The 71,114-nt window shown below is 40.1% G+C and overlaps 6 protein-coding genes across 7 annotated transcripts; 4 read left to right on the top strand and 2 right to left on the bottom strand.

Annotated features, from left to right (window-relative positions):
- The first annotated feature begins 1,903 nt into the window (after positions 1-1,903).
- On the top strand, positions 1,904-4,028 carry LOC115812988 (zinc finger protein 503-like). Its single transcript, XM_030775561.1, has 2 exons — positions 1,904-2,158; positions 2,526-4,028. The coding sequence occupies exons 1-2, from the start codon at positions 1,904-1,906 to the stop codon at positions 3,969-3,971; spliced, it is 1,701 nt and encodes a 566-aa protein (XP_030631421.1). The 3' UTR covers positions 3,972-4,028.
- A 29,933-nt stretch (positions 4,029-33,961) lies between these two features.
- LOC115811660 (catechol O-methyltransferase domain-containing protein 1) lies at positions 33,962-39,040 on the top strand. 2 transcript variants are annotated; one of them, XM_030773954.1, is made up of 7 exons: positions 33,962-34,027; positions 35,453-35,583; positions 35,726-35,831; positions 35,988-36,106; positions 37,763-37,817; positions 37,910-38,043; positions 38,400-39,040. In XM_030773954.1, exons 2-7 carry the CDS (start codon positions 35,479-35,481, stop codon positions 38,550-38,552), a joined length of 672 nt encoding a protein of 223 aa, XP_030629814.1. In that variant the 5' UTR covers positions 33,962-34,027; positions 35,453-35,478; the 3' UTR covers positions 38,553-39,040. The 2 variants fall into 2 exon arrangements, with proteins under 2 accessions (XP_030629814.1, XP_030629813.1); XM_030773953.1 differs by lacking the exon at positions 33,962-34,027 and adding an exon at positions 34,963-35,062.
- A 712-nt stretch (positions 39,041-39,752) lies between these two features.
- On the bottom strand, positions 39,753-44,334 carry LOC115811531 (voltage-dependent anion-selective channel protein 2). Its single transcript, XM_030773773.1, has 9 exons — positions 44,224-44,334; positions 42,854-42,925; positions 42,305-42,354; positions 42,017-42,169; positions 41,869-41,921; positions 41,528-41,755; positions 40,969-41,119; positions 40,535-40,592; positions 39,753-40,125 (listed from the first exon to the last, which is right to left on the bottom strand). Exons 2-9 carry the CDS (start codon positions 42,918-42,920, stop codon positions 40,034-40,036), a joined length of 852 nt encoding a protein of 283 aa, XP_030629633.1. The 5' UTR covers positions 42,921-42,925; positions 44,224-44,334; the 3' UTR covers positions 39,753-40,033.
- A 4,066-nt stretch (positions 44,335-48,400) lies between these two features.
- LOC115811479 (sterile alpha motif domain containing 8) lies at positions 48,401-55,719 on the bottom strand. The gene is made up of 6 exons (XM_030773692.1): positions 55,577-55,719; positions 52,580-53,154; positions 50,374-50,469; positions 49,805-49,922; positions 49,348-49,498; positions 48,401-48,729 (listed from the first exon to the last, which is right to left on the bottom strand). Exons 2-6 carry the CDS (start codon positions 53,134-53,136, stop codon positions 48,425-48,427), a joined length of 1,227 nt encoding a protein of 408 aa, XP_030629552.1. The 5' UTR covers positions 53,137-53,154; positions 55,577-55,719; the 3' UTR covers positions 48,401-48,424.
- A 431-nt stretch (positions 55,720-56,150) lies between these two features.
- LOC115812384 (dual specificity protein phosphatase 26) lies at positions 56,151-59,557 on the top strand. The gene is made up of 6 exons (XM_030774863.1): positions 56,151-56,266; positions 56,413-56,630; positions 56,978-57,162; positions 57,959-58,098; positions 58,482-58,699; positions 59,346-59,557. Exons 1-6 carry the CDS (start codon positions 56,151-56,153, stop codon positions 59,555-59,557), a joined length of 1,089 nt encoding a protein of 362 aa, XP_030630723.1.
- A 2,494-nt stretch (positions 59,558-62,051) lies between these two features.
- LOC115812383 (dual specificity protein phosphatase 13-like) lies at positions 62,052-70,806 on the top strand. Its single transcript, XM_030774862.1, has 4 exons — positions 62,052-62,206; positions 62,546-62,766; positions 63,144-63,349; positions 70,618-70,806. The coding sequence occupies exons 1-4, from the start codon at positions 62,052-62,054 to the stop codon at positions 70,804-70,806; spliced, it is 771 nt and encodes a 256-aa protein (XP_030630722.1).
- The last annotated feature ends 308 nt before the right edge of the window (positions 70,807-71,114 follow it).

Genomic DNA, 71,114 nt, shown 5'->3' with positions numbered 1-71,114 from the left:
ATTTCAAACTTTCTATTTAAATGTCATGAAATATGGCAACGAAGAAATGTGTTCCCATTAAGGAATAATGCCGAGTATTTGGTGTCTGGTGCAGAGGACCATCCATCACCGAGACAATAAAGGGAGTTTTTCCCTGACGCGGGGAATTTATGGCCGCCCTTCTATGCCCCAATAACTCAAGCACTGTGTGAGAGGCTGACAGCCGTTGCCGAAAACAGCAACCCTGTTATCAATCAAAAAAAAATCTCTTGCATATGTTAAACTTTTCTCTGATCAGCAGTGCACTTTAATTATAGCAGATGCCTCACGAGTTCATATGGCGCTTTTGGCAAAACGCGATTCAAAGAGCAAGGAGCTGAAATTAAATATGATTCACATATTTAAAAGGATGATTAATACGTTCGGTAAGCCGTTAGTGGAGATTAATACTCTGTGACGCATGAAACTACAGATCTTTTCTCGTCACCGCATATTACAAGCTCTAAAAAAAATAATAAAGAGATAAATAAAACTCTGTGTAAAATATATGGCTTTTTCCTTAATTCAATTTCAGGTTAATAATAAATTTCACTATTAGTTAGAGTGTTTGAGTCGTTTTGTGAATCTGTCTTCGAACAAATAGGATAGTTAACAGTCCCTGTTATGCGACGACTGGGTCAAGAGTATTCTTTGGTATTCTTTACACTTTTAATTGGATTACACAAGCATATTAAAATATATGCCGACTGTTCCTTTATATTTTTAATTGTAGATGTATTGAGGCCTTTGGGTGCTATGACTCGGAACACTAAATATCAGTTTATTGTTGCCCCTTCTCAACTTGTTGCTTATAGAAAAAAATAATACAAAAGGCATATTTTTACTAATACAGCAGTGTGAATGCGCTCTCAAAAGATTTTCCTTAAATAACACATTAACGAATCCTGATACTGTGTTACATTTATTTTGAAACGTCTAACATGTCTAACATGTGGTCTTGGTTCACCTCAGAGGAAAATGAGCAGACTCACTAAAACTTCATGATCAATAGTGGCATTCAAAAAACGCGTCTAACTCCTTCGTAAATTGGTTATTTTGAACTGTTTCTGGATTAAAGCGAACTCCATGTCAATGTCACCCCCATGTCAAACTCGAAAAATAATCCAGAGTAATTCGGCTACCACCTATTTGATCTAAGTCGTATCATTTCAAGACCACGCAGTCGTCGTTTGGCAGACACCGTGAATCACCCATAGCCAAACTATTCTTTCTAGGACTTCTGTTGATATTTACTTGATATTTCGCGATTCACACTGAAATCTTATAAATGCTTCGGGCATTTTTCAGTAACAAGAAGAAACGGCTATCATGTTAACAGGGTATAGTAGTACTGTCTCTAATATGCTGTGACGCTAAACCACATGATAGGGGTCGTTTGATAATATGCACGTCAAATATAGAGAAACCAACACCATGTCAAGTAAGTAAAACGTGCGCACAAAGCATATCAACTGGAGCATCCTCCATAGGTACAAAATAAACGCCCACATAATTCGAATAATCTACGTCACATCCCATTGACCCTCCAATCACCTCGAGGTCCAATTTGATTGGAAGGCGGTAAAGGCTTTAATCTCGGGACTCGTTCAGATGCTTTTGAAGGGAATGAGATATGCTGCCAGAGCTGCGTCTGGAGATCTAACCTACGGACCTGCTGCGAGCCTCCGCACCCCCGTAATATTATGCCGTCTGAAATGCTTATCTGTGGCACAATGTTCGGCTCAAGCCCTCGTCGCATCATTTAAGGATTATTCTGTGATTGTGAATTCTTGTTTGGAGCAGTTACCTCTGTTTTGAGGACATGTTTGATAGTAAATTGTGTTATTACAAATGCGTTTCCTGAATTTTGAATGACAAGCGGGTCATGATCACAACGCCTCTGGAGTCTGCTTTGAGAAATAGTGTTTCAAATCCAGTGTGGGAAAGCTGCGTCTCCGAGAGGAACGGCACTGCGAAAATAAATAAGCCATTCCTTCACTTCTTGTCTCCTGCGGACCCTCAACGGCAAGCGAATCGACTACCCATCAAGGTTTTGAAAATGCTTACAGCACGGACTGGACACATATTACACCCGGAGTATCTCCAGCCTTTACCATCGACTCCCGTCAGTCCCATTGAGGTAAGTTTTTTAATAAGATTGAAAAGAAAATCATATCGGAACTGGCCACATCTCGTATCCACAGATCGTTTTTTCTTGATAGAGTCACATTGCACCATGATCATGGGTCAGTACTACATTCGCCGTGGTAGAAACTAAGAGGCGATCATTAGAAAGTGTCGGAGATACCACAGTACTGGATACTGATATTAATTAGGATATGTTACATTATTACACTGAGAGTCGGTTTTCGTATGCGCAATGCGGAGCGCACGAGAAGCGTACCCTGGGACATGAGTTAAGCTTAGGCTATGTCTTTCCGTCTTCCAGTGATTTAATATATCGTAATAACAAAACCGTTCCAATTTATGTTATTGTGTTTTTTCAGCTGGATGCAAAGAAGAGTCCTTTGGCTCTTCTGGCACAGACGTGTTCTCAAATTGGAAAGCCTGACCCACCGTCCTCTTCTAAACTTTCTACTGTCGCCTCAAATGGATCTAGTGACAAAGACTTAAAATCAGGTCCGTTGAAAATGAGTGACATTGGGGTTGAAGACAAATCCAGCTTTAAGCCATATTCAAAAACATCGGAGAAGAAGGAATCGGCTTCGGCTGTTTCGAGTGGAGATAAGTCGGGTTTCCGTGTGCCTAGCGCCACCTGCCAGCCATTTACTCCTAGGACAGGCAGTCCGAACTCTTGCACCTCTGTATCGCCACTGCCTACCGACAACAAAACAGGGGGAGAGAGGGAGGACAAGAAAGACTCGGATGCCAGTAAAACTAATTCATCCGAGGGATCTGGGAACACTACCCACAGCAGGATTAGCGGTAGTTCGGGAATTAATGGTGAGGCGAACCAGGAAACAGCAACTGGTTCAAAGTCGGCGACGTCCGACACAACCTCCGTATCCTCGGCCTCATCTGCTCTCGGGTCAGGACTCGTGGCCCCCGTTTCCCCTTACAGACCCGGCCACACTGTTTTCCCACTCCCCACTCCCGGAATTTCATACCCTGGAAGTTTAGCGGGTGCCTATACGGGCTACCCTCAACATTTTCTACCACACGGAGTGACTTTAGATCCAACCAAATCCAGCAGCCAGCTGTTAAACGCTCAGCTCGCCGCCGCTAGCTCACTTGGTAGTAAGGCTGGGACCAGCCCCATGGCCGGTGCGTCTCCGCCATCAATAATGTCGGCCAGTCTTTGCAGAGACCCGTACTGTCTGAGTTACCACTGCGCAAGTCATCTATCTGGCGCAGCTGGGGCTAACTGCTCTCATGACTCCGCAGCCGCTGCTGCAGCGACGGCCCTCAAATCTGGATATCCACTCATGTATCCATCACATCCTTTGCACGGCGTTCACTCTTCGTCACCCTCCTTTGCGGGACACCCGTTATATCCTTATGGCTTTATGCTCCCCAATGACCCCCAGCCGCATGTTTGCAACTGGGTTTCTGCTAATGGACCTTGTGACAAACGCTTCTCTTCGTCCGAAGAGCTCCTTAATCACCTGCGGACTCACACCGCTTTCGCCGGAGCAGAGAAGTTGATATCAGGATACCCAAGCTCATCCACACTGGCCAGCGCTGCCGCGGCTGCCATGGCTTGTCATATGCATATGCCCCCCACTGGAGCTCCCGGTGGCCCGGGAACCCTGGCACTCAGGACCCCGCATCACGCACTCGGGTTAAGCAGCCGCTATCACCCGTATTCGAAAAGCCCGTTACCAACCCCCGGTGCACCAGTCCCGGTGCCCGCAGCTACAGGTCCATATTATTCACCCTATGCATTGTATGGACAAAGACTTACCACAGCACCCGGACTTGGATATCAGTAGTGACTGGTGCAACGTTTATAGAGGAGGATGAAATTATATGGCTTAAGATTTTCTATGTGGGGTGTCCCCCTCAGGACAGGATCCGTGGGCTCATATTTATTTACGTTAGCTTTAAGCGAGACAAAAAAAATTAATAATAAAAATCTTGAATAATATTTCACAGGATTTAAAGTGCATACTTTTAATCAAGCTTGGGGTTAATTAAACTGATGAACACAATACGAAACTATGGTTTGTTTGTCGTTATCATGTGTAATTTGGAAAATTATTTTTCCTCTTCTTGTATGGTGTGTCCCATTCAAAACTAATTTAAATGGATGTTTGGACTAAATTCAAATGGCGGATTCAAGTATTGGCCTACTTCGGTGCGTTTGCACTGGAAAACGAGATATATTATTCCAATCTATCGTGAGGGAGTTTCATCAAGTCACAAAAGTTGTCAAAAACGTTTTGAAACCACTGAACACTACACAAGCTGAATAATATAATTTTGGAAAACAGCGTTTAAATTATGTGCTATAATGGCATTCAGTTGTATTTACAGGACGGATTATATTTCAGAATTATAACGCACTTGTTTTCACATTTTTTAAATATCTGAATTGTAATTATTTATCCAAAAAGGCAATTAAAATTCTCCATGCCTTAAAGTAATAGATCTGATTTTGCAACTTATTTGTGAAACTAAAATATGTTATAAAATTGGCATTTGGATCTAAAATGTCACAGTTCGAGGAAGCAGAAAATGAAATTGTTGAAATTGTTAAATTTCCCGCTATTTTCAATTTACTTAATTCCTCCTGAAACGCGCCTGATAGCTGTCGATGTAATGAAATGCAAACCCCTTAAATCGGTGTAAATCCCATTTATTTAGGCTAAACAGCACGTGTGGTTTTCGGCCTCTGTGTAGTCTGGGTTTAATTTGATTTGAAACGAGTCCTATTTATGAGTCGTTATGTGACTTCTAATGAGATATTTCCCGGTTCTTTCTCGTTAACAGGCAGGGAAATTTCTGTCGTAACAGAGGATGCAATAAAATGTGGGGAATATGAAAGTTTAAGGAAAGACTTAGGGGAGGGGGGTGAATAAAAATAGAACGTGCAGTTTAGACAGCAGTTCTCATACTACTCTGCTAAAACAAACAGAGGTTATCAAATGTACAAATCACCTTTAGAACAGTTTAAATATAGTATGACAGTAGGACAACTTTATATTTTTTAAAGTAACGGGCACGTATGGGTTCCACACATGCCCTTTATCGCAAAAAAGAAAAGAAAACCCTCGCCTGCATAATTCATCTTTTGTTCGGACTTAAATTCAATATTCAGAGAACTTCGCTGAATTTAGGAATGCAAGAGGTATTCAATATAATTAAGAGTCTTCTGTCGCCAAGCAATTCAGTACTGTTAAGCAGTTTGCCAGTAAGTATTTACCTCTCAGCCTCTAGCCCTCTCTCACCCTACTATTCATAGGAGCGCGTTGCAAACTGTAAAACGATCTATCAACTAAATACACTCTAAAACCACGTAAAATGTGCTTACTGTAGAAATAGTTAGAGTAGACGCACAATACAGTTGTCGCCAAAAACGTTAAAGAAAAAAAACTACAATAAGGTCTTGAGGGGAAAAAACAGTGAGCCTGTCCCAAAACTGGAAACAAAACCTTCATACTGACAAATCATGAATTTTGTGTAATCGGCGAGCTCTTGCTTTATTGATTTAGCAATAGCCTACTCATCTTAGAACAATAGATCTCATGTGCTTCGGCATAACCTTGGCTTGACCTATGAGCAGACTCGCGGATGATTAATGGTGCCCTATAACCTAAAGATTGAAGTCTCCGTTAGATTACAACATGGCGGAAGAACAGGACCGCAGAATTCTCTGAAGCTGAACTGAAATATAGAGAGCAATAATGTACCAGCTTCAGTCAGTCATTTTGACTTATGTCAGCCTGAGCAGTGTTGGCCAGTACTGCCAGACCTTTCTGAGCGCAGTCTGAAATTAGCCCGTATGGTATATATTTTAGTAACTTTATTATAGATTCTGAATCATTTCAGGATAACCGCTGGTCTGCTCCGTAACTCGCTAAATGATGGATCCTAACAATAAGTTTGCGTATTACCAAGTAACAAAACGCACTGCATTTATAAGACTTAGCAGTGTGCTGAACACTAAAAGATAATAATAATGATGATGATGATAATAATAACAATAATAACAATAATAATAATAATAATAATAATAACAATAATAATAACTTTATTCACCTTTTCATGACCTAATGACAGAGCTGACAAATGCTGAAAAATAGTATCATTTACATAAACCATACACAACGGTGTTTCCTGACAGTGTAATTTATCACGTGCCCCACCCTCTAACGCTGTCATCTCAGCAGCTCTTCAGGTAGTTGGTGCGCATATATTAGTGTCTCTTTTCAGATGGATGCACTTGCCCCCTCCGCTTATGGAATGAACAGACTGTGATGGTGGCAGTGTACATCAGAGGGACACAAATTACAACTGGTACAAACTACAGAATGGCACTGGCTCACAATTATGCATATTCACAGTTAAACATTATTCAGGCCCTGTTTGGATGCTTTGTTTTTTATTTCAGAGATAGTGAGAAAACAGATAATCCTACATTCAAATATCAATATTTCTACACTTTCAAAACAGCTGATGCAAAATAATCTTTAATAAAGAAATTATTACTAAGACAATATTCATAGGTAGTATCATGGAATGTTTTTGGCAGTTTAGGCCAGATTTTTACAAATAACATGAGGTTACTGTCCTGAGGCGTTATGGCAAACCGTTACAAATGCTCATATGCACAGAATTTGAAGTAAAAGGAACATTTCAGAACTTAGTGACTGAAGGGACACCAAGAGGCTCTCCCTGCAGGGATCATGCTGGTCTCTAATCAGACCTCACTCAAGGGAAAGGGGAAAGTTGCTGTTTCTCTTTTATTATACAGTATATGTTTATTTGTGTGTGTGTGTGTGTGTGTGTGTGTGTGTGTGTGCGTGTGTGATGGTTAGTTGTTAGTGTGAATAATGCACAGCATACTAGATCCTGTAGCGATGTGTCACAAACAAAAGAAGACATGGAGATTTTGAGATATGTGGTTAATGTTGCATAGAACTAGGCATCTCTCATGTCACCCCACCAGAGAGAGAGCAAACATGAGCATTAACTCAGCATTTACCAGGGGATTTAACAAGTGTTTTGAACCTACAGAAGTTAAGGAGGCAAACTCTCTCCATACCTTTAAAACCAGACTAAAGACTTATCTATTTTCTCTCATTTATGGCTAATAAAATTTTTATTTGACTTTGTTATGGACATATAAAGCCCTTTGAGACTATAAATAGTGATATTGGGCTCTAAATAAACTTGTATTATTATTATTATTATAAATAATAATTTTAATAATATTATTATTAATGTTATTATCATCATCATCATCATCATCATCTGAAAAGTTCTTTAAAATAAAGAAGTTTTAAGATAATAATGCTTAATGCCTAATTATGACATCATGGGATCACAGAACATGGAACAACAATGTAGCAACTTTGCACACAAAGCTCAGTCTGTAGTTTATGCACATAAAACGTTTTTTGGAACTATGCAGGGATTAACAAGATAATTAAGAACACTAAGAATGACTAAGAAACTAGGAGGGGAAAAATCCTGGGAGTTTATGTGAAAAGACAAAAATGTAAGTTTTTGTAAGGGTCTTTGGGGCATCATTAATTTTAAATACAAGGCTGACTACCATCATACACCTCTAATGCGTTCACATTTGTTCAAACAACATTTGATTTAAATAGGGTTCCTGGGTGCGAGTGTTATTACTTGGTGGATTCAACCTAATGGCCCAATTCGAAACAAAAATTATCAACGTTAAACTTCTCGCTCGTGTCTTCCTACCATCCCTCTAAATTACTGTGCAATAACACAACTCATGACTAATACATGGTGCCAGTTCGTAACGAAGACTAAATCAACACAGAAGTATATTGCGGCGAATCTAAACAACGATTTGTTTTGACAAGGGATGTAGGACGTTTCCAAAGCTTTGGTGATCGCAGTAATGAAGCGCCACACATCCGTTAGCATGAATAGCGATGCTAGGCCTTATCATTTAATCATCTTCCTAAACGGAGCCACTGAATCAAACGTGTGATGGCGTTCGTGCAGCAAAGTAAATCACAGTGAGCACAAGAGATAAAAATCAACATCATTAACGGTCACACGTCGTATTCATCAAAACTAAACCGTCGCCCTTTTGACAGATTAATCCTAGCAAGAACTCCCTGGATGTATGGTAATGGAGCCTGTCGCCACGGTAATATGGCAGCTATAAACCGCTCTTGGGCGGTTTGAAGGGACTCCGATTTATTCGCTTTAAATGCACATAGTGATATGCAAAGAACTGAAATGAAGAAGCAAGTGGATGCTTTGAAATAAGTCCATAAGTGATTTCCAATGTGGTTTTATAATGTTGATTTTTTTTAAATCGTTAACATTCTGGTATGTTATGTGTGTCATTACATATGCTCCGAGTCGGCGTATCTGCTCTAAATGTGTGTTTAACATGAACTGCCCTGCTCCAATTTCTTAGCAACTTGAAATTGCAAGTTTCAAGAGACCCATTTTTCTCCAGTGCTCATTTCAGAATGTTTTCGTAAAATCCACATTTTGCTACATCGCACCATTAATGCCCCAATTACATCTGTGTTGTTTCAGTGGGTTTGAAACTCAAATGAACTTTTGGTTTGATCACTGTTTCGGAATATTCTCAAACACACACACACACACACACACAAGGGAAAAAAGCAAAGAAAAAAAGGAAGCCAACACTGAGAAAGCTGGGTGTTGATATGGGCGTATCCGCAGCTTAGCTGACACATCATTAGTCTTCATTTATGTAATTCATCATAGAACCATCATGATAATAGTTCCAATGACACAGTTAAATAAAATAAATGTATTTCAATGACAGTACACAGTAGGCCGCCCCTTTTAAAGGTAAAATATCTCATTTTCACTTGAAGATCAATCTTGACTAGTTACAAAGGGCATTGTTCAGAGGAGAGGAGGTCTGTGTTCAATAGTTCTGACAATAAGATGAATTGCTGTAGAGAACCTAAGGGTAAACAAGGCCATGGGTAATTTCTCATGCATGATGCAATTCAACACTTGAAGTAAAATTAGTGCTCATTTAAGGGAAATGATTTTTTTTCTCCCTTTTAATATCTAATTCAAATGGAGAGGGAAAAAACAGATAATATCTGTGCAGACTATTATGTCAAATGCAGTGCTAGCACAAAGCAATTAAGAGTCTTTGAAAAGGTAATTTGGCTGACTCTACTGTTGTCAGTTCTAATGTGTTTCTAAACACTTCTTTGGTAGTCTCACAAGGATAGGCTTGCATTTGTATTCTAATATTGAAAAGTTATTCAAATGCATTGAAAGGTCTCAGACAAAAAACTTGTAAAAGAATACTTACACATTTAACATGTTTAGTAAAACCACATAAAACATAGATTTTGCATTAGATACATCTAAGATATGATTTCATTTAAAGTATCCTCCTTTACTCGACTTTTTCTATGGTACTTAGAGTTTACCTGAAACCAAAAATGTCATTGTTATTATACTTTTAATATAATACAAGTATGCTTCGATTAAAATGAAGGGTACATTTTTAAAAGAAAGTGCTTTTAAACCTCAGTGTCGGTGGCAAATAAGATGGAGAAATTTGACAGTTTTAAAGAAATGTAGAGTCTATAAAAGACATTTTTAAGTTTATTCCATGGTGTAGATTAGATTATGGAAAAGACCCGTGTCCATGAGAAAGCAAATTGAAAACACGTCTAATTGAGAAGTTACAGAGGGTTTGTTTTCCTTCTCCAAATATCAGTGTTTTCAGTCACCATTTTACAGCACTGTGGCCACTTTCTGTTAACAGCAAATGAGAGATTGGACTTGAACACCAGTACTGCTCCATAGTGCCATGGAGACAGTTCAAAACTTCTCACTTGTTTTAAAGTATTTATTTTACTTTTGCTTGACAAGAAAAGTCACACTGTGATTAAAAAAATACTAGACCTTAAGAGTAGACCGCAGTTACGGAATTAAAACAGACATTCACATTGTTCAGTCTGTGTTTATCTGTACATTAAACATATGATCGTCCATGAAACCCATCACTTGTCAGCGTGTGCATGATGGATGTACAGGTCTTTTACACGTTATTCAAACATTCATTTAAAACTCACACAGGCCCTCAGCTGGCTCTGACCACCCTTGTGTTGCCTTTCTTTTCCACTGACCTACACCACTTCACATCCTAACCCGGATTCCAATACAAGACCTGCCCTCCCTGTCACACCCAAAACACTAATACCTGCCTTTTCTTTCCCCTCCCAAAATACGCGAGTCCTCCCGTCCCAGCTGGGTTCTCTCAGGCTGCATTCACCAGGGGGAGTGTAGCGGGTTCAGAGATGCCTTTAAATCACCGCTACACACCACCTGTTGCGCTTTGAACTTCGACGTGAGGCAGATTTGTGGTCCTTTGGGTTCTGTCGGACCATGGCAGTGCAGCCTGTCCAGTCACAGACGTGCTCTGACATTAAGAGGAGTCTACAGTACGGTGTGGCTATCTGTAGGCCGCAGCTGTGAACCATGTGTCCAAGCATCTGGGAACCGTTACCTTCAGTGCCAATGGATGTCGTAAATACTGCGATGAGTCAACCCAGCTCTCCCTCATCCTTCACAACTCAGTTTTTGGAGCAACGCAGTTTTACACAGAGGTTGGCATGCTCATTTACAGATTATACAGCTTTAAAAGGAATTAGAGCCGTTGAAGAGAGGCATCAGTCGGCCGCTGTGTGAAATGCACTGTTTTGGTTTCTTTGAAGATGAAGCTGTGCTCACAAACAATGAGCCTCTCAAATTTTTAAACATAAATTACAAAGGATCGTTAGTCTGCACTGCATTAGGAAACAGACCAATTCTATCAGATCATCTCATTAATACTAACTAACATTATAAGCAATTGGATACCTGGATATGTCTAATTTCATAGACTGTGCCAACACATTAAATCCTTGCATATGTACATGCCAGTGTTACACTTCAGTAGAAAAATAAAACATGATTGCACATTAATCCTCAATCATTATGTCCCATATCTGTTAAAACAAATGAACTGCACATTCCTGTCTATGGTCTTACTTTAGGAAGTGTGCTTCGTTCTCCCCATGCTATTGTACTGGAACATGACTCTCACACCACACCACTATTTACACAACTACAGGAAAAATAAATGACCTTTTGCATGTTCAACCAACTGAGATGTGTGTATTCCATCATTCTGAGAGGCAGTGGTTTGTTTTTGTTGCAGAATGGCTTTACTTTTCCAAACGTCTTGGAGATTAATCATTACCTCATCATTTCCTCTCTTTGACAAGAAGGGTAAACTTTAAAGAGTGGAATTAAATCTGTTTAACCTGTGTGTGTGCATGTGTGTGTGTGTGTGTGTGTGTGCGCGCGTGCGTTACATCATAGGGATGAGCACTGCTTTATTTCAGAATCTTAAAACCATTGGACTTGTGAAAGGAAACTGAGTCAGTTCAAATCCTTTTCAATGTCATTTTTGAATATCCCTTGTGTGAGATAATACTTCTGAGTGTATTGTGGAAGTGGAACAATAATCATACATAGACTAGAGAAGAAACAGTCATTACTGTGTATGTGTGTGTGTGGGGAGTCTCTAGTAAATCCTGCATATTGTTTAAATTCAGTTTCAAGGCCAAAAAAAAAGAAGTAAAAATAAAGAAAACCTCCGATAACACGGGGATATATGGAGGTGTGTCAGACATATGCCAAGTTGTCTCTCTACACCCTAAAAATACCACTCTATACTTTTGTATGTATGTATGTATGTATGTGTGTGTGTGTGTGTGTGTGTGTGTGTACAAGACTGAGTGTGAGTGGCAGTGAGGGAGCCAGAGAGTGGAAAAAGAGAGAGCGCTTTGCTTAATAATCCAGAAAATCTGTCATCATGGAAGGCCCAGCAAAGAACAACTGTGAGTTGAACAGTGGTCCCTTGTCTATCAACAGTTGACAAGGCCTGTAATTATCACGCTATTAGCCTTGCAGGGAAATGGCAGAGCCCATTTTGAAGCCTCGCATGGAGGGAAAACTTTTTTTTTTTTTTGTCTCTGAATGTCTTGCTTACATGAAATTGACTGCTTGTGGTTAGAGTGATTAATGACTTGCGGCTGTATTGTGTAGAAACAGCTAATTAGCTGCAGACTGACTGAGGACAGGCCATGGAAACCTCTTCTGATAACCTGAGCCCCCATACTCTACATGTACGCGCGCACGCACACACACACACACACACACACACCCCACATGTGGAAACTCTTACTGCCAGACTTGCAAACAGGGCAATGGTGAACAAGATGAATGGAGCTTCAACGAACAGCGAACAGAATCTAATTGAAGATTATTTAAATGTATGGTGCTTTGGCATTGGATTCTTACGCAGTTCGTGCTCTTGGGTGAATATGTGGTCCAAGTTCCCCCTGCTGTTGTTTTTAAAACAAGGCTTGGCACATACTCACCGGGCGTTTCTCAATGCTGGCAAGCATATGCTCTTTTCCTTTAAATAGTTTTCACCACTCAGTTAAATGTGCTTTCTAAAGAGCGCATAGCAATTGAGCTCTGTAATATTTCATCGTCAAGAGGGCTGCCAGTATGTGGAAAACAGCACAGCACTTCCAGACAGTCTTCGAAGAGGCACCAAAATACAGGAGAAATGTCAGAAGTGGTAAGAAAAAGTTAGATAATCAAAACAGGGTGATATTGTTGCATGTTCCAAGTCAGTCTCTCATCCATCACAATTAAAACTCTTTTTTTTTCTAAGCAAGCTGCATCTTGCCAATTTTGATCGTACCCAGATTAAAAAGATACTCACAAGGGACAGACCAAATTAAAGTTGGGATCCTTTTTGTTTTGTTTTGTTTTGTTTTTTTAAATCTCTGCCATATTGGCAGTCAAATTGGCTTAGTACTGTTCACTGGAGGCTTTCCTCTCATATGTTTTAAAAAGTTTCAGGACAAAAGTTATAGTGATTCTATAGTTACTATAGTAACATTAGTTACAACAATATTGACAGGTTAATGCAGCACTCAGGGACATTAGCTCTGAACATGGACTGAGGTTAGTTAGCACCAACAAAGATATGAAACAGAGGGAAACAAAAAAGCTCTCTAACATAAGACTTCAAAAAATCTGGAGAGGAAATGCTTCGGCAGTTCTCAAACTAGTGGATAACCAATTTAAGATATGACTTTAGACATAGCAGGAGAAAAGGTGTTGTTAGCATGTTAATCACCGCTAATGTATGGTTAATCAATAGCGTCTCAATGTGAACAGCTGCTAGTCAGTTAGAAATGTTTAAAAGAAAGAGCTACTCAATCCATACAGGTTCAAAAGGAATGCAATACATAAGTATACAGAGATTGCATTTCTTTCATCAGTTACCGTGTTTTGTCTTATTCAAGTTGGTTTCGGTACATTTAACTAGTACAAATCTCATGAGCTGTGAAGTGATGTTCAGTGTGAATTTAGAGGAGTGATGCCGGTAGAAGCTTACTCCACCAGACTCCTCTGAACAGCTGATGCTCAGTATCTGTAACACGCAAAAGCCAAATCACAAGTGCCAGTCCCAGGTACTCTCTCCTTCAAAAAAAAAAAAAAAAAGTCACTGATTTTGCAAATTACACCGAGGCAAGACAACAACTGTCGGGTTCCAACCTCCTCTCTCAGTGACATTTGCAACCCATTACGAGGGCACTGATGTTTTTATCACACGACTTGTAGGATGCCCGGATGCCGTTGCTTCTATTTTTTTTCTCTCTCTCTTTCTTTCTTTCTTTCTTTCTTTTTTTTTTTTTTTGGTAAAGGCCTGTCTGTCAGTCAAGTCACAAGTCATAACAAATCAGTGGCACTTGGCTGAGGCAGTGTGCTGGCAGCGTCCCTCAGCAGGATGACGAATGACCTGCAGGCTTTTGAAGTGCTCTGGCGGTTCAGATGGGCCTGCCGTGCTGACAGAGAAATATACACAACAGTGCAACCAATAATGAGAACATTAAACATTCCCACCACCTGACAGGCTGACAAAAAAAGCCCTGTCAGCCATCAATCATTCCCAGACATGTAACCTTGACAATTAGTCCTCGTTGAAACTCCTGAGTGGCCCCAGTGGCTTTTTAGAACAGAGCCAAGTTTACTTGGAAAAACAACTTGTGAAATGCAAGCTATTTTAAAATTACCTTTCACAAATGTTACTGGGTTGATTTTTTCTGTTTTTTTTTCTTTTGTTGTTGGGAGCTGTGGGAATATTTCAACAATCTGAAAAACCAAGAATGAGAAACTTTGGCGAAAATCTATGAAAATTGTACAAAAGAACAGCATGTTCATGTGCTGCCACTGAGTGAAGTTTTAATGTTTTCTGCACATGCTCGGTAGGAGTCAGCTGTTCGGTGATGGAATGAAAAAACGAGTGTAAGTGAGATTCAAACATTCTCCCTGTCACAAAACACTCTCCAGAACAGCAAGGAAGGATCAGACGGGGCCAGAAGAAAGAACCCAGTGTGTTTCTCATTGGATGTCCAATAAATGTCACACCAAAAGGCCTCTCTTACCATTACACCATCAGCCAGCAACTGAACCACACCATTTCCAGTTGCTGAAGATGATGTATGACTTCTATTACCCTACGGGACCGGAGACTATACGAGGATAGGGCTAATTGCGATGTGAAGCAGTTTGGCATTTGGGGGGGAAAAGAAATGCAAGTGATATCTGAGGCCAAAAAAAAAGGCCACCCCCCTGCTCAGTGGCCTCCTCTGATCTCTCAGTTGGCTTTTGCCTAAAGGAGTTCACTTGGTGTCCATAAATCACGAGCAGCTTACAGCTCAAAGTGCCCTGAGTCATCAGTAAGTAATGGTGTGAGTGACAGATTCCATCCCCTACTGCATTAGACTCAGTTCAAACGCAGACATTCCATTTTCTTTTTCTTTTTTTCTTTTTTTTTATGTCTTTTTCCTTTTTTTCTGTCTTCAACCTCTTCCTCCGCCATCTTGAAATTCACAGGAAATGAAAAGCAGATGGCATGGACCTTCGATGGTAACGTTAAAAATAAAAGGTCTTTCTGGTATGTTGTTGAGAGAGAAAGGTCATTCAATCTTTCCAGCACCAAATATGATATCCTCTTGTTTTTCCACAAACACAGTTTGTCATAACTGCCTTTTCAGACAAAGCAAAAGCATCTCTTATTCACAGTTAAGCACCTGAGAACAACCAGTTGGGTGGCTAAAGAAACCCAGAGGTCGGCATGGTGCTAGCATTTTCCCTAGTGTTCAGCAGCATGAGGTGCGTAATGATTTTAACACTCAAGTTGTTTTACTGCACCTGAAGGGGAATCTGGGATATGATGAAGCAGGTGTTTTGAATCATCTTTACACTAATAACTGGCTTTTTAGGCTGAAATAGGCACTTGGCTGAATGAATGGACATGGATGCTTAACATGATGTAGGGAGAATCAGTTCACACATATCCAAACGTGGAGGACCCACCTGGGTGGTATAACAGCTCTCACTTGTCACAACAATGCTCCCTATACGTGAGTCATTAGACAGAAAGATGCTAAGTCATTAATCAGATTGTTGGTCTAGCCTGTGTAAAGATGATCCCTGATGTAGGAGACACATGAGCACTGTAACAGTGCCACAACCAGCTGTCTTCTCTCATTACAGAGTGAAATTACTGGATTAGATTATTTTAAATGATGCAGTTACTCTGACAGTATCTGTCTGGATGATCAGATGTCCTCTCTGAGTTCATCATTTTGTTGTATGTCAACGTTCGCATTAACAGCATCCTCCGGTAACCATAACAACACAGCTCACTTATTGTTTCTTGAACAGAATCTCTGTGCATGACTTCCTGACTTTGCAACATGACAGAGAGACACATACTGATTCCATAAATTAGGTGAGCAGATGTTTGTCTGCTTGTTTAAGTGTTGAGCTATAAGAGTTGAAGATGCTTCAAATGGTTAATGTACACTTAAGAATGTTTTATTATTAAAGTAAACATACTAAAATAAATGTTAAATACTTCTTAATATGTCCTGATTATGCATCTTCAGTGGCATTGTTCTTTGAAGTGGCTTACATTCTAATAGGCCTGCCATGGAGCCAGTATCATGAATTTATGAGTAATTAGATTCTGACTTTGATCTATTGCTTTTTATTGCTGTGTTGCAACATGTAAATCATAATGAGAAGCATAGTGATATATATCATATTGTGTAGTTCTACATGCTACTCTGTCCCATGAGAGACCAAGACTACAAAGGTCAAAGTGGGAGTTCAGCCCAGAGCACTGTGATTAAGACTTCTAGAGATGGGTCATTTTAAAAATGAAAGTCATAACAGAAAATTATTCTCAAATTATTCTCATTTATATATATATATATGTGTGTGTGTGTGTGTGTGTGTGTGTGTGTGTATATATAGTCGAAACCGCTTATAGTGATCACGGTTATAGTGATCAACCACTTATATGGATCAAAAAGCTTGGGACAGAATCATTCCTATACAAGCGCAGTACTGTATAATTTGCTTATAGTAATCAAGTAGTCCACTTATAAATGACAACCTGTGGATAAAAATGAAAACTACAGTAATCCTTTTTTTTAAACTTTACTTTGGCAGGCCTACTTTGTCTTGCAGTAACCCCGTCTGCTGCCGGCTAGCCACTTGAGGCTAATGCTGCGTGCACAGAAATCATGACGAGAAAAAGAAAGTCATTTTCTCTCAGTTACAAATGTAAACTCATCGAAGCTTATGACAAACTGCCAAAAATGAACCAACGAGATGCAGACAGGACGTGGTGTCCTTCCGAATATTTTACGGATAAGTTTGATTTCAAACTCTGCTACCAGTTCGGCATTGATAGCCTACAGTTTATTTTTAATTCTGTTAAACATTGAGAAATGCACTGAAACCCCAGCCAAGCCATGGCTTAGCCTGTATTTGCTCTATTGACGTTACTGTATTTTGTAAACCGCACAATACTTTTACATTTTAGGCTATAGCCTAATTATAATCTGAACTACAATAAGCTATATATTATATACAGTACTATACTGTATGGTAGTGTATTTGACCTATACACAGTGCAGTAATTTAATTTGTACAGTACTGTAATTTGAAAGCATTTGACACAGCTGCAGGCCTACTGTATTTTGAAAGAGTCCATAAAATTACGTAAATAGCGATACTGTCCGTTTCATTATTTTATATTCATGTAATAAATATAAAAATGTCAATTAGATGGTAATCTGCATGAGAAATAAAGGGAAAGAAAAGAAATCGGTTATAATGATTGTCCACTTATAGTGATCAATTTTACCCGGACAGACATGATCACTATAAGCGGTTTCCATTGTGTGTGTGTGTGTGTGCGTGTGTAAGCATCAGTATCTCAATATTGACCATAATTTCCATAATTCCTAGCATTTCAAGACATGCTTCAGTTCTTTTTATTGTCAGGGGTGTATGTGTATTCTTACATGTATCATGTATAGTAACTCCCCTAAACCTTTGCATTTATCACTTGACTAATACTGTTCAACGTCACAAAACTCTGCATCTAAACCGAGAGCTTATGACAATTTTTTTTTTGTCTTTAAGAGCAAGTAGAGACTAACCCCAAGGTATTGTTGAGAGTGTATGTTAAAAGACGACATGGAAAAGACATTCAAAGGTCATTCAAATCTGAGACAGGCGTGAAAAATGATCCCTGACAGGATTCCTCTCACAATATTCAAAAATAGTGGTTACCTATAATTATGGCTAACATGGCTAGAAGACAAGACCTCAGTGATTTTGAATGAAGGGTGTTTGTTGAGGAATGCCTGGCATGGGCCCCTATGTTGGAAACAGTCTATTTTGTTGATGTTTTACAATGAACAGTTTCTATGTTCTGCCAGCAACATAGCCTAACATTGAAGGAAATACGACAAGAGGAAAAGTCTGTATGTAGACAGAGGCACATAGTGCTGGATCATGCTTATTTGAAGTGCAGAGAGTGGAACTGGCCAGCCATTCTTACAGTAACTGACTGCAAACTTAGGCCACCAGTTTAGCCCATGGCCTAGAGCCCGGGTACGTTTGTTGAATATGTTCCATTGAGAATTTTATAGAGAGGGACACCAAAGCTGAGCTGTAACATTCAAACAACTCAACGTTGACCTTGCACGGGCATGTGTGTGCGTGTGCGTGTGCGTGTGCGTGTGCGTGTGCGTGTGTGTGTGCATGTGCACTCGCATGTGTGTGTGTGTGTGTGAGTATGTGTGAAAATGAGACTGAAAAGCGGGGGGGGGGGGGGGGTGAAAATCACAAACTCATCAAACCAATGCATTAAGTATATTGAAAATACCAAGTCCTACTTCTGTGTACACTCTGGCAGAAAAAAAAAATAAAACCACTGTTAACCTAAAAACCTTTGTTGTAGTCATCAAAGACCAGACTATGTCAAAAGGATGTTTGTCTACCTGAGTCAGTCATTCTTCTTGACAGCAGAGCTAAAGAGGAACAAAGAAGCCCCCAACCCGTGTAAAACTTTCAAACAAGACATACCGTGGAAACAAAGAGCAGACTGGGGGCTTTATTTAATTATGATGTTTATTTTATTTACACGTTTTCCCATTATTATTTGTATTTTGTTTATCTTTAGCACTGTTACTTTTATTACGTGTTGAGCTCTTGCTTTAATTCTGAGGAATGACACAGAGACAATCAAGAGGCTCTCAGGGCACAAAAATACCCAGCCCTCCAAGAGAAAGACAAACATTATCAGTGAAAACTGAAAGTCAATACTGTTGTTAGTGATATACAAACAAGGAACTCTTAACAAGGACTCTTTTGATTCACATCTGTCTAAGTGTTTTTGTCACAGGCCTTTTTCAGTTCATCGTTTTGAGCCCTACAGCGAAGTATCGGCGCAAGACATTCATGACATCACATATTCCTACAGTGTGTCTTTCGTTCACGTCTCACACTCACTCAGTCATCACATCCCAGAACAAAGAGACAAGCCTCCAAGTTATGATCCATCAAAGCAAGCCTTTTATGGCCCATCAAAAGACAATGCACTGTCAGAAACCAGGAGCGCCTCCGACACAGTCTGACAGAAAATACTCCCGGGGAAGATTAAACAGTCTTTGAAATGAAAGGCTGTGAGCATTTGAGTGATTCGAAAGACTCTGTAAATAAGGATTCAACTTGGATCTTTGCTATAGTTATGAGAATGCCACAGAGGTGCAGCTTTGAGTTACATTAGAGAGGTTTTTATACAAACACTTGGTTGCGTTTAAAAAAAAAAGTGGTCTACACAATGCTAATGTAATGTTGATGCATTGGAATTGCCTTTCTCATAGGTTTCAATGGTGACCTAATTGACTTGTTCCAGTCTATACAAAACTACATACCCCACACATCCATTATGACTATTAAGCGTATTCACACTTTGAGGCTGAACACCTTTGCAACCCTGCACTCTGTAGATAACAACTTAGGGATGAAACCTGACTCGGTTTGGATTTATCTGCATACAGAACGCCAAGCATACCATCCGAACAGCAGACAAATAATTACTAAATAGAAAAGCAGGAGAAACAGGATCGGCAAAAAAAACCCTGTTTCTTTGTCTCTCACAATAATCATACTGTTGTCTGTATGTTACCGATATGGGGTGACAGCAAAAAACACCCCTGCAGAAATTATTCATCAGCTTGTAGGACTGCACTGCAGCATGATATCTGATCCCACACAGAGCCGTCAATGTGCTTCTCTCTGAGAGGACATTATCATTCTAAACTTACAGCTACAGGCAGCTAATGCTGAAGGGAGTAACAATACATGAGAAGGCTGACAGGTAAAAGTGTTGATGGATGTCTCATGAAATGAGAATAGTAGAAACACAGCTGCGGTCATTTGTAAACACTTAGACCTCAGCTCACACATGAACTGTAACCTCTTAAAGGAGCAATACGTCTTTTTTTTTTTATTTTATATTATCATTAAAGTGTTTGGGCAGTCATTGACTGAACCAGGATGCTCTTATGTGTGTCTCTTCACTTGGTAAATATTTAAAGCAATCTTCGACCTGCTTCACTATAAAATATCACATGTACACCAATGATCATTTGATTCAGGAACAATGAATTATTGAATTGACAAGAAGAATGGATGGACAAGATTAGTGTCTGACACAGTGCTAGCCAGCCAAGTAGTCACATCTCCCCAGGGACCTGTGGCGTTAGCATAGCATCACACTGAGATATTTACTTAAGTGCCTCTTGGTTGGAGCCCAAGCTCTCCAGTTAGGACCATTAGAAGATCAGAGAACAGGCGACACTGCGAGCCAGGCATGTCAACAAAATTCCACATCAATTATTCACACCAGCCACTTCAGAGATGTGTGGTTGGACGTCGTTGACAGGCCAGCCCTAACACAAGCTTCGGCTTTTGCCCTAAAAACAAGCTAGTTTTGACACTCGCATCAATGGCACCAGCATTTCTCAAAAGCCCGGGCAGAGCGAGTTAATCCTGGACCCTGGCATTCCTAAACAGATCATAAGACACTTGTCATCTCATTGAGGTGCCAATGCTGAACTGTCAAAGGCACTTCAGTTTCGATAAGAGACTCGGACAAGCGAACGGAGTTCGGCGGCGTTCCGCGTATGATCCAGCGTGTGTTCAACAATGGAAATGCTTAATCAGACCTTATCTTTTCATGTCCTGCATCTCGCGCCATTCAGTTTCAAAGGGTTCAGCAGTACCCCCAACAGTATAGATACTATTTGGAAGCCTGCTAGTGTATCAAATGGTGGTAGTACTGTCCTCTAAATAGAGTACCGAGTAGCAGGGATCAGAGAAGGGAGACTATGACAGGAGAAGGTTAGAAGAAAGCAATGACAGATCAGAAATTTCGAGCTGAAAGCTGAGGAAACAAAAAACTTTCTCACTTTAACACTGCAGATTTTGGATCACATGCATTTAGCTGAAATTACTGCAGAATTGTCTCAGAGGGAAAAGAAATCAAGACTTAAATTGAAACACTAAAACTGAATAGTGTGACAGCCAAAATAACAGCCATAATACCTGCAAGAGGTGAAGAAGATGTGTGTGTGTGTGTTTGTGTGTGTGTGTGTGTGTGTGTGTGTGTGTGTGTGTTGGAGGGGTTGTATTTGGCTCCCATCTTGGTTACATCTCTGTAACTATTCATATATGAGTGTTATGCACTCCGCTGGCAAAGGTTAAACACACCAACACCTTATTTAAAGGATCAGTCAAAATAGCATGCACTTTGCACCAGCTAACGTGAGAATAGGTCAGGGACCTGACTGCCTCAGTTGTCAGCCTACCACCCGAGGGAGTGCAGCACACATCTGACGGAGATCACCAACTGGCAGGATGGCTGATTTACCGAGCTGTGTAAACCTACACAGTAGGATCCAATCCATTTGAGAATTCACTTACGTGACATAGGAACTCCTCCTTGCTAATAGGGCTTTTGAAATGCACTCCGTAACCCAGAAGAACGCTGTTGTATTCATGCCTTGGTTTGGTTTGTTGATTTAATATCTAATTATATAAGTAAGACATCAACGGTGTGGGTCTAAATAACTATGTGGTCAGACTGACAGATTATTCAGGCTGACAGACAGGCACTGTCTTTTCACACATGGTTTTTGCATTGCAGACTTAGAGCTGTCCTCACATAAAAACAAAAATGGGATCGTAAAAAAGCAAAAAATAGCAGCCCAAAGAGGCATCTGAACTCTCCTCCCGTCACCTGCACTATGTAACCCCCAAGAGTGTTTTTTTGTTGTTGTTGTTCTAGCTTTCAAGGACAAGCAATCATTCATTTTTAATCAAGCAATAAAGAAGTTACCCCATAAAACATGTCTACCTAGCAAAAAATGTCTTTGAATCCACTAATTATATCAACAGTCTGATGCATACTACTCTTTTAACGTCCCTGTATTTTTAACAGTTTACTTTTTTCAATATAATAATAATTCATTTCTTTCTCTTGCAGTTCATTCCAGAACTTTCTTTACGCAAGTGAACACATGCAGATGTACAAAAAAAATAGAAATAAGCTCTTGAGATGGCCTAACTGTACTTCATCAATGATTTAAAGGACACTTGAGTAACATGCTGCAGTCAGCACTAAACAAATTATTCAGAATGAGAAAAACACACTTCTATTGGCAACAAACCTACAGCCTTGTTACCTCTGAGACAAAGAGAAGACAGGACAACGGAAATTAAGAAGAAAAAGAAAAAAATCAATAATAAGATTCGCCAATGTCCCATAATGTCTGGCTTGAGTTTGTCTGTGGTAAATCACTTAAGGTTGTAGACTTACAACTGGGGAAAAAAAGCTCTATTGCTATAGCGACTATTGAAATTCTTGCGGTGATTTAGCTTGCTTGAAGTGTTTCTACATCAGACTGTCAATAAAGCAGGGAGTGGGATTTTTTTTCTCTTTTTTTCCACCTACAGAGACAGCAATGATAGGTATTTACATTCACTAATCTCTCATGACTGACTGCGAAGAAAATCATTTTATTGATCATTTCTTTAAGGAGACCACAGAATTAAAAAAAATAAAATAAAAAAATAACACGTTCGGACAAATTTACATGCACAGCCAAGCTCATACTTCCTGAGCCAATAAGCTCTCTCCTGTAGCAAGACACATTTATGGTTGAATTAAGTATATATTGACTGATTGGCTAATGCTAAAAGCAAATGGAGTGGAGCTTAACAGTTAAGCATGAGCAAAATATGCCCAATATAAAAGAGCAAGGACAATTTTACAGATACATTATTAGTCTTATGCACAAAACAGTGTTTTACAGCACGTGGACTTTATAAGAACAGGAACAGAACAGCACAGGGGGGCATGAATCTTTAAATCAACATAACCACTGTAAGGTCATGTAGAGTGCGTCTCCAGTTTTCAATAAAACATGCGGAGTTTCCATTCAGGGGTGTTACTGTATACTGAATGTTCCAGCTAATAGTTGGCCATGACTCTCCAATCAATCTGACAGCTCCAAAACGAATGCACTTCTCAGCAGCTTAGCATCCTGATTTGACATTAGCATTCAGGGCTGTCTCCTGAAATGAATAGCGCCAGTCACTTCCAGCTAGAATTGATGTTCGTCGCGCCTTGTATAAAATTACATGTGCCGCAAGCCAAGGACAGTTCCCAGAACAGATGATGACAGTGATCTGGAAGAGTAATGGTCTCCAGGGTATTTGTTGAAACTTAAAGGCCCTCCAAACTAATGAATTCCTGACGCGCGATATATTGATAAATTGTCATTCGTCATACAGGATACTGTGGTCCACAGATTGATCAATGAGGCAACTTCTGAGAAGAGCGAGGGAACAAAGAATTGTGTGTCGACTCCTAGGCATCACACCATCATGATCTGAGATCAATTTTGACACATAGCTCCTTTTTTTTTTCAGAGGACGCACAACCTACTGGAGAACATAATGAAACTTCTGAAATAGGGAAAAAGCCAAAAAGACATCCATTGAAAATGGGAGAAACTGGGTAATCCATAGGATTATAAGAAAATAATACAGAACCTCTATGGAGTAATCCCCAGCTGAGTGGCAAATCTCCAAAACTACAATTAAGACTGGCCCCATCTGCCAGCTAGATTAATCAGCCATTGTGAGGAACACCAAAAATATCTGACTGGAGAAAGATCACAGGCCCACTTCATTCATCATACACAGATCAAGACAACTGAGCTGCAGATACCAAATGACTAAAGCAGTCAATCAAGGTTACTGCCACAGGGCCTCCTGCTCCCTACTCCAGCCTGTCTGTTAGATGCAAGTGTTTGAATATATGTGATGATTTGGAATAATGCACGTGTGCGTTGAACTTTTTTTTTTTTTTAACTTTCATTGAATGTTTTTCTGCAAGTAAATGAATAAATATTCAGATGCATGCCTGCCTCTTAACCTCAGGGCGCTTGGGTTTTATTAATCTTGTAAACAACATTCTCTCCTTTGACTGGTATCTTGTATCTGCTAAACACAACTATATTAAACCACCTTAATATATCTACATGCTTCTAGCACAACAAGCTTCCCACTTTGTAAAAATGATAGTAACTTTTTTTTTACAGCATTATTATACAGCAAAACGTATTGATCACCAGTGAAACATAATCAAAGCACACAATCAATGAACTGTCAATGTTTTCTGCATGAGAAACATTCCCTTGTATATAGTTACCAGCTCACAACTGTTTTAAAAGGCATCTTAAAATAACACCATAAAAAAAAAAAAGTTTGTCAGAGAGGACAACACAAAGGCCAGGTGACATCAGGTCATGCCAAATTCGTTTCTATTAATACAGTTACACGCTTCCAATAAAATTTAACAGCACGGAATGAGAACGCATCTGTTGTAAAAGTGACATGTGATTGAGACGCCCCTGAGGGTGTAAGACATGGAGACGGCTTTTCGATCTTGAATGTCAATATAATAAAGATTTCATGAGCTACTGCCTGACTTGACAGCCTCGCTCCCGCGGTGCTAGTTTGTTTGTTCACTTAAGACAGTGACAGTTTATTTAAGGAGGGAGGGTGACACGTAACTGTGCCAGACTCTCACAGACTCTACCGAGGGGAATGATGAACCAGAGCTGCTCTCTACTCTACTGCGAAACAAAACTCAAAACTTCAGGGGTTAACAAAAATATAAAACTAATTGGTGGAAAATGACAGCATTCCGGTCGTTTTAATTCCATCTGGATTTGGTCGACACAGTCCTATTTTACACCTGGTGTCAAGTTTTCAATTTGGCTAACGTATGTGTGTGTTTTTACACTTTCATTTAATATACTGAGGTTCACTCAAAAAAAGAAAACAAAAGATTACGACCGGAATGAATCTTACCCTAATTTTGCTTCAGAGTGTCAATATTCAAAAGGATAACAGTCACGAATTGCTTCATATCCGGAATCATAACAAAGTAGGCGGACACAGCTGTACCGAAGCAGTGACACGTTTTTCTTTGCACAAAAGTCATAAGTAAATTGCACGGAGTTGTCCCAAACTTGAATCAAGGAGCTATAAAGGAGCATTTGGGCATGGTGTTGCTATTGACAAATGTCAGTCAGCTAAACCGTCATTTTGCAGGTCAGCTTCAGTAGGTCAGCCAGAGGGAAAAACGTCTCCTGAATTAAAACCCACTGAGGTAAATATAACACAGGACGTGCCCCAGACTCAAGGCCTGCTTTTTTATTGATGTATGCGCCGTTGTCTGTCATGTAAGTGCAGCAGGATGGTTCTGAACATGCCAGATCTTTTCACAAGCACAGACACCATTCACTCACTGAATCAGCTATCAGTTTGTAAATTCTTCCCCTATGAGGCCACTGTGGAACAGACACCTACACACATTCAAACAGGGAAACGTTAGGCAGGTGTCAGTAAGTTTAATTAATTGTGCAAATATATGAAGTAAGAATTCACTGGCCACAGATAAGTTTTCCTGTTTTTTCTTTTCTTCTCTTTCTTTCTTTCTTTCTTGCTTTGTTTCTTTCTTTTTTTTCCCTCTTAGAACACCTGAGTAAATTTGTGGCATACATGATACACAAATCATGCAACAACAAGTTTACATTTGGTCTCTGAGACACAAACACATCTGACCACAGTTGTTTGATAAACCTGGAAAACAACTGCTTACAACAGTATTCACAACAGACAGGAAGCATACTAATGAAAATACGAGCACATGAACATTATGTCTGAACAACCAAGCGTGCTTTGAACAGAGCTGCTCCTGGACATATTCAGGAGTCATTTTTATTTCTGTTTGGCTCCATCTAATGGATGCGGTATGCCAAGACATCTAAAATGTGGTGCTAGGCAACATTTCTGGGGTTGTTGGCACTGTCCTAGTAATAGTGCGAGATCTTTACAGAACATCATCACATTAACTAACAAGGCTATTTTCAAATGAAAGATTCCACCTGCAGCCTTATCAGTGCCAACACAAATCATATATGAGCTCTGGAAAGTCTAGAAAATTAAATTGGGCAGTTAAAGGCTTGTTTTATTATATTTTATTTTATTTTACTGTCTGGTCTGGTCTTCGTTTTCTCCCCAATCTTCTCCTCTACTTATTTTAATGCATTAAAAGTAGGCCTCTGAAACAAGGTTTCCTCTGAAACCTTGTGTTATAAAAGGGCCAATGAGGCTGTTACGTGTCGAACACGCAGTAGTTAGGGTTGACATTACAGGCCGTGGTATTTAATAAGCCTGGTGACTGGGTGATGGCATGTTTCCTTTACACCACATTGTTCCCGCTGACATTTATCATGGCTATGGGGATTTTTTTTCCTTTGGTTTGATGCCAAGCAGCAGTGAGGCGTTCAATTTGAGGGTCGTTCTTGTCTTGTCCTTTTGAATAGATTAACACATGCTTCTTCTCACACCAAGCTAAATAACCTCCTCCAAGCCAAATAATCTCAGTACAAATCTGCGTTGTGCAGAGACAGAAATGGTTTTATGGGCTGAGGTCAGACAATGGAAGAAAAAGACGCGTCTAACACATTTGACTTGAATATCACTGACCATTATCAGTCAAATGGATGATTTCAATGTTTTGTTTGGGTTTTATTTTTTCATATCTCTAGAGAGGGATTAAATGTCCATTGTAAGAGATTGTGGTTGTTTAACAAGATCATGGCTGCTGGCGGGTTCATGTCTTTAGGACTAGATCAATTCACCAAACCCCTGCAGCTTCACTGTTACAAATCAGTCCACGCAAATCCACACGCACAAATTAGATATTGGATGCTTGTTTCTCTCAAAATTGCTTAAATCACAGAACACCCCTGCATCTCTTAGTTTCCATGAATCACACTGGAGGCTCAACGTATTGGATCTTTGTGAAAGAATCAATAGACAAAGAGCTTGAAGCCATCACTTCCCTCCTAAGTAAGCCTGATTCAGACTATAGTATGGAGTAAAACAGAGGTGTAAATCTTTATCTTGAGTTACGGGTGGTTTATGGCACTGACAACAGCAGTTCAGAGGCAGAACGTCCATACCTCCAGCAAGAGAAGACAATTTATAGCTTTATTACTCTTTGTCTGGAGGAGTCCAGAGACTTAATTGAGAGGAGGGGACAGCGACAAACGATTCGGATATGAGTCTGACGCATCATCGCCATGAGACAAATCTTACATTGACAGGTTAAGGTGAAGTGACCAGCCCCTCCCGTCTTCAGATCCTCTATATGAAATGAAGAAGATTCAATTTTCTGATTCAGTGGCCCAGGGGGCCCAAAGGAGCATTCGCTATCATTAGCACAACGTTTTTAGCACAATGCTAAACTTTGCAGAGGTCACCTGAAGGGCTTCGCTAGCCCTGGCCCCCAAAGAAACAGTCAATCACGACACTGTGAAGCCAGTGTAACTGCATATACACTCTGAATGTCTGCCGACCCTCTGCTCCAGCTGATAAGACCACAGAGCGCTGCAGTAATGGGCTCTAAGGGAGGGATAAGTCACCCCAGAACAAGGTGACAATGAATCAATACTGGAGGTCATAGCAGATTTCTCATAAAGCGAGAGAAGGCCATTAGTTGAAAGGTATCCTTTTGTTTCTCAGGCTGACTGATATTTGCATACAGAAAGGGATCAGAGGGGAAGAACTCAGCACAGCCAAAGCGCAGGAAGAGTCAGAATTAATAAAACACATTTCCTGGAGGAATCATTAAGAGAGTGCAGTGAGAGATTACTGTAAGTTTCCATGGATGGGACTTTGTTTTCTGTGTTATCAAAAAAGCATCAAACGTGCGGTGTAATGGAACTGATGCTCTTGTTACTGTGTGTGAGTGTATGTGTGTTTTCTTGCAAAAGAAACTGATGACATTTATCACTCACAGACCCGAAAACACATGAAAATACATGTAACATAACATTTGAGAGAAACAGCTCTTAGAGCTGTCTTAGCCTCACCCACTGTACAGTCTATAGAGCTTGATTTTAGAGTCCTTTAAATTAATGCTTTGCAAAGGGACTTTCCTCAAAAAAAAAAAAAAAGAAAGAAAAGAAAAGAAAAGAAAAAGAAAAGAGAGAGAGAAATGTAGCTTGGAGGTTCGTTGCCTCAGAAACACATTAGTTCAGATCATGAGTGTGTTCAAATATAATTACCCAGCGCATGTGACAAGACCGATAAAGGGCGATTCCCATTAAACTCCACAGGCAAACGCATATTGTGGCTATCACTAAGGGCCTTCCCTATCTGACCACACAGCTCATTTGTTGCAACAGCGCATTACTGTAACTGCATAAGACGACACAGTAGGCCCATCACAGCTGAGCAAGCAATGAGTCCATAAATGCTTGAGGAATAAATTAGTGTTTAAGAATGCCTTTTCACAATTAATAATTTCCAGCCAGTCGAGTTGTGATTCAATTATGAATTATATAAATGGATGTCATGAATCATTAATGCGTTTTATTACAAACTGGAAGATCCAAGAGTGGTCATATCTCAATGATCTGAGTTAACATTTTCCCCAATGAGAGAGAATGAGAAAACAGCTGTGAATGGAGACGAATGTGAGCCGTGTTTATGATGATAAAAAAAGACATTACTGAAATTTATAAGCAAGCATGAATAACTGAAAAATAAAGTGCGTGTCCATGGAAAAAGTGTTTGTAGAACTAACTTGTAACTGCATTTACAAAAGACACACAAATCAGTGTGGACATTGAATGTTTATAACAAAAATCATTACAGAATAATTAATTGTTAAATGAAGATTTCTACTGCCATTAAGGTCACCTTGCTAAATGAAATGCCAAGTATATGTTCACATAGCTCCACCAACTGAACACATGGATACCTCTGATGAGTTGTTTCGGGAGATATGTGCGATACCTTAGCAAGAAATGTCATTCATCGCCTTGTCGATATGATGCAGTGTCAGAGATGTGAAGTATATTTAGGACTGTCAAACCGTGCTGCTTGACTGCACTTTTTCAATGCAGTCACAGCTCCGGCTCATCTGTCAATCAAAAAGAACGGCAGCTGCCAAATTGAAGTCTGTGAACTGATGAAAAAAGGCAAAAATGACAGGCTCATGTTTCAGTCCTCTAAGTAAAGCCGACGCTGAAGTCTAAATCTAGATTTTGAAAGGGGGTTGCTGTCAATTAGATGTTAAAGTACGAGATGCATTCCATCTTAGCGGCCCAGTTGTGAAGAAATAGAAACGCTGGATTACTCTTGCATGACAACATAGCATTAATTCAAAACACACAGAATCAATCATATGATTAGCCTCAATTAGTCTCGGCCACTCAGAAAGACTTATTGACATGATTACTGAATTGTCGAATAACATTTCCACAATCAGCTGGAGGAAAAATGCATCATGAAAAAAAACACATGTTGTTTGTATCACTTTAATGGTTCAAACTCAGGTTTGGGACTAAGAAATTACCTCAACAACCCTATTTTCAAATTTTCCAAAAAACATGTGAACATAATCTATCAGCACCAGACATCTTCAGAGCAAAATTATATAGTTACAAATCGATGTTTATTTTCTGACCCTGGTTGCCAGTTAAATTCATGGGTTCGGGTAGCCTACATTAGGAACCGTTTCACAGTCATCTTATTGTTTTACCTTCTAATTTGCAATACTTTTAAATTTCCCCAAAATTCCTCTGCTGACGCCTTTCACCTCTTCAACTGCACTCAGTAAACAAAGTAAATAAAACCATTTATTCACTAATCCTATGAAGCACCATTGTGACATGAACACAAAAATCCAAAATTAGAAGAAATATCATAAAAAATATAACAAAGCATCTCAAGTAAGTGTACAATGGTACGGCATTTGCCCTCCAAAGTGAGAAACACAGCACTTAAACTTAATGAACTTAATGGTAAATGACCCACATTAGTTAATCCATCGTGTTTGTGCCCATTTTGCAAGCAATGCAAGAGTAAATGAGGGCCTGGTTGGACTATCTACACTATTTCCACAAGATTGGAGTGTAAATTCTTTTCTTTAATGTTCATTTCCTCACAGTTGTGCTCAGGGGTTCAGTCGTATGATGGTGAACTTCAATGTAGGCTTACTGACAGGTCATTAAGAGCAGCTGCACGTTGAACTTTAGTCCCACTGTAATGTGCACCATCTCTGTGAACCGTCTCACTCTCTATCTTACCCAAGTTGCTTGTTTAATTAGATCTTCTCAAAAGGAGGTTTAACGGTATTAATGTGACAATCCACAGTAGGAAAAAGGTAAGTGGTTTGTAATTAGATCCTTTAATCATTTATTTGTATGACTGTTGGTGACCTGATACTTTTGCCAAGTGAGTTTGCATTCCATGAGCAGCATGTGACCCACTCTAATATCCACTCTTGTGGCCTTATGGCACCAGTGTGCATGTTCTTGAAGTGGAGCACAAGGGTTTAGGGGGAGTCTCATTTTTAACTTTGTATGTTCTAGGGGTGCTAGAACACCAGCATGCCCTCGAAGAGCCACTCTCTTAAAACAGCATTAGAACAGAGCTTCCCACAAGGTATTTTCCCAAATCCTTTTATAACCAATTAGAAGACAGCACCGCTGTACCGAGCATGAGGAAGAAGAATGTGCAAATGTAGCTGAGGTGTTTGTATAAAATTTCACTCAGAAATATCAGTGAACAAACCCTGTGCAGAGCCACTTCTGAGGAAGAATGATATATACTGTACATGCATGGATATCCTGTAAAATTACAGCATAAATTTTCATTATTCATTCATTATTCATCATTTTAAATGTTATCATCTTTTTCAGAGTGATTAGGTTTTTCTTCAGTTTTAGGAAGATCAATATCGTTTGCCTCAAAAACGATTTTGTCTGCAAGCCTCAAAAATCAAAGAAACTTTGGCACAGATGCATGTACTGTTGTACATTGTCCAAACTCTAAACAGTTCCAAACAAAACTGTCATGGATCTCTCATGAAACTCTACATTAGCCAATTAGTAACTGTTATCAAATTGTTATTACTTGTCAGTATAAACTGTACTTCAAAATTATATAAAGATACAGCTGTCAGCAGTCAGGTAACATGTTAGTTAAAAGATAATTAACTGACAATTGTGAAAGTTTAGAACTGAAGTTACTGATGGCAGATAAAATTTCAGCTGAAAAACGAGCAACTCCTCGTCATTGTTTCACCCACTACATCAAGTATTGTGATGAAAATGAGAGATGAGAGATGTTCAGGGTAAATGGGCTACCTTGAGTTTAACCAGAAAGAAAGACCCCATCAGTCCAGTCAGACTTGTGACAAACCAGTTTAAAGGGAATGTGAACAATTCCAGGAAGTCCAGACTCTTTGGTGGCACTTTCGTAAGCTTATAAATATTTCAGGATGTTGGTGGGAACCTTCAAAATACAGAGTAAGGGGAGCTCCTAGACCTACAAGACACAACATCCAGGAATGTGTTTTCATTTTTGTTCCCTATGTTTAAAGGTACAGTACCCAAACCGGTTTTGGTTTAGCTGGTGTGTGTGTTATATGATGATATTGTAAGAATTATGTGCACCGAATGCTTAAACTGGGTTTTTTGCCTTTAAAAAAGAAAAAAAAATGGTTTCATGTCTTGACTTACAAAATCTTTAAATTACTATCTCCAGTGCTTCTTGTGTTTGAATTTATGTCCAAACAGGGGAATCAAAGGGGGAAAGAGATTCTGCTATGTTTTGACTGAATTAGAGCCAGACACAGATTCTGTCTAAGACCATTAAAGTTTAAGCCTTGAAATGTCCTCCTGGCATTGCCTTCATGTTTCGTATGTGTGTTTGACTATGATATTACACACCATTGGCTCTGAACTAGGGATGCCCATAGAAAGGGCACGTTTTCCACTTCGACTAACTGGCTCACACTGAGCAGATGATCTACTCAATTAAGGTCAAAATGACGTTTTCACGTCATCCAAGTTATTAGCGTATTGCTTGGGTAGGACATTAAACTCATAAGCAGAAACTCTTCATAATGTTTACAGCTCTTTATAGATTTTTATAACTTGATGCTGTAGGGAAGGCGGTGAGAGTTGATGGCTCTGCACATGCTTATACACCTACATAGACACAAAATCAAATTCAGTTGAGAAAAGGCAATGTACCTCACGTAGGTGGAACTGATTCAATTAAAACGTAAACCTTATTTTTATTCCGTGTGTGCTCACAAGTTCAAAACTTCAGTATTTACTGGTGTTAAAAATGTCCTCCTAAAGTCAAAAATGAAGAGACAGAGGGTAGAACAGCAGGCGGTCTAGAGCGTTGCCAGATGGAAAATGTTAAAGTATTGTGACCAGTGGCTTAAAATTAAAATTAATTTTAGAAAACACGTATTTATTGAACGACTTTTTTCAAACACGATAGGCTATCGTACATCTGGCAACGCTAGAGGGAGTGGTCCCTTCCAATGCTTGGTTAGTGCTGCCACCTAGTGTACATATATTTAACTTACAACGAACGACAATTTTCATTACGTTTATTGCAAGGGATATCGGCTTAACGGCACACAAATTTGTGCAGTCTTTACGAACATGTTATTGGAGTCTGCCAAAAACACAGTAAATAACACTTTTTAAAAATGTGTTAGGCTCAATAGGAGTGAATAGCAGTTATTTATACATAGCATCTGGATAATTAAACTCACTGCTGATTTTGTAAACTTCACGTCACGTCCTTTCTGTGTGGAGTTGCATGTTCTCCTCGTGTCTGCGTGGGTTTCCTCCGGTCTCCTCCCACAGACATGCAAGTCAGGTGAATTGCTGTGAGTGTGTTTGTCTGTGTGTTTGCCCTATGATAGACTGGCGACCTGTCCAGTATGTTTCCATGCCTTTCGCCCGATGAATGCTCCAGCACCTAACGCGAGCCCAATTAGGATGAGCGGCGATAGTGAGTTAGAGTGAGATGTCATGTTATACAATAAATATTATATATAATGAATATTTATACATAAATATTGTAATGTAATGTAAAAAATTGTAGAGGTTATGGCAGTGAGAAAAAGAGCCGCGTTGTTTTAATGGATTCGTGTGTATGGGATATGCTGATGGAACTTTTCTTAATGAGAGAAATATTGGATTTCACAGTTTATGACACTGTGAATTTATCAGCATAATTCTCTAGGGCAGCTCGTAGGTTGTTGGAACTTGTTGGAACGAAATATACGGGCCTCATTTTTTTTGTAAATTAGGTGATTGTGACTGAAAAACAACATCAGGAATTTCAAAGTCATGCCCTTCATATGCCCGTTGCTTTAAAAATCAACAAAGCCCTTTTCTTTTAGTGGTAGACCCGCCTTGCACCGTGTTTCATTTTGAGGTCATGTGTGTCTGAGAACTTTTTTTTTCTTCGTTTGTTTGCTTGTGCGTGGGGTTTTTTTTGTTTGTTTGTTTGATTTTTGTTTAGCTGAGTCATATACTGAAATGGGGGGGGGGGGGGGGGGGGGGGACTTAAAAATACACGATTTTATGTAATTCCAGAGGTGTAACTGAATTTAAAAGCTGTCAATCGAATGTCACTCATACACACTACATTTGACAAAGAGTGTGTATTCTGAACAGAGCTGTGTCAAAGTGTATATAAATAAATATCTATGAAGACAAACCAGGTCAAGCATGACCCGCTCGAGTATCCATGTCGTTCAACATATTCCAGTGAGGTTAACGTAGGAATTCAAATTAGCGACAAGTCTCCGCCCCTTTGCCCACGAGAACCATTTCAACCAGGGTGAGCTGCAGAGAGGACAACATCCCCAAAGCAGTGCTTCACGATCATCTGTTGTAACGGTCAGTGGATCTGGTTTTTCTAGGTATTCAAAATGCCTTATCCTTTACATTTTTTAGTGGAAAGTGTTAACATTACATTTACACAGTGTTAGTGTTTATATTTTCACAGTTTTGATTCCTATACTATGATTTAATACATGCATTTTGATGTAAATTTCCTTCCCTCCGTGACTGGTACCACCTAGAACTTATCTGTGATTGTCGTTGCCAGAGGTACTCAAAAATCTATATTATGGGGGGCTTTTGACCCACTTGTAGTCCAATCTTATTTCCTTCCAGTTTCCTTGCATTTGTATCTGGTCTTATAGCAGTACCTGAACGGTAGCACTTGTGCAACAGATAGGTTCTCAGTGGCTATATGCTGGATTTGATTCTGCCGGACGTAGAAGTCCACTAAATGAATGAATGTAAACGTGGTGTATGACAGCATTGTAAAGATGAGTGCGATGATGGAAACGAAGACTTTAATACGATAAATTATTTTGCAGAAAAGTAAAACTGCTATCATGCTTGTTCTACTATACTGTATTTCTTAGATTAATTTTTAGGGGAATCGGACAAATATGACAGATATCATTTTAGCAGCAAGCTAAGGCTTCGAGACAATTTATTTTGTTCAGCAAAACGGTAGGTAGTGTATTCATACGTCAACCGAAACTGTGTATTGCGGATATGTCACTTTTAATTTCACGATATTTAATTCGGTTAAGAAGTCTCCGGTGCTTGATGTATAGAACAGGCGTATGATGTACTGAAGAAGCACATGAATGGTCATGTGACGCGATCGTGTGGACAGGAAACGTATTACATGCTTTTGGTCATAATGGTTGTAATAAACGCGCAAGCCAATAAACCAGCGTTTCTCATGATCAGAATGTAGCCTAATATGAGGTTTCCTATATCCAGGTAAATTTGGTAGTGGTAGTTACCTCATGGTGAAACTACAATATCGCCTTACACTTGTACACACATACAAATGGCACTCCAAAGTATATCAAAAGAAGCGCTTATAGGATCCGCTTCCATTGGGGTGGTCTTTATCATAGCATATTATGCTGGTAAGTTTGTCTGATTTTGAGAGTTTTCGCGTCACGTTGTGAGTGTTTGGAGTATTTACATGAAAAGACACTTACAGACCGAAGGTGTATTAACGTTGTTCAGTGCCAAGCTCATCCCCAGTCTGAAGTTGCTGTTGTAGCGCCATCATTTGATGAACGTCCAGTATTACTTTTGCCAGGTTACACGGCTTGCTAACCATCTGAGACGAGTTCATGCTTTCTCTACATACTGATGCTCAGTATTAGGAAACTTCAGATTTTTCTTGAAACCTTTCATGTATTAAATGGGAACTGCTTAATATTGAAATTGACTTAATTGAATATTGACTTAAATATTGAAATATTGTGGTTATTGTTTAGTAGAAACAATTACAGTTCCTCTCTTTGTAGGGAAACGGAAATCCACCTTGTCCAAAATGAGTATCTCCAAAAGCCACAGTGGAGGTAAAGACAACCCTTTGTTGCAGTATGTGGTCAGCCACTCACTGAGAGAACATCCAGCACTCAAGAAGCTGAGACTGGTAAGTCAGAACCTTGGTGTCTGTCCTTTCTTTAAAGCTGGGTATCATTTTAGAGCAAAATGTAAGGCACAGGTGTGACACTTTTCAAAATCTGTGGTTGTTAATTGTGTAATATTCACCCATACTTCTTTGACTGCAATAGAAAACAATGGAGGATTCGTGGAATCGCATGATGGTTGCTTCTGAGCAGTCCCAGTTCATGGCCAATCTTGCACAATTAATCAAAGCCAAGAAAGCCATTGAGATTGGTAAGTACAGTAAGGCAGCTTAGTCACACGATATCTTTATACAGCTCTTATGTCCTCAGGACTTCAAAAACAGGCAGCCTTATTGAGTTTTATGGGTGTGTCAAGGGTTTATCAACATACCTCTAATTTTATGTACTGTGCATGTGTTCTTTCTAGGAGTGTATACAGGCTACAATTCTCTCAGCATAGCATTAGCTTTGCCAGAGGATGGACAAGTCATAGCCTGTGATATCGATGAGAAGTACCCAAACATAGGCTTCCCTTTCTGGAAAGAGGTGAGGGGAGTCAGTGTGGAGATCCTGTGTCATGTCCAGTTTGGCTTCGTAGACACAGCTCATAAACAAAGGGTTTACATTACTCCATGTCTGTTAGATGTCTCTGATAAGTGTGTACGTGTATATTAACTCCAAAAGGATACTGTAGCTGCCACATAGGAGCGATGGGATTACAGTGCAGTTTGGGATTTCTCGCAAGTGTAATCACTAATTATGTGTGATTATATATGCAAGGCAGTTCTGTAAAAACACAGTATTCAGGGACATTTTATATGTGTACGTACAGTGTGTGAGGGTGTATTTAACATCATCTATAGTGGATGAAAAAATCTGGAATGAAGACCAGATTGATAGTGGGGGTTATGGTGCTAAAAGAATCTAAACTGCAGATAACTGGAATCAAAAAGTATTGCATGACATACAAAATAATTCGGAACCGGCACTTGTCTAATTATTTGGAAATAAAGACTACACACACTTTTGCAATATTTGTTTGGAAAAGCTGCAGACCTGTTCTAAGATTTGACATGCAATTTCCCTCCTGTTATATGCTGACTGGCTAAGCCTGACTGTTATATCAGGTAATTGGTGAACCTCGTCAAACATTTAACTTCTAACCTGACAGGGTATCAGAAACCAATTGCACTCACATTCTTCTCACTTCCATTTCTTCAGTGTTACAGCATTAAATGTACAAGGTCTTTGTTGATCCTAGTAGCAAAGATATGAATATAGGCCAAACTGACTCACTCTTTACTTTTGGTTGATGATTAAACAAATAACCAAAACTAGAGCAAGGTCACAAGCATTTAAGAATGATTTAGCAGAAATGACCAGATTTGTTATGGCATGTTTCTTCACTTCTGCTCTATGCCTTTAAAGGCACATTTTGAGGGTGGCTGAAAAGGATAGGGTTGTTTGCTTGCTTGCTTATTTGTTTTTAATGTAGTAAGTTGAAGGAGCACAGTATGTGAAGGTCATTTCTCCATTGATTGAATTTCTCTGTAGAGGCAGGTTACTGACCAGGAAGTCCCACACCGACTGTCAAACCAGTTTACAACTGTCTTTATCCACTGTATTATGTAATTCTCAGTAAACACATGAGAATCCATTACTGCCAGACAGAACTTCACATACTGTAGTTGAATTAATATGTCCCCCTGTCTGCATTTTGATGTACCTGTTAAATTATGAGACATGTGGTAGCATTTGCTGGGTATATTTTTTTTCTGTGGTTATGGGCCATTTTCAACTTGTTCTCAGTGAGAAGAGAAAACATCATTCAGGAATGTGACATTCATGAAAAGAACACTGGGAGGAGTTTTGGGTCATATTTTTGTTTTTTGAACATGCTTTCATCAGAACAGGTAGTTTGGTCTCTGAGAATCCAGGTTCATGCAATGACATGCATGCTGCTGGATCAACACTTAAGTCCTAATTTACTTAACATATGCAAATACATATGCAGTAACACTGAAAGGGATTGGTCAGCATGTCGAGACCATCTGTTGGATGCTTTATGTTTTTTGCATATGCCGGCAAATCAAACCTGTGTTGTAATGCTTCAGTGAATGTGCTCCATAATGTGAACAGGCTCTCTTGTGTTATGTGGTTAACACCTAATAAGTCTGATGAAGACAATGTTCCTCCTCTCAGGCTGGAGTTGAACATAAAATAGATCTTCGTATACAGCCAGCACTGAAAACACTGGGTGAGTCAACACAAACATTTGCCAGTGAAAACAATCAAGTGTTTCTGGTTAAAGCTTTAACTCATAACAAGTTTGCTTTATACGGTTCACAGACAGCCTACTGGCTGCCGGAGAAGCAGAAACCTTTGACTTCATCTTCATTGATGCAGACAAAGTGAACTATGACGGCTACTATGAGAAATCTCTTCAGCTGCTACGGAAAGGTGGCATTATCGCCATTGACAACGTGAGTATACTCAACATAACAGTTATTGCTATGAAAGTGTAAATAGATGATTCCCTTTCCTTTTTCTTTGTTTTCCCTCTCAGCGTAATGTCTTTGAATTTCTTGAAAGATGATATAGTAAGTATAGTATAGTAAGTAAAATCAATTATTATTACTATTGTTCTTCTTGATGTTATATTCCATATATCTGCTGGATATCATTTAAACAAAATCACCCCGCAGAAAACGAGCCTGTGTAAAGTCAGCTGTGCTAAAGGAGAGTTTGCTTATGCCGACCCGGTGACCTGTCAGAGGTCACCTCCTGCCTCTGTGTGACACTGCTTCAGTCTGTGACGGATGATGTCCTCTGGCTTTAGGTTCTGTGGGGTGGGAAGGTCCTGAACCCGGCGGAGGACGACCTGGACACGCTGGCCATCGACAAGCTGAACAAGAAACTGCTCAGGGACACAAGGATCAACCTGAGCATGCTAACAGTGGGAGACGGGCTTACGCTAGCCTTTAAACTGTAATCTCTCAGGAGGACTGTTAGTGGTTTTAGACGGGTAGGTCCAGTAGTGCTGTGGAGGATTTGTAAGTCAGACGTCGATGGACATACTGAGTCTTTCTGTGGTCATTTTCGTGAATGACATGTCTTCACTTTCAAAACTTCCACACAATCAAATCAGTCAGTTGTATGCTTGTGTATAGAAACTAGTTTATAATGCCACAATGTTGTTGTTTCTCCCACTGCTTAGGGTTTTATGTTGGGTCCCAATTTTTTTTTTTTTTTTTTTGATCAGGTTCTTAAGAAGTTCTATCAACTTTCTCCTGTTTTTAATTTTGAAGATGTTCTGTCTTACATTTTTGAGGCTTCTAGTTTTATGTATTTGTTGTTCCTGTTAAGGGCAAAAAACTTCCTTCTCTGCTACTCTTGAAACTTTTTAAATCAAGACAAGACTCAATCCTGCTGTAGACCTCATGGTTCACTTTTATGGTCATTAAAATCATTGTTACTGATGATTGTGTAGTTCTTCTGAACCGGCCCCCCTCCCGTACTCCTCTACTGTTCCACTGAACTGGGAAACAATCTGAAAGTTCACACTTACAGTAAGTCCCTGTCCAAGGATCTGAGCGCTACATAAACTGCAACGGGTCAAGTTCAAGAATTTTATTGTAATCATGACATAACACAAGGAGACTTTGAGAGGTTCTGGAGAACACATCCCTGGCAAACTGTATGGCTGTAGTGTTTTGGCCGTCGATCTTTGGGGCTTATCAAAGAACTACACCCAGTTTTAAATTCTGTTATCTGTACCGGTCACAAATTCAGACAAACCCTTTTTGGCATGACTCACAGTATTCCTTATGATTTTGAAACGGGGTGGGGAGGAACCACAGCCAATATCACCCAGAGTAACAAGATTTACTGGATTTACATCTACTAAAGCAGAAATAAATAAATAAATAAGAACCAACCAGATCTCACAAAATGTAGTGGAATGGGACACTGGTCATAACTAAGGAAAACTTGGCAAGACTGGGAAAGTATGGTTGCTAATGTGCAAATCAGCAAAAGTATAATATCATTTGATTATTACTAGTAGCATACTCTAGAGTGAAGACCAGGTGTGGCTTTGACTACATTCAAAAGAACATTATTGGAACACTCGCATAATCTTTGGATAGGGAGAAAGTGAGAGTCAAAACAAAAGCCAAACATGCAGAGGGTGTCCGTTTTCAAAAGAAGTGTATTTTATGAGAATGGCAACATCACAGAGTGGGGAAAAGACCAAATAAATAAAACAGGTGTTTTTACGGAAGGTCTAGAAACCAAAAAAGGGGTGTGGTCTGCAGCTGAGACATTTTCTGTGTAACTGCAATACAGGAGTGGGTGCCTGCTTTGTTTTTTCCTCTTCCCTCTGAGATTTCCCCTGCTGGTTGGAGCCAGAAATTCATAAGGCCAAATTCCTCCACAAATCCCTTTCCGAGTCACTGAACCAGTGACCTCCTGTTATGCCTCCAGTTCCAGACCCAGTCCCAGCTTGTGGCCACCAGAATTAATGCTCTTCCCGTCAACCAGAGCAGATAAGGTCAGCTTCACACCTGCAACAGGAGAATAGTGCATTAGTCCCTGTAATCCAATTTGAGAAATAAAATTCTAATATTATTCCAACTCTGAGATCTGCTTTCTGTCATTTCTAATTGAAAAAATCAGGTGGAATTTTCAGATGAAAGACCTGATGCCTTCCTATGGTCCATCAGTAAGAAGGAGGGAAGATGAAACTCTCAATTAAATGTTAGCGTAGTTCACCCCTATTTTTAAACTAAAACAGTATTACACCATGATGAATTATGTTTCTTTAAGATAAAAAAAGGACTTTCTGGTTGTCACAAAATGGACACATTAGATATAAACTCTCTGCAAATTTGATTGAAATTGATGTGGTATTTTCATGGGCATTGCAGACAGTTCATAGATGTTCGATATGATGTCAAAATCAAATCCACTGACCTGGCCTGAGGGTTTGGGTGTAGCCGACTCCAACCAGGCTGGCGTTGTTCACTTTAGCCTGTAAAATAAACAAACATCTGTCCTGATTACATTCAGGGAACACTTGAGAAATCTGCCCAGAAAAGATGGAACTGCTGATGGTAAGAGGAATACAAGCATTTTTTTTAATGAGGACTTGGTGCTGGGTTGAGCTAGCAAACTGGACATGATGGAGGAATGCAGTCACAACACTGTGGGAGGCACTTAAGAGACTGACAGTGGTGATGTACTTAGCCATGTGCTAAAACCACTAACATGGCCAACAACTGGTGGAGCCATTTGTCACGTGCTAGTGACTAGTCCTGTTATTGGTTTTACACAAACCATTAATTTAAACATGCATTAAAACGCCTTAATAAATCTGTCTGTTGGTGAAAGACAGAGAGGCCACTTACACTAATGGAGGCGCTGGAGTCCAGCTGGTACTTGGCACCAATGCCAAAGCGTGTGCTGTTGCTGCCTGAGGTCCAAGCCAAGCTCACTGCAGTCTCCAGTTTATCACTCACTTTTTGGTAGATGGAGCCACCAAACTCAGAGCCATCATTCCTGCAACACACAGTCCGGCAAAATTCATCTACCGGCTCCCTTTATTACCTCAGTTCACTCAGAATCCACTTGTAAAGCCCTTTTCCCCATTGAGCTGTACGAGCAAAGTATCCAAAACGTCCAATGAACTGGATGCAGGAAATTAAGCATCAAATTGCTGCCCACAATGTAACAGAACAATAAGAATGACCAATATACATGACTCACAAGGTACACGTACATCATACACGCAGTTAACTGCCACTTACAGTTTCAATCAGTAAACCTTTGTCACAAAATTCCAATACTGCACTATGCCAAGTCATGCTCCATAAAGACAATTTACAGTAGGGAAGACAAGAGAATCAAATCTACATTTGTCAGTGTCTATGCTTTTATACATTGGTATAAAGAGTTTTAAGGACTTACACATTGGTGTGCAACTGGAAATCGCCAGTCTGGTAGCCAATCGCAAAGTTGTTCTGGGTCATTTTGGATTTGGCACTGTCAAATGACATCTGGTAACCAGCTAGCCAGCCCTCATAGCCAACCACAGCTGCTCCATGGATTGTAGGACCAGCAAAGTCAAAGTCAACATCACAGCCAAGATTTACATATTCACGCTTGTAAGCAGTCTTCACCTTTCCACTCTTCTTGCTGAAAAAAAAAAGAAGCCATGAACAGGTCAACACCGCTCGGCCATATTGTGGAAACTATCAATTTGAAGTATCAGGGGTATACAGGATCCAAAGAGTAAAATCTGACCTTACCCAGTGTTTGGTGAAAAAGTTGTGTCAAAGGTAAGCTTCAATCCTTTGGTGATCTATATAAAAAAAAAAATTGAGACATTTATTCATACCATGTCAGGTGAAAAAGCAGCAGGTGTATTATATTTTGACAGGTTCCCTCTCTCCTCACCTGGTCTTCGACTGTGATTTCTGTTCCCAGGGTGTTGTCGGTGTTCCATTTCTCAGTGAAAGTGAGTCCATACTCAGCCCATTTGTACTTGGTTTCCAGGTTGCCGTTGACTTTGTTTGTGTCAGTATTTGATGAACCAGTGGTTTTGAATTCCTGATATTTGGAGGGGGAAAAAAGTTATTTAGTAACAACTTCAGAAGAGGGATATTGTCAAAGTCTATGCAAATCTATTGTCTCTATTGCCATTGTGTTTTCAGTAAATTCCTCAACTTCCAAGAATATACATACCACCCCGTTGACTGACTTGGTCTTCACATCAAGTTTCACCAATCCAAAGCCTTTAAAAGGAAGAAGGAATAATCAAGTTTGAAAGGAATGACTTTCAGGGTAAAATCAAAGAATGATTTCAGTCCCCATAAAAAATAGTTAAATGGATAATCGGTGAATTGTATTTCAGTTTCTGTAATAGGGAGTTAAAATGTATTGTGGTTGCCTAATTTATCCTCAACAACTACTACCCTGCTTAACAGATCACCACTACTGTAGGACAAAACACAGGTAAGAATTATATAAACATAAGTCATCTAGCAAAACTTACTTGCTCACTAGTATAATTCTCAGCGTCAAAATTCAGTAAGAGATGACATATCTTGTGCTATAAAAAAATAGCTATAAGGTTGCAGTCTTATTTTAGGTAGTAAGCCATACAGTCACGGGCAAATTACTGGGTGGAACAACTGTGTGAGGCCTGTGTGTTTTTATAGACCAATCAGTGACTTTTCTCTCTCATGCAGGCAAAACAAAAGTGAAAGGAAAAAGTACTCTCTCTATCCATACCATATCCTTTGTTAAAAATGTCCTTTGCAGATTTGCCAAGGTCACCATATGATGGAGGAACAGCCATTTTATCTGTGATTAAAAAAAAAAAAAATACTGGAAAGAAATTTCTAAACATGTACAACATCATATTTTTATCTAAAGTGATTGAGCCATGTTGCATGGCTCTAAAGGACATCCAGAAGCACACCAAACTCCATTCTCAACTCACACAACCGCTGCCTCACTATGAATTAGCTCTTACATCCTAATACACTGTGTCTTCCAGGTGAAAGGCAGTTGTGCACGCCTTGAGAAGCGCGACGGCTGTTGTATTGAACAAAAGTTTCCGACACACTGAGCGTATTTCGCGAATGATTTGACAACGTATTTTTATTTATTTATTTTGTCATCGGCACGTTTTAGTTGGGAGTTTGAAGCAACTGACATTTTTTCGACTGTTTTAGGTGTGCGCACTTGGTTTTATTAATATAATTCCTCCACTGCGAGGCTCTCGAAAGCATAGTGATTTCATGGGGCAAGGCTAACTGCAGTTAACCATCTTCACATCAAACGGAGCGAAGAAACGTCGTCAATAATCTGACGGCGATCATAGCTTGCCTTGTTTGTTTATCCATCAGTACAAGAGTCGGTGGTGGATTATTTTCCAGTGGATGGAGTGACTTTGTGTCTTAACTAATTAAGCATATTAAAGTTCCCTAAGACTGTTAACAGCAGTTGCTTAGCTTGACTCAGCACGAAACCACAATGACAGTAAAGCTCTGTGTTGTCTTTTCTAAAGGCAACTTATTAATATCAAACTTGTACGACTATCTCGGTCTGTCAAAATAGCTGACCTGCACCACTATATAACAGCTTTAACCAAGTTCCATGTATGTTGGCTGTCCTCATTGACAAGTCTGGCTAACTCGACAGCAGGAAAGGTTTTGACCTAGCTATTCCGAATACACTTTAGGTCAAATTGCGTGCATGCCAACAGGCTAATGTCAGCTAACTTGGTTAGTCTATATTAATTAAGTTGGATTACATGACAAACCGGTGATCGATAATTAATAACCACCTAACTTGACTGTCTACAACTTAATGCACTGGCTATCCAAGACCAGGGCAGTTTTCATTTTCATACTTATAATAAATTTCGTAGCTCTAGCAATCTCTAGTGTTAGCAACCAGTTCAGTACGCAAACTACACGATTCATAACTGAGTCGGATTTCACATTCCCCAACACGGTGCAGTGAGGACAAACTAGTCAGGCCATGCTCTAACTGGCTAGCCTAAGGAGCTAAGTTAACTAATGGTAGATCATACCTGACACAAGTGACATTAAATTGACAAGCTCGAAGTGAACAATCAAACTGTCATATCTTACCAGAGTATTTGAGCTATGTGTCTGAAGGATCACGTCTGAGGCTGTCCCTGTAGAGCTGTAGCGCCGCGGTGACTCTCACCTAAGTTACTGGAGGGCGATGTGAAGGAGACAGCACACACGTACGCTAGCGATGCTAACCCTCATAACACCGGCCTGTAGGACCCTGAAATTATATAGCTGCCTTTTTTTTGCCTGTTGGAATACAAACCTTGTCAGCAAGGAAATAAAACTAACATGTTGAGATAAACAGGGTACCGGAATCATGCTATCGCGCTTCGTACTGATCAAATGCATTTATTATTTATGTATGATTTATTTTTAGATCTTTTTTTTACTCGCAGCTGTGGGGAGCGATCGAATAGAACTATCGTCATGGTAACCATGGATAAATAATTGTGGACTTTAGAGTTTGAGTTTTAGAGTCAGAGGATAAATTTAGCTTAGTCCAACCACCAATTAAGTGGCTTTTAATAATTTTTGTAACGTTTGATGTGCCACTCTTTATATTCCAGCCGTTAGAAAACGTAGAACTGAATGGGTGTAAGGTTGACTCTGGGTAGTATTTTAGACGGATTTCAATTTTCGATTAAATTTTAATAGTATTTACATTGTCCTGTAGTAAATAAACTGAAAGACGCCACAGGAACAAGGAAGAATCTGAATTTTTCAGTGTGTATAATTCTTTGAAAGAATATACCTTTTTACACACACCCTAAAGACTGCGATATTTTGCCGTTTGTTATTATTACATAGTACAACCTTATCAGTTTTCTGGGCCGCCCATTAGAACTATTATCCCCCCTCCACAAACTGAGCGATACAATCAATACAGTGGGATGAAAACCTGGTCTACACGAAAGACAGCGGACCAGAGCCATGAACCATCCAAGCGCGTAGATTCCAAAAAAAAAAAAAAAAGCAAACCCCTCTCAAAATATCTGCTCCGATTCCCGGAATCCCCGGTAATCCACATCACAGTCACGTAAGGCGTGACAAACATCCTCACGTGCACATAGTGTACAGCATGGGCGAACAGGAATAACTGACTTTAACGTGCCTAAGCAGAATAAAAAACATGCCACTGAAAATAGACAAATGGTAATCTTTATTCATGATGGCAGGAATACAGTGCATCTTACAATGAACACATTCAACAGACCTGCAAGGACACAGCAGATTCTTGCTACAGTCATTTCCATTGCTAAAATTGTTCACAAATTGTTAAGGGTAATGTAGCATGTTTATGATCTTAGAGGGGCAAAATAAAGGAATAAAACCGAATAAAAAAGTTTTTAAAAAACAAACAAACAAAAAAGAACCAAAAACAAATTAACTAGCAAATCTTACTTAAATGACTTCTGACATAAATGTAAAAACAAAACAATTTCAAGTATGTATGTGCGTGTTTATTTATTCTTTTATTTATTCATTCTTTCATCCATTTATTTTCTTTTCTCTTTATCATGCAAGGAGAAAGATATAGGCTACATACTGTGAAAAGCGACGTTCAAGATCGAGTAGTTGCTGGAAAAAATCTTTACACAGGCATTCAGTCAGCCTACGCGCTGGGATCAACAATTAACGGACCGTATATTAAGCAAGGTCAATGTATGTTCTGTCGTATAAGGGTAAATTTGTTCAAGAGGCCTACGGTCAAAGTTTACAGTTACTGCTCTTACGTTAACGAACTGTCTTACTCTCAAGTCTAGGGCGCATGCAGACGGCTAACGACCAGATGTGCCCCCTCGCATGTCCACAGCAGAATGGACAGCTGATCCCGGGGCTTTGGAACGCACCATTCTTAGCTCGGGTGGAAATACATTTCCATTCTTTTAATGTAAAGAAAACTGAAATATATTAGTATTGTGTTTTCCTTGCGAGAAGTGGATAAACGTTAATAAATTAAAAAAAAAAGAGCAAAGTAAATAAACAAGTAACAGAGCAAATGCATTAATATTACCATAATACATATAAACAGAATAAATAAATATGTACACACATACTATGACATACACTAACATTCTGATTTAATTTCCAAATTAATTCATTTATTCATTTACTGGTTTTTCTTTTTGTATTTTGGCATGTTTATTTTTCATTCACTTTTAGTTCTTTATTTACTCGTTTACACTCGAAGTCCTCCACTGACGTTGAAGTGCTCATTATAACCAAATCGATCTCAGCTCATTTATCTGAACGGTAAACTGCGAGTAATATTCCAAACTACGTATGATGTTTGTCTGACCATGTAAAGCAGTAACAGAATTAGTTTCCCTGGTGTTTGATTAAAAGCTACTTGAAATACACCACATGAGATGAAAAGTCTAAAAGTTAAAATGTTCATTCTTAAATCACATGTAACCCCACAACCTTTAAACAACCGGACATCACAACAGGGTAGCTATACTCTCTAATCCTCCCAGTATCGCTTCTTTAAAAAACAAAATGAAAAAATCTTACAGAATAACAATGTTAGGCAATCTCACGTTAACATTTTGAAAAATGGTTTTATATAAAAGTGGTATTTATATTATACCTGTGACACACTATCTTCTTCCAGCAGTATACATACGACTCAAATTCTTAAATTTCTTTACATCATTGTGCAAATCAGGCATCAGCTCCACATCACAGTTCTCCAAGGGATTTTAACAAGGATGAAATACATGTTATCCTAGTTTCAGAGATATGACACCACCTGAACATCATCTTCATGAAGACACACATTACACCATCAACCAATTACCAACTTCATCATAGGATCCACACAAGTACATTTTAAAACAAAAACCAACACCAAAGTTTCCTCGGGTCTGTATCTCTTACACCCCTGTGCCTTCAAAAACGACACACCTTTCTCCATAAACAACTTAAGACATCAAATAAAAAAAATGAACGAGTCAGTAATATTGCTGTGGCTGTTCAACTTGTATTAAACAGATAATATGCTCTAGAAATTCAGTTACGTGTAAATTGTAAACTCAACGAGGTATATAGTACCCTTACTCACCAAGACATTGAATGTGACAGACAACAAACCAGAGAAATTCAATGCCATAAGTGCATTGTTTTCTATAAAGAATCTATACTAAAAGGATCTTGGCAGCTGGAATGACACTTAAGACAAATGTACGTTTTCACTCCATGCTTTGGCGTGTTTTGTGTTTTCATTGGTATGTCACTAGACTTGAAATGGTGTCAAGGTACAGTAGCAAGAGCAAGGCAGAAAAAAAACACTGCAAAAACCAGTCAAAAGGAAATTATGTTGTAACACATCCAATTTGTTTAAAAAAAATAGAAAAGCAAAAAAAAGTAGAAATACTGAAATGTGAATTTCTTTGTGGATATTTCTCTAACACTGCTCAAGCAAAAAAAAAAAAAAAAAAAAGTCTGCAGTATTTTTAAAAGACTGCAGAGGGATTTGTGCACAAGTTAGTTTCATGGCAATAAAAAAAAAGACGCAAGGCCCAGCCCAAATCTACCAAATGCTTGAAATGATAACATTAAGCAATTAAACAATGTTAATTATTACTCAGAAGATTCATATTGCTTTAAAGATTAGGGTCATGTAAATATATTACAGTGTAAAGGATGATATGATGTTGGGAAACTCACAACAGAATTATCTAATCCTAAGAAACCTACTGAAAATCAACACAGCTGTTTGAAGTCTATCATGCAAAATATCTAGGTTTAAACGCACCTTTCACTTTCATGAAAAAAAGCCTTTTCAAATTTAGTGTCTTTTAACATAGCATCATGCCTCCCCTCCAAAAAATGGAAATATTCTTTTCTACCGCATTCATTCCTTCACCAAAGGTCCTGGGACATTGTTTACACTGAAAATGAATGGAGTTCTTAACTTGCAGGGGGTGATCAATGCCATGTAAATCCCTTTTAGTTGCTTGGCTGGCAAAAGAGTGGGGGATGAGGTACAGGGGTTTTTGGGGGGGAGGCGTTACACAGCAGGAAAAGGTGTGGCACTGAGGTGGGCTTGCCCCACCTCATCACACCATGGCATTTCTAAGATTGCTGAAGTCTATCCCAGCATTTTCCCCCATATCAAAACAGCAGATGTCAATCATCCCATCCGACAAAGCCAGCCCACCATTACTGCCCATGTTCCAGGGAGAGATACCACCGCCCCCCCCCCCCCCCCCGCCCTTTCCCCGGATAGTCCTGCCCATGCTCCGGCCACGCATCAGCCGATTAACCTCCTCAGCACGGTAGGTCTGGAAAAGGGCCAGCCGTACTCGTTAGGCACGGGCCCGTTCACGTTACACTCGAAGAAGGAAAACATTGGGAACCAGATGCGTGCTCTCCGGCTGTGCTGGTAGGCGCGAGTGTTGGCCAGGGTGTGGTAGTATAGGAAAAGTCTGGTGGTGATGTAAAATGCGATAAAGACGTCGATGGAGTAGTGTTCATGGGCAGCCAGGATGAAGAAAATGCCGAATAAGTTGAGAACCCAGGAAAGGGTGTGTATAAAATTCCAACTCCTCGGAGTATCTGGAGGTGAAAGCAAACTGGTGTAAGTTTGAGGGAATTTCTTCTCTGTGTGTTGCATAACAAACACACACTATTATTATTATTATTATTATCATTTTTAACCTAAATAGCTATTTACCATATTACTACTGACCTACATAGCTATTTACCAATATAGTCCTAAGAAACAGCCTTTGCGACTTCATCAGGCACATTACTGATCTTTAACCTGCAGTCAACACCTGCAGAGCATAACTATACTAACCACAAACAGAAACCACTCCTGCCCTTTAAACTATAAGTAATGCAGAGGAGGGTGTGCCTTACACACACAAAATATTAGTCATGTTTATAAAACAATGCAGAGAACACCCAGCTTTAATTGGTGCAATTTGCAGTTCATGTTCATGAAACCAAATTGCATGTATTTATTATTTATATAAACATCATGTGTTATGACTTTCTTAGCATAAAAAAAAATCATGTGTGTAGTCAAAGACATCTCCATCTTGAGGCAGCAAAACACAAAATTTCACACAACAATAAGGAAACCACTGATGTCCAGTGATGATTTAACAGGACTTTCCTTTGGATATTCAAACACAGTTTAAAGAGGCAATTCTATTTAAGTTTACTCACATTCAGTTACGAAGAAGTTGAGCATGGTGAGGACAACAGTGTGGCCGCTAAACATGTAGTCTCCACAGGTCTGCACGCCAGTGAGGGTCATACCAAACCCACTCCAGATAGCAACAGCACGCCGCAGTTTGGCCCACATATCACCATATATCTACCACACACGCACGCACGCACACACACATACACACACAAACAGTGTGGTAGGAGAAAAAAATATCATACTCAGTATTAAGGTTGCATCTAGGTTATTTTGACTTGTTACTTAATTACATCAAATATCACAGATCCTCATTTATTGGTGCTTCAAGCTTTTATTGAAGGTTTCCTCTTGAATAACATGCCTTGCAATTGGTCTTTGTCACTCACCAGTGACTGTTTTTGTGACTGCTTTGACAGACATAAACAACGCGGATCTGTTAGAGACTAATTACAGCGGTTTTTATGAAGACAGACTCACTTTTCCAGAGCACTGCAGATGTTGTCCTGGCACTGAGAGAGAAGTGACAAACATGGTGACACAGCGCAACATGAAGACCGTTCCCATGAGACTGCACAGGCGCCGCAGCAGAATGGACCTGGAGACAGACACACAGCAAACAAACACATAAACAAAACCCAAGTGACTGGATCACTGTACTCTCCAGACCAGATGAAGAAGCATAAGTATTATTTGTTATGGGGAAATGGTTTCATCTTTATTTGTGTTGTCTGAAACCTTTGGTAAAACAGTATTATGAGTGCCATTCATACATAATTTACATGAATGTTAAGAGAATAAGAATGAGAATGCTCTTTGTGAAGGTTAGCTGCTCTACATAGGTTACACTGTAAATGCAAATAAGACATTTATCTCCAGCCCTGGGTACGAGGAAAGACTGGGATTCATGTACATAAGTGAAACATTCACCTGTACATGTTTTCAAGACACACAAATATGCAAAAGAAAAGGCCACGGAGCATGCTAATCCTAACATTTGAATGTAACAGTTCTCAGGTCCAGAGATGAGGAGGGGTTGAGAGCTCTACCTGTGTCTGTGCAGCAGGAGAACGAGAAGCCAAACCGCACACAGGACCACGCCACACGCCTCAGCCATGGCAAAAGCCCAGGGGATTCTGGGAACGCTGAAGAGAGCAGAGAAAGAGGTTTAATCCTCTTATAAACAGATGCTGAATATTTGTGCTTTTTTTTATTTTGCTTTTCACTATGATTCTGTTAATAGTGTCAGTCCCACACTAGACCACTAACAGTAATTAATCTTAACCAAAGCTCAGATACAAGATAGAGCACCTCTAACGTGTAAATCAGTCATTTCAGTCCCTATAGTTTTTCTCAATCAGCCTTTACTGTATGTCTTGTATGGCCTGTGTATATATACAGTATATATATACAGTTGCAGTCTGAAGTTTACATACACTCATCATGGACATGAATGTCATAGCAATATTGGGCTTTCAATGATTCCTTTGAACTGTTCTTTTTCTGGGGCAGAATGATTGTACAACATACATGTTTAATGGGAAAAAAAACAAGAATATGGTGCACAAGTTTTAATTTGGGGTTTTCTGAAATCAACACAGGGTCAAAATTATACATACAGGGTCAAAAATATACATACATCCAGTTAGATTATTAATATAATGGTGCTGAAAGTTCCGAAATATCTATTAACTTGCCAAGGCCAAGGCCTCTTAACTTCTCGTTAGTGATAATGATTGACTACAGCTGGTAGCTTCTCTGTGCTAACATAAAAAGGGTTTGTTTGACCATACTCACTGGATTGACCAACACAGTAAAATAGGAAAGTCCAAGGAGCTCAGTGCAGATATGAGACAGAGGATCGTAGATTTACACAAGTCAGGAATGGCTCTTGGAGCCATTTCTAAATAACTGCAAATTCCAAGATCATCAGTTCAAACAATTGTACATAAGTATAAGTTGTTGGGAGGTGTAGCCACTTTACCAAGGTCTGGAAGAAGACCCAAACTGTCACCCTCAGCTGAGAGAAAATTGGTTCGGATGGTCAGGAGCAACCCAAGAACCCCCAAGGCACAGGCCTGCCATGAACTGGAAGCTGCTGGAACACCAGTGTCACTGTCTACACTCAAACGAGTTCTACATCGTTATGGACTGAGAGGCTGTCGTCCAAGAAAGAAGTCCTTGCTCCAAAATTGACACCTTCAAGCTCGACTAAAGTTTGTAGCTGACAAAATGGACAAAGAAAAAGCCTTCTGGAGGAAAGTTTTATGGTCAGATGAGACAAAGATTGAGTTGTTTGGCCATAATGACCAGAGGTATGTTTGGAGGAGTAAAAGTGAGGCATTCAACCATAAGAACACTGTACCAACTGTTAAGCATGGTGGTGGTAGCATCATTCTCTGGGGCTGTTTTGCTGCCAGTGGAACTGGCACATTGCACAAAGCGGATGGAATAATGAAGGAAGATTACCTCAGAATTCTTCATCATAACCTCAAGCCATCAGCTAGACAGTTGAAACTTGGACACAATTGGATGTTCCAACAGGACAATGACCCCAAACACACATCAAAGCTGGTTGTGGAATGGATAAAGCAGGCTAACATTAAGCTTTTGGAATGGCCTTCCTCAACCTCATTGATAATATGTGGACTGTGCTTTAAAGTCGGGTCCATGCCAGGAAACCAACAAATTTAATTAAACTCTACCAATTCTGTCGAGTGGTCAAATATCCAGTCAGAGTTATGCCAGAAGCTTGTTGATGGCTACCAAAAGCATCTGGTCAAGGTGAAACTTGCTAAGGGACATGTAACCAAATACTAGGTGTGCTGTATGTATATTTTTGACCCCTGTGCTGATTTCAGAAAACCCAAAATAAATTAAACTTGTGCCCCATATTCTTGTGGGGGTTTTTTTTTCTATTAAAGATGTTTGTACAATCATTCTGCCCCAGAAAAAGAACAGTTCAAAGGAATCACTGAAAGCCCAATATTGCCATGACATTCATGTCCATGATGTGTGTGTGTGTGTGTGTGTGTGTATAGACAGAGAATAACGTTAGTCTGATTCAAGTATTACATGGTCTTTGAGTAAAGAACCTAGAATCTGACCGATACTGTTTATTTCTATAGCAATGGTTCATCCACAATCAGTAGGGTAGCATTTAAATAATTAAACATACTGCAAGGTGAGCACTTCCTGTTGACAAAACTGTACTTTGAACCAGCTAAGACTGAAACTTTAGTTACCAGCACTCACCTGTCGAGGAAAATGTCAGGCAAGGGCGGGTAGGTTCTCATATCAGGCACCCGTTCGTGCACTATAACCATGACAAAGGAAGTAAAACCGAACACAAACACCACGTAGATGCAGCTCAGCACTGTCTTCCAGTACTCTGGGTCCAGTCGCCTGGTATGATGCTTGTACTTGCCGTTGGTGTGGTGGTGGTACTGCTCGCTGCCCAGACCGATGTCGACATCATCACAGTCCCGCGGAGAGTCCCCGTTACACAGCCAATCCCCACCGCTGCCCTGGGGCGAGTGTCCATCGAACGAGAGCCCCAGTTCCTCAAGAACGTCTGCATTCTGTTTCTGGAGCTTACGGACTGATAGCATGAGCCTCTTGATGTCCCCTAGGACCTTGATTTCTAGTGGCGGAGAGCGCAGGTCGTACTCGCTCAGGGCCAGCAAGCTCGTGCCATCCAGACGGTGTTTGTTGCATAGCAGGTCGACGTAGTCACAGAACCCCTCATCCCTCAACCACCTGGCCACATGCTTGGTGGTCCAGTGTCGAACGTTCGGCTGGGACCCGGCCATTTCAGCCTCTCAGTTCAACTGGAAAAAAAGACAACACAGTAAAAAAGAAAAAGGTAAAAAAAAAACAAACAAACACATTATTCGTTTAATTAGAGAGGGGGAGAGAGAGAGGGCAAGAGAGCAGAAGAAGAGATCAGAGAAAGAGTGCATTACTGCTGTCTCACATTATCCAAACTCCCCCCCCCCCCCAAAAAAAGAGAATGATTCCCTGGCAGGCTCGGCACACAGTGCACAGCGTTCTGTAATATTAACCCCACAAGCTGGATTTAAACATTATTCAGATGCTTGACATTATAAGGAGGAAACTCTTTGGATATTAACCAAGTAATTCACTGAGGCTTAGTCTGGTCAGAGAGTTCACACTGACTGCTTACTCAAAACAAGACAAGAAGAAGGCATAAATAATAAACACTAGTAATTAGACTAACAAACAATAAGCTAGGTGAGGCTCATATAAAACCCGTGAGAAAAAGGCAGAATAACTGTTCATGTGAGCGCACTGAACTTATAGCTGTTTCTTTCCACAGAGAGAGAGTTAGAGAGAGAACATTTCGACAGTTACAGTTCCCCTTCATACGCTCTAGCGAATCCTCTTTTACCTACCAGGCAAAACAGAAGTTCCCTTTTGTTGCTGGCTGAAACAGTGTGGCTACTGCTTTTAACTAACAAAGCAAAAAAAAAAAAAGGTGAGAAGCTGAAACAACTGCCTACTCTTCAAAGGGAGACTCTGAACGCTTCTATGCAATTTCCTAATCTTAAGCAAAAGCTCCTGGTAAAACAAGCTTATTAACAGTGACAGTGGTTGCTCAACAAACAGCCCTTCCCATGTTAATTCTCTAGAATAAGGGCCCTATTTGTAAAAGGATGGACACACCCTAAATGAAGATATTGTGAAGGAGCTTGTTTACTATGACAGAACATTGACATAAGTCATTTTCCCAGCATTACTAATTTATTAAAAACAAAAAAGCCTGGCCCCTCAGTCAGTACCTTGCGCAACTGTAAGACAGCCTTGGCCAGGCCTTTTTTGTTTTTTCCTTGTTGTCAACGAATGTAACCTTTCCTCTAATCCTGGAAGAAGGACTTGAAACCTACTGGGCAGTGCACAGCAGTTACTGGCAAGCGGCCCTGTCTCCTCTGTGTTTGTGGTCATTGAAAGACATTTCCTCTGTGTTTCCTACTGAGACTCACGCGGAGGAGTCACAAGAGAGCACGTCAGAACTAGTTGTATTGGCTGACATTCGTCATTTGCTTATTATGAATAGCAAGCACGAGATAGCACACACAACCAACAGCTTGGAAAACACCGCGAAACAGAAAAGGAAAAAAAGAAGCCACAGATGGTCGAATACACAAAGAAACTTTCATTTATAAAAGCTAAGCAAGCAGTTCTGCAGCCCACTGGAACTAAAGTCTCCCACTGATGCAGTGACAGGTTCCAACGGCAAAGCTGATCTCATCAGTTATGACTCTGAACTGGAGCGAAAAACCAAACCAAATTTCCCTTACAACATTATAACGGCTTTATGTACAACAGTAAGGCTGTTTGCTGGATGGTATAAAACACGACGACAATCACTGATGTCACTTGTACTTCCTAATCAAGAGAATACCAACCGAGAGAAAACCTATAAATTAGTTTAGGTTTGGGGCAGCTGTGCTTAAACTGCTGAATCGACAGTCAATATGGGTGCCACTTTAAACACTGGCTGCAATGAACTGCACATACGCTAAGCCGTATCTCGGTTACCTACACAAGTCAAGGGTTGTCAAACACACACAAAAGCCAGTATAGACAGTGAGCATGCCCGCAATATAAATTTGTTGCTATTTTTAGTAACATGCTGAGTAAAGTGTCTGTATCACGAAGATATCCTAAGTAAATTACCAACTGACCTGAATAAGAGGGGTAAGCCCAGTGCTATACTGAAATGATACAACGTAACTCTGTCGACGTGGAGTACTGAGTTAGCTACACTGTTACAGCTAAGCTAAATTACTAAACAGTAATCCCAAATACCGAAACTGACAATAAACGTGACGCTAGACAAAATCGACATTTAGGAGCTCTAAAACATAACTGACAATGCTGCAAACAAAACTCAAAACAGTGTAACATTAACTACTCTAGCGGCAAGCTAACAGATTCTACGGCTCCTCAACGTCAACCTGGGTTGGCTACTCTAGGTAGCTATGTTGCATAGTTAGCTCACATTCAACCCTACAGCGAAGGATACAAGGACGATTAGTCAATTGCGGCATTAAAACGGCACATCTTTATCCTACTCAGCGACAAACATGTTAGAAAACATTAGCTAACGCTTCTACATTAGTATAATTCATATGGTCTTTGATCTAACCTGGTCCGTTAATATTAGCCAGTTAACAATAGAACGCTGCACCTACCATGCAGGCAAATTTTTGACAGAGAAGAACTCACCAGCCAGTCTCATTCGAAACGATTTAAGCCTCTACCCTTCAGCCAGCTCGTTTTTTTGCTTGAGCCAGTAGAATCTGTCCAGAGGTTCTCTATGTGTGGACATTTGGTGTAAATCATTGCTCCCTGACTTTGCCGCCTCACATCTAGTCGCACACATTCGGCTTGACAGTGTGAGTGCGGTTGTAAACAGCGGGGCGGAGATGAGAAGGTGCGTCAGAGGGGCGGCTGCCGTGCTATGCCTCAGCAACTCAAACAGTGCCATCAGCTGGTAAAATGCGGTTACGCACAACAGAAAACCATTATCACAGTATTTCTTTAAAGAATGTCTTGCTCATTTACTCCTTTACCCGCTGGCTAAAACGCTGCTTAGGAAGATCGGTTATTTTTCTGACGTATCGGTTAACACAGAATATAGAGGCGCACATGTGGTTACATCCAAATTTAATTTTAGATTAGTTTCTCGCACCTGGTCCTGTCACTATACTATCACGGCGCCCTGGCAATACACAACGTGCGGTTTGAGAGAAGAGAAGAGAGCAATATTGACTGAGAAGGATTTTAACATTAGTTTCTGATGGATCAAGTCCCGGAACCACCGTCAGTGAAAGAACTGGAGCGAGTTTTATGGGGTGGGAAAAAGTCAGGGAATCATGTGGATGAGGTGTGGCCCAATTTGTTTCTTGGGAACATGTAAGTCCAGTTATATGTGGTTGTCCTACTTGTAAGAAGTATTAAGTTAAATAAGGCCCACTTAAATATTAATAGAATATGCACATTTTAAAGCTGCCAAACGTCTCATGATTTTTGGTTTCTCGAATATGTTGTGTGAACGTTAGGTCGATAGCCAATGACCGTTACGGTTTATGGAAGCTGGGCATCACGCACGTTCTGAACGCTGCCCACGGGAGGATGCACTGCCAGGGTAGTCATGAGTTTTATGGGTCTTGCATCGACTACCACGGAGTCCCTGCGGAAGATTCACCAGCTTTTGATCTCTCGCCCTATTTATGTCCCTCTGCTGAATTCATACACAACGCACTCACCTCTCCCGCAGGTAAACTTACTGACTAGACTGCCCTGTACATGCACTTTCAAATCAAAGTAACTCACCCTCTCATTTTGCTCTCATTTGTTGGTCAACAAGCTGATGGAAGTTGAGGTAAACAGTGTTACTGTACTATGTCCGTTCCTATTTATTTTATCATATTCAGTTAACCTAATTATAAAATATTTATAATTTTGTATTATCTCAGTGTTCTGTATCCAGCCAATATAATTATAAAATATCCTAATCTGTTTTAGTTTACAACAAACTGACTCAGTATGGTAACAAAAGATGGTGATTATGCGATGTGACTTTTTATGTCATTCTTAGATGCCTTTCTCCTACTTTGCTTCCAGGTAGGATTCTTGTTCACTGTGCTGTTGGGGTGAGCAGGTCAGCCACGCTTGTGCTAGCATACTTAATGATCTATCATAATTTCCCTTTACTGGAAGCCATCAAAAAAGTCAAAGAAAACAGGTGGATCTTTCCTAACAGAGGTTTTCTGAAACAACTGCGAGCTCTGGACATGAGATTACATCAAGCAAATTAACACATCAGATTGGAGGGGGGAGGGGTGTCCAAGTTTTATGGGGATAACGAAATGCAGGACTGGAGAAAGAGGTGACATGAACTGGAATGCAGTTTTCTCAGACATGGTGACCTGATCCAGTCTAGTGCGACATTCCACATAGCCCTTCTGTAATGTAATACAGCCACCTAAGCCTTGTAAATCCTAAAAATACATGACTTTCAACTTAAGGACAAATATTCAGGATCAAGGTGCTGGCCAAGTTTCTCTTCTCTTACTTGATTATTTTCTTTCTTTTGGTAAAACAGACTGTTGTAGTACTTCTGAGTGCGTAATATGATCCACGAGCATTTTGCTAGCTTTTGATACATACTGAGGAACAAATGTTATCAGGAGCCAAACTGCATTGAGAAGGCAGCCTTATTTGATGAATACTACCAGTTGACATTGAGTCCCTGTATGTTATTTAATAGCTAACACAGCAAACAACTCATTCACGTCCACTGGATATATCATCAAATAGTTCTCATTATATAGTTATACCTTTACATCAGCACTAGGGCCCCCCCACTCAGCTGCTTATTTAAGTAATCTCTCTTTGGTGTAGTGAAGGGCAAAAGATGAGGGGGGGGGGGCTTCACTCTCTCGTCTTGCACACTCAATGAAAGGGGGTATGCACACGGTCACTCATCTGGGTGGGTGCCCAACGACAGTAAGAAAGAAAACACCTGTTAAGTCGGATCGTACTGGACTGAACGAGCCGGAACCATTGTAACACAACAAACACTGAGGCAGAGCTGGTTTTGAGAGACTGGAGAGAATGGCTGCTGCTAAGTTTAGTAAAAAGGAATACCTTTCTGTCAAAGACCTGGAAAAAGTTTTGGACTCTTGTAAGTTAGATTTGCACCAAATAGATGAAGTTTGGCCCAACATTTACATTGGAAATGTGTGAGTATAGATTTTTTCCCACATCTCTGTTTGGTAATGTTACATATTGTAACATTTCATGTTACTATTTTATACTGTTTGTCTATTTAAAATATTATTGTAGACAAACATTTAAATTTCAAACAATTCTTGCTTTTAATTTGTCATTTTAACTAGGATTCAGATTGGTGTATAATAATTATCTGTTCACAAGATACGTGTATAACAATTATTCATTCACTTTTAAAATACAATATATGCATAATTCAACCTGTGTTGTACTGTACAGTAGTCTTTACAGGATCAGTCTGTGTCTTCTTTTAGAGATGAATGTTTTCAGTAGTCTGAGCAGTACTCTACACTACATTCGCAGGATCTGAATATGTTTCTCTTTGTTTCGCCAGGGCAATAGCCCAAAACAGGACTGCCTTACAGAGGTTAGGTATAACTCATATATTAAATGCAGCACACTCTAAGCGCGGAAGCATAGGGGACCAAAGCTTTTATGGCACCAAGTTTGTGTATTTTGGTATTCCAGCAGATGACTCCACTCACTTTGATTTGGATATATACTTCAGACCAGCCGCTGATTTCATTCACAAAGCGCTGAAAACACCAGATGGTAAGAATCTGTTACTGATCCAGCATACAGAATAAACACAATATCTCTAAAACACAGTGTGCTTTGTTTGTGATACTCATGACATAAACTTCAAAATGAAACAATCCAGAGGAACAATAATAGAAAAAAAAAAATTTGAATAATGGAAAAACAACGAAACGTGAGGTAACAGTATCTGGCACTCTAAAGGAAAGCGTGGTCTTAACAGCTGGACTTCATGGTAAAGTGACCATCATCAAATTTGGTAAGCTCATACCAACACTGACATCCTCTAAAGGAACACTTTGGATTTTCTATCGAAATCCTCCCATCTCACTTAGACTTAGACAACTAGCATGAGTTGTCTGTCTTCCTGTCAGTCTTTCTTCAGAGGAATTAGCATAAACCATGAAAAGTGACATACCTGTAAGAAGTGTACTTCATAGTGGTCTGGTAGCTTCTTATGGGTGGTTTTCCCTGGAAAGCTGAGAAAGCAGAGAGGGATTACGATGACAGTGCAGACCTGCTAAAGGACCTTAAATGAATAAAGGCAATAAATTGCGGTGCCTATTTTTAGTTGGGAACAGAGGGGAGGGGATGAGAGGCCACTCTATGAAGTGGCCAGTCATTTGGGTTATTAATAAGACGTTGGTTCTCTTCTCTTCAGGAAAGATTCTGGTGCACTGCATCATGGGTATGAGTCGTTCATCCACGCTGGTGTTGGCGTATTTGATGCTGTACCACCACATGCCGCTGCGCAGCGCCATTCAGAAGGTCATTCAGAAAAGGGCCATTTACCCAAACAGGAATTTCTTAGCGCTGCTTCTAGACCTGGATCTTCAGCTAAAGAGCAAACCCAAAACCTGCACGCTTCTCTAAACCCCAGTGTCAGTCCATATCTGGCTGCATCAACGACAAAACAAATTTGTTTCACTTGTTGGCTGTGGGTTCTGGGTATCAGTGACAGCTGATTACTCTACATGATATCCAGGAGAGAGCATAACCGGTTTCACCATAGTACATGTTTTTAGTGCACACAGCTGCAACACAAACAGTTGTATCAGTGTACAGTACTGCTTGATCTGATATATTCATCAATGTTAATAATTTTTTAAAGTGACAAGCTAAAACCTCTATGGTAAAGTAATGATATAAAATCTAAGTGTCAGTTCAAATAGTTATAATTTCATAACTCTGGACTGATTCCTCAGTATTCTGTCAGATCACTTCACTGAGGTGCACAGACAATGGTTAAGCTGAGATGAGTCATTTTAAACACACTCTTAAACTCAGGGGACAAACACACACACACACACTGCAACTTCAGGGGACAAATACACATACACAAACTCTATTTCTTATTGACTGTTTTGTTTGCCTTGTTCTGCCTACCTTTAACAACGTATTACCACGCACAGAGCTGAAGTATGGACCAAATTCTATTCTGAAAAAAAAAGCAAGACAAAAATGGTTGATCATCAAAAGATGAACATATTGAAAAGCAGGTGGATTGTAAAATTGACTTGACAACCCTGCTGTCCAAAATCAGAGAAATATTAGTTTCATAAGACATTTTAAAAAGTGTAAAATATTTCAGCAACATGAACGCGGTCAATAAAACACAAAGTAAACAAAACCCACTCGTTGTCCTCACGTTTATATTTAACGTGTATCATTATAATTCCTGTCAGGTTTTCTATCACTCAGAGGTGAAGGGAGTTGGACTTTCTGATATAGCAGATAGTATGTAAAGAGATGAGTGTTATTTTTAAATTGGCTTGTCAGGAATGAGGTCACCTAATTTAAGACGCTGAAAAGGATTTTGTCAGACCAGGGAACTGGACCTGGAAAGACAGACAGAATTCATCATTCATGCAAAATACCAATAAAACATATGTGGGTTAAGAAATTATGATGGGAAATGAAGAAGCTCTGAAACAGTTTTGTCTTTGCGTCGTTTTCTCTCTCTGTGTCAGTGGCTGAGAGGAAATGTTTGCAGTGCAGTCTGAGGTAATGATTCAGACGGTTAAAATAGAGATGAAGTCGTAGGGCAGAGTCACGGCAGGGCTGTGCTGTGGAGAATTCCTCTGTCAATATGAACTCAGGAAGCTCCAAACACTGACACATCTTGACCTGCAGAATATTAAGGCAAGTGAATGTTTGGTCTTTGAGTTGACACTGATAGAATCTAACGTTACTCGGGTGGTTTATGTGTGTGGGTATCTGCTGATCCTCTCTGAAGCATGAATACTGTGAAGACAGTAATGTGGATGGTTCCAGAAAACTGATGGCAACTGAGTGCGGAGTAGATTGAATTTCAGTAATATCAACATCTAGTCTGTTGAGGCATTCTGCTCTCTTTGTGATTTAACTCAGTGAAGAGGCATTTTTTCTTGCTCATATATACATATATATATATATATATATACTGTAGATATTTTTTCAAATAAATGAACCATACAAAAGTTATGACAGTATTTCAGTATAATCCAGCTGAGGCCAGAGGTGATAAAAAATGTCACTGTGAATAGCGCATCAAGCTTTTTGTGGGGACACAGAGACAAAGACTCTCTCTCTCTCCTGCTCTCTCTTTTACACACACACACACACACACACACACACACTCAGAGCAGCCTCAGCCATACAAAACTGGGACAGAAGAGATGATGGAGCTTTAGGGAGACGATTGTCTGCCCAGAATAAAAGCTGTACACTGGCTCAGGGGACATCTGCCTCAAGGCCCCCACTGTTACACCTAGAGGACAGCAGGGCTTAGACTGGGAATGTTAGCTGAAAAATGGAACCTGAACATTGTCTGTGTGTGTGTGTGTATGTGTGTGTGTGCATGCTATATGGGGAGAGCCCTTGAATGCTGGCATATAGCTCAGACGTTTGAGGTAAGTGGGACACAAGTATATGAAACAGACCTGTGAGGAGAGATAAGCCAAAATACATCCACATGATCTACAAAACAGCGTTGTTCAAAAAGTATCTGGTATAGCGAATACTATGGACATAATTCACCATAATCTGTATTTTGCTGTACGTTCTACACACACAGTTATTGTGTGCCTTTCTTAGTTACGTAGACAAGGACCCTTCAAGAAGGAGTGTTTTCTTGGTTACTATAGCGACATAGTTAGTTGGTTTGTGAGTTGTATTACAATTTAGTTGGTTTCTTTGTCCACAACCTGCTTCATCCTAGAGCCAGTTCAACCACAGAGCTCACAATGTAAGTAGGTCTGATTTCATTCAAATGATTGCAGGATAACAGGACAGCGGTAGATACAGTAGACCAGACCTTAGAATGCTCTAGAACTCATCATATTACTCTGTTGCTGCAGGGGAACAACAGAGAGGAGGCAGGGGAGTAATGCCTAGAGGAAGAAGCTGTCTGAGCTGTGCTGACATGGAGGAGGGCAGGTACGAGACGCCGCCAGCTTCAGAGCTCCAGAGACTGCTATGGGTGCGATCTGGGCCAAGTGGCCATCTCGATGAGGTCAGACCAGGCATATACATAGGAGACATGTAAGAAAAACAGTCACCAGCTCCCTGGGTGTCACAAGACACATTCACACTCCTTTATCTATTGCAAACAAACAAGTGTATTTTCTTCAGATTTCCCACAAAAACCTATTTTACTGCCCAATCACCTTTAATGGTAATGAAGAGTGGTCATAATATCAGATTACGGTCTTTAAATATCCAGAATGGTATGTTTGAGTTTTTGAGCCAAACATGATACTAAACATCAAATCAAGCCATTACAAAGTGAAACCAATGTATTAAATTGCATAATGCATAATATTAAAAATTTGTTTTCTGAGTCAAATTTTGTTTTATAATGTGAAACTGACTTTGCCTCAGGTACGCAGCCAAAGATAAGAGGACTCTTCAGGCCCTGAATATCACCCACGTCCTCAACGCGGCTCACGGGAAGTTTAATGTGAACACGGGGCCAAGTTATTACAGGGACACCAATATCATCTACCATGGGGTGGAGGCATTCGACATGTCATCCTTTGACATGAGCCCATTCTTCTATTCTGCTGCTAAGTTCATTAAGAGTGCTATGAGCACACCTGGAGGTGAGGTACTCATCTTCACACTTGCACTGAATGTGTTTTTTTTTTTCTTCCAATGCATAAAATACAGCAGTAGTAGTGTCATATCAGAAGACTTTAACTATGAACTATTGTTTCAAGACTGTGATGTTTCAAAAGAATAGTGAGAAGGTTTACATGTGTCAAAAGGCATTTGAAAATCTTACTGTTGTTTCAGTCAAAGTCCTCAGTTGCCAGAAATGTTTTTTTTTCTTTTTTTTTTTTAATCTGTTAAATTATTGACTTCCATTTCTCTTATGAACATTAATCCATTAATCCATTGAGTCCAGGTATCTTGTTTAACTGTATTAAGGGAAAATGTTTGATGGTGTGTGAATGTTGCTGCACCTGTGTTCTTACAGGGAAAGTGTTTGTGCACTGTGCTATGGGCCTGAGCCGCTCTTCCACCTTAGTGCTGGCCTACCTGATGATCCATGAAGACATGACTCTGCCGGAGGCCATCAAAGCTGTAGCACAGAGCAGGAACATCTGCCCCAACCCTGGCTTCCTGGAGCAGCTTCGCCAACTTGACCAACAACTCCACTGCCAAGGCAGAGTGGGCACTGCTGTAAGGCTGTAAGACACAGCATACAACCTAGATAGATTTGCAAGCTTTTTGTGTTTGTTTATTTATTGACTTAATTTGTCAAATTTAACTGGAGAGGATGAAATTGAGAGGAGGTATGGCTGCCATTTTCACTTGAAATGTGGCATACAAAACCACTGCTGTCAGCTATATTGTTATGTTTATCTGCTGTATCTAATCTATAAACAGAAATAAAATACAATTAAAGATTATTCAGAAAAGAAAGTACAAGGAGAGGATTTTGCACTAATATTTCTCGTTCATACTGTTTGTTTTCATTTCTGTGATGAACATCAACGTATCTTCATTGGGTAAAAATTACAGTGGGATTTGGATGGTAGAGTAAGCTGAATTAGAATTCAATAGAGCCCTTACATGTTACATAAAACAGTTACATTAAAGAAAAGACTAAATGAGAGGTTCATTAATTATATATTTGATGGTTAGGCAACTGTCCTTTTACTTGAGACATAACGTAAAACTTAGATATAATGTCTGTCTAACTGAATAAGAAACACTTATATACACTTGTATTACAATTTTAATTTACAATTTGGTATTTAGCAGAAGCTTTTAGCCAAAGCGACTTACAATAAGTGCATCCGTCAGATCCTATTACCTCATAAACAGAGATCACAATAAGGCTGTGCATTAATTTACCCTTCGTATTACGCTCCTGGAATTCTTTGACAGTGAACGACAAACACAAACACAAGACAAGGTTAGTATTTTTATATATATATATATATATAAAGTAAGGGAGGTTAGGCAGTGGGGGACAGGTGTGTTCTGAAGAGGTGGGTTTTCAGTTTTCTGCGGAAGATGGCAAGAGATTCCGCAGTCCTAACTGAGTGAGGGAGGTTATTCCACCACCGCAGAGCAATGGCGGAGAAGAGGCGTGGTCAGGAAGAACGGCTGCCGGGTTCCCGAAGTGAGGGGGCCATCAGTTGACCAGAGGTAGTAAAGCGGAGGGTTCTAGAAGGGGTATAAGGAGTTATCAGGGACTGAAGGTATGATTGAGCGGAGCCTCTTGTGGCCTGGTAGTCCAACACCAGCGTCTTGAACTGGATGCGGGCTGCTATCGGAAGCCAGTGGAGTGCAGTAAGGAGCGGAGTGACATGAGAGTGCTTTGGGAGGTTGAATACCAGGCGTGCAGCGGCATTCTCAACAAGCTGGAGCGGCCTGATGGCGCAGGTCGGCAAGCCAGCCAGTAATACGTTGCAGTAGTCCAGGCGGGAGATGACAAGTGCTTGGACCAAGAGCTGGTTCGCCTGTTGCGTGAGGAAGGGGCGGATTCTCCTGATGTTGTAGAGGGAGCATCTGCAGGATCGAGTGACTGCCACGATGTGACAGGAGTAGGTCAGCTGGTCATCAAGGGTCACGCCAAGGTTTTTGGATGCTCTGGTGGGGAACTCCACAGATCCCTCGATGGTGATTGCAGTGTCGATCGTTGGGGAGTTCTTAGCGGGAAAAAACAGAAGCTCAGTTTTCTCCAGGTTGAGTTCGAGGTGGTTAGCGGACATCCAGGAGGTAATGTCGGCTAAGCAGGCTGCAATACGAGGCTGAACCTGAGAGTCGGAGGAGGGGAAGGAGAAGAACAGCTGTGTGTCATAAGTGTAACAGTGGTAAGAGAGACTGTGGGCGGAGATAACTTGACCAAGTGATCTGGTGTAGAGAGAAGAGGAGTGGAACAAGTACAGAATCTTGTGGGACTCCAGTGTGGGAAGGGCGGGGGGAGGAGACCGATTCCCTCCAAGAGACCTGGTAAGAACAGTCGGACAGATAGGACTTGAACCATGCGAGTGCAGATCCCGCGAAGCCCAACCCAGGAAGGGATGAGAGCATGAGAGGGATGAGATTGATAGACATCCAACCTGCATTGGCCATTATAGGCCCATCAAAGGCAATTGTACTTAAGCAAAACGGCAGGCATCATACAGCTCAAGTCTGTCAAGTTAAACCCCTGACCAAATCCAACTATAAGACTAAATAAGGCTCAAAATAAAATATTACATAAAATAAAACAATTTCAATGCAAATCTTTATATCAAGCCAAAATCTCTATTGGATGAGCAGCATGGTCAGAAGGGATAAAAGATCTTTCTCCTTTCTTTTTGACCATGATGTCGGCTGACAGCGTTTCCCTTCATATCTGTAAAGTTTTACAAAGTTTGGTTTTTGTGACGTAGCAAAGAAATTCGTCGGCCCCACAGTTGCACAGTTTGATTGACGGCCGCCACAGCCTCTTGATGACCGCCCTCAATGCTCTCCTCTCAGCCACTGGGTGAAAGCAAGGCTTTTAAAAAAAAACTCGGCAATGTTGCATTTTTACTGCTTTTGACGTAGCGCTATTAAATAGATTAGAAACTATGCCGCAACTGCATAAGCGTCTCATGTGCCGGGCAGGTAAAAGAATGGATCCATTTATTTTTTATTTCTGACAGTTAAAAACCAAACGGTATGAAGGATACGGGACAAAGGGTACTGGAGTTTTTTAAAAAAAAAAAAGTTTACAGGGCACAGGAATTTTTGTTGTTGTTGTTGTTGTTGTTGTTCTTCGCTTGTTTGTTTGGAATGTTTCTCCTCAGTACCAGGACGCACCCCGTTTTCAAACCACCCACTCAGAATCTAAGGTTGAGTCCTTTCCAATCAGTGTTCTGTGCGGGCATGGCGTAGAGTGACAGTAACCAATAGCATTGTGTGCAACAACTGCAGCGCGAAATTTGCTTTGGGGAAGGGGTTACCTGTACATAGGAGAAGCAAGTTACTGAAGGATTACAGAAGTTGCACTCCGTATTCTGTTGATAGTGTGCGTTTTGAAGATGACTTGCAAAAGAACACTTGAGTTTTCGAACGGACAGCGGAGTGGAGAGGCTAGTCGTGCGCCGGGAATATCCGCCAAGTCCGAACGAAAACAAACAACTGGTGTCCCCGTTAAATGCATTTTTAAGAAGATGTCTGAACAGCAGTAAAGGTCCATTGAGAATGTGATTCGGCGCTTGGACAGGATGGAGTCCCATCAAAGAGGGGCAAGAGGAGCCCAAAAAAAGAAGACGAGCGGGAAATAACTCTGTTTCGGTAAGTTTATTTCTGTAGCTTTCTGGCTTTTGTCTTTGGCTGCCGCACATTCTGATACGTTCGCATCAAAACGTATCAGACTGCCGCATTGAGGGTGGTCTTTGACTGCCGCACATCCTGATACGTTCACATTTCTTTAGCTGCTTTATCCCTTAATGTGGTTGAATTGAACTCTTGTACTAATTTTGCTTCTGCAGGAAGCTGTGTGGAGAATGCATAATGCTGAAAACAACACGCACAGATATGATCCACAGACAAGGTAAGACAACATGTTTTGTCGGTAGACTATATCATCGCGATTGTTTCATAGCAGTGCCTGGAATTCTAAACAAACTTTTAATCAATCTTCCTTTCTTCTCCACTTTTTTTTCTCTCTGTAGCATCCTGTAAGACCCATTGAGACTATTCAAAGAGTTACGGGATGAACCAAGAAGGGAATCTAGAGGGGGGCAGGATCGCCACTCAAACGAGGCAAAGGAGAAGAGTAAGTCAAAACATCATTTCCCCAGTAGTTCTTAGACTTTTTCTCCATTTGCTATTTTCAGTGATATAATTTCTGTTTTCACCGTGTTTTGCAGCAGCACAAGGCCAGAGCTAGTGTTCTTTAAACTGAGGAAGAGGTTGCCATATGGAGGATTGCATCAGTAGATATAATTTCTGAGGAGGAGCATGCCATCTTGGATGGAAGGCCAGCGTGGGTCCTCCCGACTAGCACAGAGTTGTCTGCACTGTGTGGGATGCTACAGAATAGACTGGACAAAGACCAAAAATATGTTGTGAATCACCATGCATGAGCTGGTGCGGATAGATTCACAATGGAGACCACAGAAGCTGGGTTGTTCTTGGGAATGCTCAACATTTAGAGTTTCATTTATGCTCCCAAAAAGCATCTATATTATATACTATGATATTACAGTCTATTCTGTTCTAATGTATTCTATTCTGTTATATGTTGTACATTGATATATATATATATAAATATATAAAATTGCCAATTTATATGCCTTATAATTTATAATATACTGTATTTTCTTGATTTGTAATAAAATTTGTGCAATTCATTTTTGTTTGACAGACTACCTATGAACATAAAACAACACCACCAATGACAATAATAATAATAATAATAATAATAATAATAATAATATAAACCATATGAAATCATGTCTGGGGACACACAATGGACCAATGGGGAAGGGTTTTAGAGGAGGGGCAAGACATTGCTCCACCAATCCAAAGTAAGACTTTTGACCAATTGCAGGATACCTGGTGGCCCAAGGTGTGAAGTGCAAATGTTCCCTTGCAAGCACCCCCAAGGGATTATTCACAATGGCAATTTAGGGCTCTAGGCAGACCACCAAACCTGCTACATATTCAGGAGTATTCTATGCCGCGTAACAGAGCTGCAAACTGCCGGATACAGCCGATTGTCTGTGGAGTATCCGGGAATATACAAGAGTATTCAAGTCCGGATACACCTCTTTTCACGCAGTGTAAAGTAGTGTGGCCATTGTGCATTTATGAGCTTTTCTTATAAGCAAATATGTGACTCTGAGGGAATATTTCCAATTCCTACGCAGCGCACAAAGTTTTAAAACAACTTAAGACAGGAGCTAGTCAAGCACTGAACATAAAGAAAATTATACTGTACTACAATTATTGAGGTTTTTTAGTTCGTCTTTTTTTTTTGTAAACCTGACAGCTACATAGCCTATGCATATTCCTACCAGCATATTCTTCATTTGGCTGTTGGACCTTTTTAATTAAAGAATAAAACCCCAGTAGCAGTCAGATTCAGCTGGAAATATAGGCCACACAAGTTCATCGCATCCTGCAGTTATTAGTGAGGAATGGTTCGATAGTTTCTATATTTTTTTATTTAATTGCACCTAGAGGAACCAATCTAATTATCTGCTTCGGGTGTGGCTATCCTCCCCAGTTAAGCATTAGTTTACGGCCATTTCTAAACTGTGATGACTGTTTCTAAAGCCTAAGAGGTGTTTAGCTTAAATGAACAAAATGTGCTTGTCATCATTTGATCACACCTTCATGATTTCTTTGTTTATGACCAGGCTGATTGATCAAGCTCATAATTAGACCCTCCCACGTTGTAAAGTGATTACACAACGCCGGGTATGTTCTCTGAGCATCAAAATCAAGACGCTATATAAACCTTTGTAGAGGCAGGGTGTGTTATCCCTTTCTGAATTGTTCTTCAACATGGCTCAAGTAATTAGACTGCTGTTGCTGGTCCTGGTTAGCGTCTGGCTTTGTCATGGTATGTGTGTTTTGTGTTTGGGCCTTTCATGATAGCAGTGTAGGTTTTGTTTTAAACCATTAGTGACTTCTTCTCTCAGTTTATGGTTTCCAAGATGGACAAGCTTTTAAACCAGCAGAACTTGATGGCGCATCAACCCTGACAAGAGTACAAAGAGAAGAAAACGGTAAGGCTCTGTCAGGCAGTTTGTAGCATTCGACACGGACCCTTCACAGTGTCATGCTCATCATTTTTATAAAACACTAAATCTCCCGCTAAATAACTTGCTTTCTATTTTTTCCTTTCCTGTCACTTTCCCATTACCATGAACTTTCCATCACCAAACTTTCTCTATTCTTTTCTTTGATTGCTGTTACGTCATTGGCTTTTTGCCGTGACTGAAGTGGGCCACCGTAGAATATAGGAAGGGGCGTGATTCCTGCTACGGTGAGGGAAAACTTGGAACGGCATTCTCGCGTTTTTTTCCTCCCAGTCACTGAGGCGTTTACTGTCCGTTTACTTTTAATAGTCGACTATTCAGTACGCGCAGCTTCGTTTTCGTACGGCTTGGAATTCGTTCTTTATACTAAACCGGATTACAATCATGGACTCGTAGTGGTTGGACTCCACATGGGATTGCTGCTCTGCCTCCTCACTCTTCCTGCCGGCTTTCCCCCTACTTTCCCCAGGTGACTATCCTCGGTTTCACACTCTCTATCTGTTGTTCTGCTAAACTCCGTTCGTATGGTTGGCAACCTTACATTCATCACGGAGAGTCCAGTTAGGAGAGACGAACATTTTTTTGTTTGTTTGGTTGTTTTTTTTGTTTGTTTGTTGTTGTTCCTCCTCTCAATTATCCCCAATGAGAAATGAACCCTCAGTCGGTCTTATGTATATATGTAAATATTTGTGACCAAAATTGTAAATTACGTATTGTGTTCTGTGTTGGACGTTCGGCGTTTTGTGTTGAGTGTTGCCATTGAGTTTTGGGGTTTTTTTTATGTTGGTTATTGTACAATACACATTTGTTTCTCTGGATGTTTAACAGCTGTAAATATATTTACTCACTGGACATAGGTGTTGGATGGTCCCTATTTTGTTTTCACGTTGTTTTGAAATATTGATGGGAATTCTTTATTGTATGAATGCCCTGAGATTACAGCTAGCTGTGCCAGGCCGCAGGTGAATCTAGGCCCTACTAGACGCCTATGCGGTCTGATAGTGGTAAAAGAGGCCTCGAATAGACTATACTATTCTTCTTTAGTTTTTTTTTTACCTTCTTCTTCTTCTTCTCTCTCTCTTCGTGACGCTCCTAGCGGGCATCTGGCGCCCAACTAAACGTAGCCCTCTCTGTCTGCTGTTTACTGCTATAAGTTGTGATGAATCACTGTTAAGCAGCAGTATCTTAATGTGGTGGAAGTAATCTGACTTTTCTGGCTTAGGAGTGAGGTTGTTTTTCTTATAATGGAACAAGTACTGACTCTCAGGAAAATACAAGCTTCGGTGCTGAATTGAGGCAAAGACACTTGTCTTTAGCAGGTATTCTATGTGCCTGAACTTGACCCATGTGGAGGCTGTACCCCTTGGTTTCTTGGCTTTTAACAATATTGCGAACCATTGCCGGTTCTTCATGCAAATTTAATTGGAATTAAGATGTTAATATGGCCTGTCTCAAGCTGTAGAGTCTGGTCTTGCGTGGCATTTCTTGCATTTTGCCATCCACAGTGGATTTATTTATTTACTATTTTATTTTTAAATACCTGAGTTGAGTGCTAAATCTTGACTGAGGATTGGCTCAATCTAGGATGGTTTTTGAAGTCAACTGTGACCCTTATATTAACCACCCAATCTTGAAATAACTTTTTGATAGATCGCAGTAGTATGATGGAGTCTGGAAGTTCACAGTCCTCTGCAGGATCCAGTGAAGACACAGAAAACTACAGCTGTCGCTCCAGAAGCAGACGACATAGAGGACCCAGACGACGTGGAGGACGTGGAAGAAGACCCCGGACGCATAGGACATAGAGGAGTTCTAAGTGGTGCCTGTGAGTCTCTGATCAAAACTGGACGTAATCATCCTTTGCGGGGCTCAAAGAGGATGTGAATCAATTAACCTGGGTTTAGAGGCACTAATGTATTTGCAGTTCTGGTGCAAAAATGGTTCCCTTTTGGAGAGGGGGTGTCTTATTCCAGACTGAACAACTTAACAGCCATTCCTCCAGCTGAGACAATTTTTAAACTTGGACCTTATTTTGCTGTTTATAGAGGAGTTTTCATGAGATGCCAGCTACATGTGAGCTAGGGGCTCTAATATCTCAGTTGGACATGGCAATCTGAGATGTAAACTAAAAGGGGGGGGGGGACCCTCATCATTATGAGAGCACTCATATTTCATAAAGTTGAAGATGTGTC

Source organism: Chanos chanos, chromosome 5 (assembly GCF_902362185.1).
Source record: "Chanos chanos chromosome 5, fChaCha1.1, whole genome shotgun sequence".
Lineage (NCBI taxonomy): Eukaryota > Metazoa > Chordata > Actinopteri > Gonorynchiformes > Chanidae > Chanos > Chanos chanos.
This window is presented reverse-complemented; position numbering and strand designations above follow the sequence as displayed.

Coding starts and splice junctions, on each gene's coding strand:
- LOC115811660 (XM_030773953.1), top strand. CDS start 34,981: ATGGCACTCCAAAGTATATCAAAAGAAGCGCTTATAGGATCCGCTTCC. Junction 35,063..35,452: donor TATCATAGCATATTATGCTG/GTAAGTTTGTCT, acceptor CTCTCTTTGTAG/GGAAACGGAAATCCACCTTG. Junction 35,584..35,725: donor CACTCAAGAAGCTGAGACTG/GTAAGTCAGAAC, acceptor TGACTGCAATAG/AAAACAATGGAGGATTCGTG.
- LOC115812383 (XM_030774862.1), top strand. CDS start 62,052: ATGCCTAGAGGAAGAAGCTGTCTGAGCTGTGCTGACATGGAGGAGGGC. Junction 62,767..63,143: donor TGCTATGAGCACACCTGGAG/GTGAGGTACTCA, acceptor GTGTTCTTACAG/GGAAAGTGTTTGTGCACTGT. Junction 63,350..70,617: donor AAGGCAGAGTGGGCACTGCT/GTAAGGCTGTAA, acceptor AGTCCTCTGCAG/GATCCAGTGAAGACACAGAA.
- LOC115812384 (XM_030774863.1), top strand. CDS start 56,151: ATGGATCAAGTCCCGGAACCACCGTCAGTGAAAGAACTGGAGCGAGTT. Junction 56,267..56,412: donor AATTTGTTTCTTGGGAACAT/GTAAGTCCAGTT, acceptor TGTGAACGTTAG/GTCGATAGCCAATGACCGTT. Junction 57,163..57,958: donor TGGACATGAGATTACATCAA/GCAAATTAACAC, acceptor GCTGGTTTTGAG/AGACTGGAGAGAATGGCTGC.
- LOC115811531 (XM_030773773.1), bottom strand. CDS start 42,920: ATGGCTGTTCCTCCATCATATGGTGACCTTGGCAAATCTGCAAAGGAC. Junction 42,355..42,853: donor CATTTTTAACAAAGGATATG/GTATGGATAGAG, acceptor TTCCTTTTAAAG/GCTTTGGATTGGTGAAACTT. Junction 40,593..40,968: donor ACTCCAGCGCCTCCATTAGT/GTAAGTGGCCTC, acceptor TTTATTTTACAG/GCTAAAGTGAACAACGCCAG.
- LOC115811479 (XM_030773692.1), bottom strand. CDS start 53,136: ATGGCCGGGTCCCAGCCGAACGTTCGACACTGGACCACCAAGCATGTG. Junction 49,923..50,373: donor CTCCTGCTGCACAGACACAG/GTAGAGCTCTCA, acceptor GTCTGTCTCCAG/GTCCATTCTGCTGCGGCGCC. Junction 48,730..49,347: donor CAACTTCTTCGTAACTGAAT/GTGAGTAAACTT, acceptor TTTCACCTCCAG/ATACTCCGAGGAGTTGGAAT.
- LOC115812988 (XM_030775561.1), top strand. CDS start 1,904: ATGATCACAACGCCTCTGGAGTCTGCTTTGAGAAATAGTGTTTCAAAT. Junction 2,159..2,525: donor CTCCCGTCAGTCCCATTGAG/GTAAGTTTTTTA, acceptor GTGTTTTTTCAG/CTGGATGCAAAGAAGAGTCC.